Below are 72,089 nucleotides of genomic sequence, written 5' to 3'. Positions count from 1 at the left end.
TTGCGACAAACTTCCGACAAATGCTAAAATCATTTAAAAAATAAATATCCAAATATTTACTGCACAAAAATGCAGAAAGTTTCTGAAAATTACCAAAAAAAAAATTGTTTACAATTTGAAATAAAAATAACAAAAATCTTAAAAGAACACACATTTTTTTATTACAAATTAATCACCACAATATTTAACTTTTTCAAATAATTAAAACTAACGTATATTAATACATAATGGAAGTTTTTTTACTTATCCGCGTACATCATTTCTTCCGTCTTTTATTTGCCATTCCGATTGTTGAGAACACTCTTGTTCATGTCCGGCCCGTTCTTATTCAAATTGTTTCAAGCGGGCTTCTATGTTTTGCCAGGCCTCTTGTTCTTTTTTTTTTTTTTTGCTCCGCTTGACTTTTGAAGCTAAAATATGTCAAAAGATGCATAATTAATACATATTAACACTACTACAGAAAAGGAAGCTTAGAAGCGGTCAAAAATTTCCAGTTAAAGCGGTTTTCTAGTACACCGCTTCAAAGGAGGCGTTTTCAAGGGTTAGAAGCGGTTTTTTATTAGAACCGCTTTAAAGCATTCAAATTAGAAGGGGTTTTTTATTCGAACCGCTTTAAACTACTGCGATTTTGAATTCACCAACATCCATCCAAGTGTCAACGGCTCCTTACACTCAAACCACTCAAAACCTTCTCCAAAATCATCTTCCATTATTAATTACTCTCATCCAACATCTCCCTCCAAGTTTACACACATTTATGACTAATGAGGTATGGAAAACTTTAATTTTGACTAAAAATACATAGTTTTTACTTATTATTTTGTTTTATAAATTGTTTATCTTATCTAAAAATAGTATTTTTATTAATTTTTTAGTTGTTTTAAGTCTTTGTATATATGTATATATATTATATATGTGTGTGTATGTATACATATATATTATGTTTGTGTGCGATGTGGTTTGGTGTGGTTTTATGTTAAAGTTTAACCCAAAAATAAAATATGTGTTTTTTTAAATTTTTCAAAAACGTTCGGTTGTTATGGTTATAATGGTTGATCGAGGCGGTTTTCTAGGGATTTTTTTGGTTCGGTTTAGTGTTGGTTGTTTAATTCCGGTTTATATATATTATACATATTTATGTGTTATATATATATATATATATATGTATTAGGTATACATATTGTATGCATTCGTATAGGATAACCCTTTAGAGTATGTACCCGTCCAAAATTTATCTAATAGAGGTAAATTTTGGATTGTCCCCTTTTGGGACTGCTTTTTGGATATTATATCTCGTTTAGGATATGTATACATTTTTATAGGTTGACTGTTTAAGAAAAAAATCAGCAGTTATTTCCTCTTACTCTTTCGAGTTTGCGTTTTATACGCATACTTGGGGAGTTGAGGGGAAATGCTGCCGATTTTTTCTTAAATAGTCAACCTGTTAAAATGTATACATACGAGATATAATTTTCAAAAAGTGGATTTAGAGCACCAATTTACACCATATACATATATTTATTTGTTATTTTCTTTTCAGATGGATCGTAAAGACTGGATGTATGGCATTCCAACTACTAGCAAAACATATGTAAACGGCGTTCAAGGTTTTCTTAAGGTTGCCAAAGATAATCAAGTGAAAATTGGAGATGAAATGATTTGGTGTCCTTGTGGGGATTGTCAAAACAACAAAAGATTTGATAATATCAATGAAATAGAGTTTCATTTGATGACTCGTGGTTTTAAGCCTAGATACACTTGTTGGTCAATGCATGGCGAGTCACTTGGTGATCGTGGCACGTCGTCAAATAATTTAGGGAATAATGACGATAAACGTAATTCAATAAATGATGACAATGGGGATTTAAATGACACCAATGATAATTTAAAAGACATGTTTAACAATTTAGAGACCGATGCTGGTGATGATGAACTAGACAAATTAAAACGTCTTTTTGATGATTCAAAGAAACCATTATATACAGGTTGTTTGAATTTTCCATACTTAGTGCTGTTGAAATTGTTTAACATAAAGACTATGCATGGATTGAGTGATACAAGTTTCACGGATATATTAGAGGCTGTGCATGAAATGCTTCCGGAAGATAACGAGTTACCGGTTTCGTTATACAGTGCAAAAAAATTGATGTGTCCGATGGGATTGAAAGTTAAAAGAATACATGCATGTCCAAATGATTGTATGTTGTACAGAAAAAAGTTCAAAAATGATCATAAGTGTTTTAACTGTGGTGCGTCGAGGTATAAGCGTAAAACCGAAACGGATGAAGTTGACAATGATGTGAAGAAAAATGGACCACCGGCTAAATTGTTGTGGTATATACCAATTATACCCAGACTAAAACGGTTGTTTTCAAACGAAAAAGAAGCAAAATTATTGCGTTGGCATTCATATGACCGTATAAATGATGGAAAATTAAGACATGTGGCAGATTCACCTCAATGAAAAAATATTGATAGTATGGTAAAATTAAGACAAAGATACTGGCTTGTATACAACTGATAAAATTGATGACGTAGTCGACGAATTGGTAAATTTATACACACACATTTATAAACATAATATTATTCTGTGTTCTAACATTTAACATTTTTCAAGGGGTGCACTGAGAAAAGGATGAAAGAAGACGGAACATGTTATGAAAGGAGGTCCGATCCAATAACGGATTGTTTTGGGCCCACGGGGGCTGAACGCTGATATTCATATGTAATGGTAATTTAGTTTAATGCTAAATATTGTATTGTTATTTTAGTATATTAATTTAATTTTATAGGTGCATCACAAATTGTTGGAGGATTATTTAAAGGTGAACGTAACGAGGGGGTTAACTTGAATCGAGAGAGCTAAAGTGTAGACACGACCCCGTGTTCTCGTGACTCTAGTTGTGCATCTTATATCGATCAGGTAATATATAAATGTAAAAAAGATAACTATTTATATTAATTATTTGTTTCATTCCGTTTTTAATTTTTTCAGTTTTCGGTTCGGTTTTCGTTTAATTCAGTTTAGTTTCGGTTCCATTCAGTTTTCTGTTTCGTTTAATTTTTTTCTGTTTTCGGTTTCAGTTTAGTTTCAGTTTCTGTTTTCGGTTCGGTTTAATTCAGTTTAGTTTCAGTTTCAGTTTCAGTTTCTGTTTTCGGTTCGGTTTTCGTTTAATTCAGTTTAGTTTTTTCATTATTAATTTTTTGTTTCATTCACTTTTTAATTTTTTCAGTTTTCGGTTCGGTTTTCGTTTAATTCAGTTTAGTTTCGGTTCCATTCAGTTTTCGGTTTCGTTTAATTTTTTTCTATTTTCGGTTTCAGTTTAATTCAGTTCAGTTTCGGATTAGTTTCTGTTTTCGGTTCGGTCTGAACGCACTGTTGTTCAGCTTAGGTCGTGCTTTTGGGACGACTAAAAATCAATGTATATATTCAACACGTGTCGCTCTCTGGCTTCATGACTATTGGACCCCCTAATAATTTTTATGATTTTCAAGGCCAAAGAGCGGTGGCTAAGCCAGCCCGCATAGCTGATGTAACGCCTTTTAGTTTGCTGAAATTAGAAATAACTAGTATTTGTTGGTTTCAAGTGAGTGACTATTTAGAAAAAAAAAAGGTTTTATCAAGTGACTTTTCTAGTAATTTTCTCGGTTATTGGTCAAGCAAACTTATAAATTTCAAGGTTATTATTTGAACCAAACCATTTTTTTTTCAAAGATTGTTGTGGCCTAGTGTAGCAAAGATGCAGCAAGTACTCCCATGAAATTTGTGAAATAACTGTTTCTTCATGGAGTCAACTATATTATTTTCTTCGTGGCATAGAGCAATGACCACTAAACATACACGATATCAAAAATAGACGAATTTATTCCTGTCCAAAGCCTTCGGTTCGGTTTTCGTTTAATTCAGTTTAATTTTTTCAATTTTCGGTTTGGTTTAATTTTTTTCTGTTTTCGGTTTCAGTTTAGGTTCCATTAATGTTTTGCAGGATCTACGTGCGTGTGAGTTGTTTATGCACGTTGATGTGTCTACGCAAATAGTCATTGCTGAAGGACGGGTACATCCTACTTCAGAGGATAGTGTCGTACAAGACACTCTCATAAATGATGGTTGTTTGATTGTACAAGTAGATAGTATCACGCCACACTATGTGGGTTTCCCGGTCCCCATTTAGACATGCACCAATGATATTAGTGTAATGAGTCACACCCTTGGTAAATGTGTTCAGTGGCCCATTAACGCCTTAAAGGTATGTTTGGTTGATCAATAGTTGTATATATTTCTTGTATTGTTATTATTATTATTTAAAGTATATTACTTGTTTAATTGTAGATAAAAGACGTCGAGTCACCCCACCAATCAGCGAGCGGCTCGAGAAATGCCCCTGGTGACAGTGCATCGAGGCACAATGATGTTGTTTCACCTTATGTACCATCTCCACCACAAGACGATCAATATAGAAAAATTGATTATTCGTATGATCCTACCGTTGATAATAATGAATTTGTCGAGACTCTGGTAATTAATCACTTCACTTTAGTCATACTCGGGTTAATCGGGTTTCGGGTTAGTCGGGTTACCCGGGTCAGTCGGGGTCGGGTTAGTTGGGTTCGGGTTAGTCGGGTTATAACCATAGTAATATCTAAAACAGTAATAGTATTAAACAAATAATTAAATAAAAATTGTAATAGTAAAATTCTAATAAACGAAGAGATATATATACACGTAAACTGGAAAAAATAAATTCACAGCCCTAGTCTTGTTTGTCCGTTTACAGCCGGGTTTGGGTTGGTCGGGTTCGGGTTAATCAGGTTTCGGGTTAGTCGGGTTCGGGTCAGTCGGGTTATAACCATAATAATATCTAAAACAGTAATAGTATTAAACAAATAATTAAATAAAAATAGTAATAGTAAACGAATATATATATATACACACACACACGTAAACGAACATAACCAGAATAGCCACCCGATCTAGTCTTGTTTGACATAAAATGACAAAAAAAAATTCACAGCCCTAGTCTTGTTTGTTCGTTTACAACCGGGTTCGGGTTAATCAGGTTTGGGTTAATCGGGTTAGTCGGATTCGGGTTAGTCGGATTCGGGTTAGTTGGGTTCGGGTTAGTTGGTTTATAACCATAGTAATAAATAAAAATAGTTAATCTTGTTTTAGTGGGCTTAAGTTTTTGAATAATGAATTAGAAAAACCGACTTAAAACTACATCGAAATTATCTGTTCAACAAATATACTAATTAGATAATTGTTTGTTGTTTTAGTGGGCTAATTTGGAAGATGATCCAGTTCAACCGCTTCAAAAAAAAGTTAAGGTTGAACAGACACAGGTGAAGGAAACCGCTCAAACTGATGAAGAAAGGCAAGGCCAAAGAAATAGATAAAGCTTTGAAGGTAATTAAAAACCAATCTAAAAGATTAAAAGTTTGGTCGACCGATTACATCGTTACATTGGACGGGGACATGATCCAGTTAAGTTTTCTACACCTGATGGGATGTTTTCCACCATAATATTAGACTGGGTTGAGTATGAGGTGATGCTAAAAGTATTTGCAAAAGGGAGGCTTGATATCACCATCTTAAGTTGGTTTGAAACGTAAGTTTTTTCTTGTATAGCGTACCAATTTTATATATTATTGATCTTATTAATTTTATAATGTTTGTTTTTCTTAATTCAAGGTATTTTTATAAGGAGGCTATTCGTTTAGAAAAACCATGCGGTTTTCTAAGCGCAAACTCAATCACCGAACGTTTGTGCCAACTTCAACCCGAAAACGTTAAAGCTCACATCATTGACGTATCAAATCTTCATAAAGATAAAGAATATTTGCTTGCTCCCTATTTGGCCGAGTAATACATATTTTATTTTTTGTCTTTTATTAATTTTTATATAGTTTATTACTACATTTTTATCTAATTATTCTATAACTTTATATTTTGTAGGTTTCATTGGATCTTGTTTATAATTTGCCCCAAAGAAGTATTTATTTTAGACTCTTTAAAAGGCGTAAAGGACCAAGAAAATTATCTTCTTACGAACATAATTCAAGAAGCTTTTAGGGAAATGTTTACATGGAAAATGGTTGAGGTATGCTTTCTATTTTTTTTATTATTTTAGTTTTTGTTAATTGGTTTCTAGTTAACTGTATTTTTTTTTGTTGTAGTGCAAGAAGCAAAAAGGAATTTGGGAATGCGGATATATGGTCATAAAACATATGTTCGAATTTGTTTATCATTATTATAATCAATTCCCCAACAATGTAAGGCCTTTTTCTGATTATTTATAATAAATTTTTTTATTACACTATATATTAGGTTAGGTTAACTTTGGTTACCAAGGGTATTCTAGTAAATTGGGATTAGTTACAATATTCGGGCTTGAGTTTGGTTGGGCTATGTTCGGTTTTAGGGTGGATTGTGATCCTATTTTCTTTGCGACAAAGGGTTTTAGAGCGGATTGTGACCAAATTTGCTCATTTTAGTGTTGTATAGTATTTAGTTATCAACTATCCGCGGATTGTGATCCTATAGTATTTTTGCTAATTTTTGCCGGGTTAATTTTAACTTTATTTTTTTGTTTTTAGATTTGGCACGAATCGGGATTTGCTAAGCTCTCGGATTGATGATACCGTAATGAGTGTGATGCCGCCGTTTTTTGATTTAATGTTTGTGAACAACCCCTCTTTAGGTTAGATTTGTATGTTTGGCACAAATCGAGATTTGTATGTTTTTTGATATTGTTGAATTAGGAAAACTAGTGTCCGTTTCTTAATCGAATTTGGCAATTATGTATGATTTTGGTAACATTTGTAGCTGTATGATTTTGCTGGTTATTTATTATATATGCAGCTTTAAGTTGGTTCTTAATTTTAATAAGCAGCAGCTAAAATTATTATCAATAGCTTTAAACGAATTTGGCTACAGCAGCTAGTGAAATTATTAAATATTATGCAGCTTTTTTACAAGCTTTGAAGCGGTTCTACAATAACCGGTTCAAACACATTTTAAACTATAAAACCGCTTTAAATTAAAAACCGCTTCAAACATATATAAATCCAAAAACTGCTTTAAAAGAGCAAGAACTTTGATTAGAAGCGATGAGCTTAGAAGCGGTTTTGAAACCGCTTTTAACGGGGTAAATAACCGCTTCAAAGCTATATGATCTGTAGTAGTGTAACCAAAAGATTTTTCTAACATACTAACACATATACATAACAAAATAGGCTCTTATGATTAAAATTTTAAAGAATGTTAGGAGTCATATTTGTTGCATCCACACATTCTACTAGTGTTAGAAAGAATATACATACATGCACATATACATATCTTCTACAACCTGACTTAAGGTAAATACTAACACGCATTTATTTTCTTCTTTTGTTGCATGCATATTTGTTACACCAGCATACAAACATAACATGTTCTACAACTTTGTTATATACTAATGCATAAGTTGCTTTCCATGGTAGGCATTATTAGATTTTTATATTTGCTATATATTAGTACCGGTAACATTTTTTGTTTACTTATGATTAATACAAGCACAGTCACCGGAATCCAAATTGTAAAACACTGTCATTGAACCCAGCGACGGAGATCGGAAAACACAATAAACTAACCTTCAATTGATACCTATGCTTTAACTTAATATGATGGGCGCACCTTATTTTTCTTCAAACTATCTCCAGAATATAACTTTGTAATTGACAATTGAGAGGTGTAAGAAATATTTATTCTGATAGCCAAATTGTAGGAGTTGTCATAGAGAAATAGTTGACGGGATGCAAGTGTTTATGGACTTTTTTACCCTTATCTAACTATAATTAAGTCAATAAAATAAAACACACCCACAAATAAACCAACTTCCAATCTTAACTATTAGATCACTCAATCTAACGCACCAGATCTCTTCTTACAATTCTTAAACATGCTTCACTTTTTAACAATGTTGTAAAACTAGGTCTCCAAGGCCGAGTACTCCCCAGGTATTCGCTACAAGGTATGCCACCAAGGAGAGTTTCTTTAGCACCGTTTAGTTACTAAGAATCGATAAAAGGTGGTAAACCTTAGCCAGAATCGCATCTAATTGGTCAACTGATTTTGTCTTAGAAAATAAAACATAATTCATATTTCTATAATATTGAAAAAAATATATATAGCTTTTTTAGTTAATGATTAGCTACTTTTAGAATAATTTAGTATTTAAAAATATATTTCTCTTATTTATATTGATATTTAAGTGAACCCAACTCCCCAGTCGGTCGCCCACTGAATGTTGCAGCCTTGCTTTCTAATATAACTCCACCCCCACTAACACATACACTGATGCACATGCATACATGTACCACACGCATATACAAGTGCATGCATATACACACATACACATAAAAATACATATACTAACACATACACATGAATGAGTGTATGCATACATGCTTATATTCGCACGCACACATAAAAATACATACATACATACACACGTACGTATATACATACGTACACTAACAACCACGGTGGACACATTTTTGTTGGAAACTTGTAGCAAACTTTGCAACTTTTGGGACAATTTTGCCACAAAATGTGGTTTCATTATTCATCAATGCTATAATCAATAAATAATACAGATTTGTCAGAAACTTGTAGCAAACATTAAAAATTTTGCTACAATTTTGCCACGAAAGAGTGGTTTTATATATATTTTTTTGACATTTTTATCCTGAACGTAATAATTAATAAATGATTAAAGGTATTGTCAGTAATTTGTCAGAAAAAAATTATGTTTGCGACGAAATTGCGACAACACTTTTTTTTTTGTCAACGTGTAAAATTCTAAGATTTTTTTTTGTTTTGGTTTATTGGCGAAAATTTGTGAAAAAATGTTAGAAATTTTAAGTTGTGGGAAAATTGTAGAAAATGTTTGTAGCAAAAAAACCATCTTCTAGTAGTGAAACCACATGAAATCGAGGGCACCGATATGGAACGAAAAGCCAGACCTTCTCTAGTTGCCAGCATGTCCATGTCCGCCTTCCACATGAAGATGTTGACTTTCTTCGGGACCGGTTATTCCAAGGCATAGCAAAAGAACCGTAAGCGCCACTACCTTTAAACGTGGCCTTCTTTATTGACAAAATTGCGAATTTTCCGGAGAGGTCTTCCAACCAAGTCCAATTACCCTCAACATCTGTCAAATCCACTTGTCGAAGAAGCAATCTTAAATCCTAGAGCTCAATGGCTTCAGACCTGTTCGACATGTGAAGCAAGAATAACCTTTCTCTAGAGCGCATTTTGTTTGGTTTTAAATTGCCACCACCATTTTGTAAGCAAGGCAACATTAACATCCCCAAGGGGGGTAAGCCCAAGCCCACCCACGTTAATAGGGGTAGTAACCTTACTCCAGCTGACCCAGCATATTTTATTACCATCCAAGTCCGTGCCCCAGGAAAAAACTTCCTGCATTTGGCCTCAAGTTGCTCGATAATCTTGACCGAAGCTTTGTACAAAAAGAATAAATAGGTTGAATGGGTCTCCATCACCAATTACAAGAGTTAGGCGATCCTCAACTGACAAAGTACTAGATTTTCATCTAGACAGCCGTGAATCAAGCGTATCCATAATAGTATCCCAACTTGAAATTCTATTTGCAAGCTTTATACAACTTGAAATTCTATTCATATTGCACCCACCAGGTATTTGAACGGTAAATGGCGGGAATACATTCAAGAGACTGATTTATACTCGAGAATGAACTAGAAGAGGCATTGATTCATTCCTTTCATGGTATCACGAGTCTCTGTGGTAACCTAACCCTAAAACCACCGCCTCTTTCTTCTCAGCTTCTCAATCCTTCCTCTTACACGTATGTTCATCGAATTCTCCCTTTATTTCAAACATTAAAACTTATATATCCATCACCCTCGAGTTTGAAACCAGCCAATACACATCATGGTCTAAACTTTTCAAGATTCATTGTCGTGTTTTTTTTGTTTTTGAACACCTCTCCCGTGTGTCCTCCCTGCCGCCTCTTCCAAAGAAAAATCCAAAATCGATGAACCACCACTGCTTATGACGCCTTGACCGCTTTGGAAAACATCTTCCAAGATAATAAAACAACCTAGACTATCCTCCTCAACCAGAAGTTTGCTAATACCCAGCTTGACGGGTTCAAGGACATCTCCTCTTATTGTCAAGCTTCAATGTAATTGCTGATCAGTTAGCAAATGGCACATGGTCACACTCCGGTCGTTAATGACAAGCTTGTGCTACAACTCATCTACGGACTCAATGAACGATAAGAAACATCTGCTACTATCCTTGCTCAAACGAAACCGGTCCCTGATTTCTATGAGGTTCGGTCCAAACAAATATATACTTGAAGAAGGTCACAAGACTACTCAGACCATGTACTAGCCCAGGCGTCCAGACAAGCCCTTCACGCAACACGGTCGAACCAGAAACCCAATCTCTGTACAACATGGAACACCGCTCGGACCAGCGTGGTTGTGACATGGGCCGCTACCATGGCAGGGTTCGTGGCCGTGGGTCTTGGGTTGTGCTCGATGTGCTAGTTCCAGTTCGCAGCCCAATCGTATATATGTTTATTCACAACAAAAGGTACAAATTTTAATCTTTCAATATTTTCAGTGAAAATTTTCAAATAGTTGGATGAACTCTACATTATTCCTTTTTATAGAAATATATAGCTTTACATCCATCATTTAAACTTATGAACTTTTGAAAATTAAAACGTTTAGTTAAATAAGTAAATAGATGTGCAATTTGATCAACCAAGTAATTTTTTTTTCCATTCATGATTATGCTGTTGTTTGTTTATACACAACTTCTTAAGTGCGGTTTGGAGTCCGTGAGCAGATTTCCAGTTTTGAACTGTTATGAGTACTTGTTTCCCACCTACAATATGATTTAGCTCTATGTCATGCATATAGAATGATGCATGAGAACTACATTTCATTCTGTTTGCAAGATGTGTTGAATACGCAACATGGAACTTTTCCTTTGCAATTCTTGCTAGTGAGGTTGATATAGTGAGTTTTGAATTTATCATGACAGCATATTGCTTTCCTTAATATTCTACGACCCTAATGATCTTAACTTTAAGGCATTCCTCTGTTCCATCATTACCCCCTTTCAATCTAAATGAAAACCATGGGCGGCGTAGACATGTTTGTAGGGCCAATATTATATATTGTTTTTAGGATTGTATATGTCGTTTTAGTTTGCTTTTAGTCGTGTAGTGCGTACTCGGTACGTTTATTTTGTAAGTATTGGAGAAATGGGGACCCTATAAAAGGGCCACTTAATCCATTTCTCCAACTCTTTAACTCTTTCACAACTCTTGGAAATAAAAAGTTCTCTCTCCACTTCTCCTTTTTCTCTCTTTTACATAAACAAACTAAGATCCGAGATCCGAGTGTCGTTGGTGATTTCCGCTAACCAACAACACGGATTGATCCGAGTCAAGTCTTGAGATCCATCTAGAGGACCTACAAGTGATATCAGAGCTTTCGGCTCGATTTTTTGTGGTTTTCGGGTCAAACTTTTCGGGTTTTGATCTTAGTTTTTGTTGGATTTGAGATTGATTTCGTGTTACTCATCTCTTTTGGAGTCCCTTACACCTTGGAAATACACGAGAATCACCAAATCTAAGTTTTTAGTTTTTTAAGTTTTTGTGTCCGAGCTCAGATTCGGCTTAAAAACTCATATTTAGGCCGATTTATTGATTTTTAGACTAAAGTCTTTTTGACTTTTTGGAAGTTTGGGTGTTATATTCTCAAAAAAAAAAATCGCATCGGGTACTGTAGCAGTCGCTTCCGAGGTACTGTAGCAATCGCCGGGGGGTACTATAGCAATCGCATCGCTGAGGTACTGTAGCACTTCGCACGGGGGTAATGTAGCAACTCGGCACTGTAGCAACTCATGCGAAAAAAGGATTTCGCATGCACTGTAGCAACTCGGTACTGTAGCAACTCATGCGAAACACTGTAGTAACTCGGTACTGTAGCAACTCATGCGAAACACTGTAGCAACTCGGTACTGTAGCAAAAAAAAAGTTATTGTTTTAAAAGTTGTTTCGCTTCACACCAGATCATTTCGCTTCGCATTAAGAAAATTCGCTTCACTTGAGACTGCTTCGCGTCTCTTCAAAAAGTTTCGCTTCGCTTGAGACTGTTTCGCGCGAAATTCTTGTTTTTGTTTAAAATCAAACTGTTTAAGGACTATTAAGTGTTTGAGACTGTTGTGACCATGGCTAGTACTGATTCTGAGCTGTTGAAGGGGTACTTGTTGCTTGAGAACCAAGTGGGAACCAATACTAAACCTCCAAAGGTTATGACCTTAGATGACAACTTTGTTGATTTCAAATGGAGGTTCATGAACTTTATTTCGTTGATTGACTCTGAGTTGATGAGATGTTTTGAGGTAGGTCCTCATGTTCCTGTGGTAGTCACTGCAAATGGGGGACAAGCAAAAACCGTTGAAAATTATGATCAAAATGATAAGACATTAATAGAGCAAGATAAGAAGGCATACCTCACTTTAACTGTTTGTCTTTCAAATGAAATTACTAAAACTCTACGTGAACACAAAAGTGCAAAGGGTTTGTGGGATGCACTTGTTGAAAAAGTTAAGGGAAATGCTGAGATTAGAGAAAACAAAAAGGCTCTGTTGAAAGAAGAATTTAATATGTTCAACCATTGTCAAGATGAAAATGTGTTGGACTTGGTAAAAAGGTTTGAAAAGTTGATGGTAAGAATCAGAGCTGCTAGTGTCAACATCACGAACTCTGAAATCAACCACAAGCTGTTGAATTCACTGCCTTATACATGGAGCGTCAATGTTGTTACCATAAAGAAAAGCACAAACTTGTATACCATGACACTCTCAGAGTTGGCTTCTACCATCAAATCTTTTGAAATAATGGAGGATAAGCTCCAAATGAACAATCGGTCCAAAGAAAATAAAGTTGGGACAAGTGCTGTAGGTGAAAGCAGTCGTGCATGTCCTATCATTCCCGACACATCACATGCTGATGAGGTATATAGCAATTTATGTTCTCAAGCTTACATTAGCTATGTCACATATTATAGATACCATCATAATGAAGTTTTGAAAGAAAATGCAAAACTTCGTGAGTTAAATGCTGAATATGTAAAGGTTGACAAGATTTACGTTGAGAAGATTGAAACTCATCGTGATGATGTGGCAAATCTTAAACTTAAAATTTTTCAAAAGGAGCATGACGTTATATATTATAAAAACATAATTGATGATTTAAAAGATGAAATTGAAAAGTTGAAACTTGATGCTTCTGATAAAAGGGAAAAAGAAAAACAAGTTGAAAGATTTGAAGCATCATCTGAGAAATTGGATGATCTTATTGGAGTCCAGAGAAGTACTAAAGTGAAAGCGGGGCTGGGGTACGATTACATTGCCGTACCACCACCTTTTAATGATAACTACACCAGTTTGCCCCACTTTAGCTATAATACTTCTCCCGAGGAAGAAATGTCATATGGGGTTGGTAGAATACCAAAACCTATGAAATTTGTTCCTGCAGTATCACAAACTGTTGCTCCAGTTCAAGCATCTGATAAATCTAACATCAATGTATCTTTTGAAGCTGGTTGTGTAGAAGAAAGTGGGTCGGTGGAAACGGACACGAGTTGTGATTATGAAACCATTTGTGATGAAACTTTTGTTGAAAAATGTGTCAACGAAAGTAGGCCTGTTGAGGTGAACATATCAAGTTGTTCATCATCAAGTTGTGAGACTGAGGATAATTCAAGTAAAAGCAAAGTTTTTGAAAATGAAAAGACAAGTACTTCGTGTAAATATGTTCCACCAAATAAACGATCATTTTTTCAAACAACCAATCAATTAAGAGATCCTCAGTCATACAACTTCTGTGACAACAACTACTATGGTCGTTATCAACAAATTTTTGTTGATCCATATTACACAAATGTGTTTTATAATCATGTTCCTTTCCAATGATCACCTTTCCCACCACACCAACCACATTATAGTTCAAATGAGTTCTTTGGCACTCCCAGGAGAAAGTGTTGTTTTGTGTGTGGTCACTCTTCTCACCTTGCAAGACATTGCAAGCACTGGTTCAAGCAACAGCTTGATATTCAAAAGCGGCTTAGTCAGTCCCCAAAAAGAGCTTTTAGTAGCCCTGATTCAAGGACTGATCAAGCTGATAGTGAACCTAGTGAAATGGATGTGAGATTCAAAGTAAATAAAGTAAAACACAAAAAGAAACCTTTTTGGAAAACCAAGAAGGATAAAATCAAAAAGGATCCTAAGACTGTAAAGTTTGAGGATTCACCAAAAATAGTTTCAAAACCAAGAAAAGAGAAGTCCAAAATTGCCAAAACCAAGGAACAAGTTTTTGCTTGGATTCCTAAGGACTGCTCTTCATCAAGTGAGGCTCCAACAAGAAATAAATGGTTTTCAGGAAATAAAATCAAGTTTGGTCGATTTACGGTTGACCTTCCCGGGAGAAAAGTATCCTAGGAACCCATGTCTATTTTTGAACGCTTAGTGCATGCAGGGTCAATCAAGGAGGAATATCAATAGTATTAGGTACTTAAATAGTGATTGCACCCGGCATATGATCGGAGACGAACTCTTGCTATTTGATGTTAAACCATTTGAGTCGGATTCGAGTCATTCATAAGCGACATGGGAGGACAAACTTCATGGAAGGGAAGCCTTGTTTAAATGGTTCAACAACAACTTTCGAGCGTTTCTCAACTAACCTCGTCCAACTACTTCTCTCAAGTGATGGATCCAGCATCAACTGTTGGATCTCGGTTTGAATCTCTTCAACTTTGTCATACAATGTGATAATGCATGCTTAAGATAGTCCATCTGACAACATCTTTGCTGACATTTTCACTAAAACCATCGATCATGCTCGATTTGAATTTCGGGTCGAATAGATCGGCATGATCAATTTTGATTAAAACAAACTATCTATCTTTTTGTATATAAAATTGTAAATATTTTTCAAATATGTCATAATTTTAGAGGGAGAAAATGAGTTAAGTTTAACTCACCAAAAAGATTTTTCAATTCATCTTAAGAAAAGCAAAAACAAATCATTTGATTTACCAAAAAGATTTTATATTACTTTTAAGAAAATCTAAAAGGAATTGTCCCGTTTAGAGGGAGTTCCTGCTTAGAGGGAGTCGGATATTTAAAATCTTTTTAAAATTTTGAGAAATTGATCCGACCATTGGAAAATGATAAGAAATTATCTCTAACGATTCTAGCACATGAAAAAAGTAGATCAAAAGCCAACAAGATCATTGCTTGATGTGTAGATAGGCTTGACAAATGAGTAAGTGTCATAGTGATATAAACTTAAATATCTGCCTATGCTAGTGGTTACACGTTATGAAGCGGTTGCCGACTCCAACTATAGTCATATTAATGAAGGCTGAAATGTAATTAAACATGTCATACCCAAGCCTCTCTTTACCTTATCACAGTTGTCTTATGAAAAATCAGTGTCATTTTTAATTTTTATTGAGTCAAGAAAAGAGTCAAGTAAAGCGTCAAGAAAAGCAAGAAAAAGAAAAACGAAAGAGTCAGAAAAGAAAAAGAAAAATCAAAAAAAAATCAGAAAAAGAGTCAGTTCTAGGAATTTTAACTTTTGCGTTATTTCTTCATTTATTTTGATTCAAGCCTTGGACTTTCTCCTGCGCGATAATATGGTATTATCCGACCTGATTGTTAAGGCCCTGAATCTTCTGCTTTGTTTTATTTTCTTTCTTTTGTTCAAGCCTTAGACTTTCTCTGCGCGATAATATGGTATTATCCGACCTGATTGTTATGGCCTGAACTTCTGCTTTATTTTAATCTTTCTAGATCGAGTTAAGTGTACAAAGTTTCAAGTGCACAAATTCAAAGTGTCAAGTGTGTTAATAAGATTACTGTGATCAACTAAGAAAGGTTTAAGTCAAGTTGAGGTGACATGTGAAAGCAAATTAAGCCCGATGTATGATGGAGTCTGTAATTTGTCGGATTAAATGGGGACCACACAAGCATTGTGCCTAATTGTACCTTAACGTATCATTTTGACATCAAAATACTTGTTAAGTTTAAAGTGGACAAATTATATCTACAATCGACTTTGGTTCTTGGCATAATAATGTCCAAATAGAAGTGTGACCTAGAACGTTAACAGATAATGTGATTCCATGTTGTGATCTTTTTCAAAAAAAAATAATTTAGTAAACTTTTAAAGTAAATATTTTTGATATATAATATTAATTTCATCTTTACTCCTATCTTATTTTTGTTTTATTTTTTGTTTCAACTTCAAAATATTATGTATATATTTTCGTAATATTAAAATATATGAAAATGCCAAAAAGATTTTAAGTTTTTATTATGGTCGTACATATTTTATTAAACCTTGTTTTATTCAAAATCATGTGTTTTGTTGTCAAGGTCGTTCATGCAATGTTTGTTTGAAACCTGGGACTTAAACAAATCATTTACAAGTTGAGAGATTGAAAATAAAATTTCAGGTTATTCTGCAAACACTTCAAACCAAGAGCTTGTGTTGAAAAAGAAAATTCTTCTTTGACCCTTGAGAGGGTCTGTGAACGAATCTTATTCGTTCTAAGTTTTGTGCAGGTGTAGATGGGCAGGTAGATCAAGATCAAGTCTGCTTGGAGTTGGAGATGCTGAAGCGCTTAAAAGAAGACGAGAACGTGAAAGTTGGTGGTTGAACCTAAAGATGAACTGATTGTGTCTGAAGACAAGGAATGAAACCAGCCGGCTCCAGAAAGTCAACAAGAGAAAATTAGATGTCGAGCCTCCCGCATCTGATGTTTCTAAAATTCGCTATTGCCGATCCTTCCCAAAAAATAAGATTGAAGTTCAAGTCTATAAGATCCAATCTGGTTCAAGATCCTGGATCAAGACAAGTACTAAGTTTCAAGAAATAAAAGACGAAGCAAAGAACTTGACGAAGGTTCCTCGACATACTCAACCATATAGAGAGATTGTAGGGCCAATATTCTATATTGTTTTTAGGATTGTATATATCGTTTTAGTTTGCTTTTAGTCGATGTAGTACGTACTCAGCACGTTTAGTTTGTATGTTTATTTTGTAAGTTTTGGAGAAATGGGGACCCTATAAAAGGTTACCTACCCATTTCTCCACACCAACTCTTTCACTTCAAAAAAAACCTTTGGAAATAAAGTTTCTCTCACCTACTTCTCCTTTTTCTCTCTTTTAGAATAACAAAACTAAGATCCGAGATCCGAGTGTTACCGGTGATTTCCGCTAACCGACAACACGGATTGATCCGAGTCAAGTCTTTAGATCCATCTAGAGACCTACAATTAGGTACTTAGATAGCGATTGCACCCGACATATGATGGGAGACGAACCCTTGCTATTTGATGCTAAACCATTTGATGGCGGATTCGAGTCTTTCATAAGCGACATGGGAGGACAAACTTCATGGAAGGGAAGCCTTGTTTAAATGGTTCAACAACAACTTTTCGATCGTTTCTCAAACTAACCTCGTCCAACTACTTCTCTCAAGTGATGGATCCTGCATCAGCTGTATCTCTTCAACTTTGTCATACAATGTGATAATGCTTGCTTAAGATAGTCCATCTGACAACAACTTTGCTGACCTTTTCACTAAAGCCATCGATCATACCCGATTTGAATTTCTGGTCGAATCGTTCGGCATGATCAATTTTGATTAAAACAACCTATCTTTTTGTATATAAAATTGTAAATATTTTTCAAATATATCACAATTTTAGAGGGAGAAAATTGAGTTAAGTTTAACTCACCAAAAATATTTTCAGTTTGCTTTCAAGAAAAACTAAAACGAGTCATTTGACTTAACAAAATATTTTACTCCTATTAAAGAAAATTTTCAAAAATTCAAAAAGTCTTATCCCACTTAGAGGGAGCTCTTTCGTAGAGGGAGTCGGATATTTAAAATTTTCAATTAAGAATTGATCCGACCATGTGAAAAATGATAGTACATTGGTATGCAATGATCTTAGCGCACGAAAAGAGTAGATCAAAAGTCCACAAAATCATTCACAGATGTATAGGTAGGCTTGACAAACAAGTAAGTGTCGGGTGCTATAAACCTAAATTCTTGCCGGTACTAGTGGATATACGATTATGAAGCGGTTGCATGATTCTGTGAAATCATATTCATGAAGACAAAAATGTAATTATACATGTCATACCCAAGCCTCTCTTTACCTGATCACAGTCGTCTTATGAAATATGTGTCAATTTTTAATTTTCTCATTGAGTCAATAAAAGCCTCATAGAAAGGTAAGAAAAAGAAAAACAAAAGAGTCAAGAAAAGAAAATGAAAAATAGAGAAACAAAAGAAGAATCGAGAAAAAGAGTAAAAAAAAGAGTCTATCTTAGGATTTTAACTTCTGCTTTATTTCTTCATTTATTTTGATTCAAGCCTTGGACTTTCTCTGTTTGTAGTCATACAAGACCAGATTGTTAAGGCCCTGAATCTTCTGCTTTCTTTTAATCTTTCTAGATTGAGTCAAGTGTGCAAAAATAAAGCATAAAGTGTCAAGTATGTTAATAAGAATACTGTGATCAAATAAGAAAGGTTTAATTCAAGCTGAGGTGATATGTTAACACAAAGTAAGCCTGAGATATGATGGAATCAGTAACATGTCTGATTAAATGGGGACCACATAAGCACCGTGCCTAATTGTACTTTAAACGTATCACTTTGGCATTAAAACACTTGTCAGGTTAAACAAATGGACGATATCTACAGTCGGTGATGAAATTTTGACATAATAATATCAAAATGGAAACGCGATCTAGGGCTTTGCAAATCAATATGATTCCATGTTGTGATCTTTCTCACAAAAATATTAAAATCGTTAGAAAATTCTGTAAATAATATTGATATATAATATTAATTTCATCTTTACTCCTATCTTTTATTGTTTATTTTGATTTTGTTTTATTTATGTTTCAACTTCACAACATTATGTATATATTTTCACTATTTTAAAATATATGAAAATGCCAAAAGATTTTAAGTTTTTATTATGTTCGTACATATTTTATTAAATCTTGTTTTATTCAAAATAATGTGTTTTGTTGTTAAGATCGTCCATGCAATATTTGTTGGAAACCTAGGACTTAAACAAATCACTTACAAGTTGAGGAACTAAAATTGGGAGAGCCTGTGAACGAATTCTTCTTTGACCCTCAAGAGGGTCTGTGAACGAATCTTATTCGTTCTAAGTTTTGTGCAGGTGTACACGGACAGGTAGATCAAGATCAAGTCTGCTTGGAGTTACAGATGCTGAAGCGCTTAAAAGAAAATGAGAACGTGAAAGTTGGTGGTTGAAGCTAAAAATGAACTGATTGCATTCGAAGACAAGGAAAGAAACCAGTCGGCTTAAGAAAGTCAACAAAAGAAAATTAGATGTCGAGCCTCCCGCATCTAATGTTTCTAAAATTTGCTGTTGCCAATCCTTTCTAGAAATAAGATGGAAATTCAAGTCTACAAGACTAGAAAATAAAGAATTGTTCAAGATCAAATCTGGTTTAAGATTCTTGATCAAGACAAGTACTAAGTTTCAAGAAATAAAGACGAAGCAAATAATTTGATGAGATTCCTCGACATACTCAATCCTAGAGGGAGATTGTAGGGCCAATATTATATATTGTTTTTAGAATTGTATATGTCGTTTTAGTTTGCTTTTAGTCGGTGTAGTGCGTACTCGGTACGTTTATTTTGTAAGTATTTGAGAAATGGGGACCCTATAAAAGGGCCACTTAACCCATTTCTCCAACTCCCCAACTCTTTCACAACTCTTGGAAATAAAAAGTTCTCTCTCCACTTCTCCTTTTTCTATCTTTTACATAAACAAACTAAGATCCGAGATCCGAGTGTCGTTTGTGATTTCCGCTAACCAACAACACGGATTGATCCGAGTCAAGTCTTGAGATCCATCTAGAGGACCTACAGTGTTCTTGTTAGGAGTGTAGGTAATGATAATTCAGGGGAATCAATTGGGATCAGTGGTGCTTCTTCTGTTAGCAAGAAGTATGCCTATGTAGCTTCTTCTAATGTCGGAGGAAAAAAGAGCGGTAAGGATGTTCCTGAAGAGTTGAAAGTATTTTGGGATGATGGTTACGGGACACAAACTGTGGATGATGGGATTGAAATTGGCAGGAATTTGGTTAAGAGTGATGGAGGGCCTCCTAGGTGGTTCTGTCCCATTTCATGTGGTCAAGCTATAAAAAATGCTCCAGTTCTTTTGTATTTACCTGGTAACTAGTGTTAATTTATTTTTGCACACTTAACAACAATTTATGGTCTAACTATTTAGGTCTCCTATATTATTGTTCGGTTTGTCCTTATCAGTGTGATACTTTGTTTAGGGATAGATGGGACTGGAGTCGGCCTTGTTATACATGAGAAAGCTCTTGGAAAGTAAGTTGCTCTTAATCTAAAATGTTCTATCATTTTATTTGGTTAATGAGTTAAGCACAGGTCAATACTAAGTTACCATATGTGGAAACTTTACTCCTGCTATGATTTTTCTCAATTTGAAGGGCAGGGTTTTCAATGTACAGTGCTTGCATATTCCAGTTTGGGATCGAACACCAATGGAAGTTTATATTAATAGAATGATTATGACTCAAAGAATAGGTTTCCTTCTCATTAACATAACATATTTACAATTACGATATTAACACTTGACTACCCTAGTCTATGCATTAACTATATAAATAATCTAGTCTAATGTATCCCCTCAAGCTTCAGAGGAGGATCACAGATGCTTATGCTAGATCTGAAGTCATTGAACATTACATTAGTAAGCCCTTCGTAAAAAATAGTAAAAAGTATACGCTAGTTGATAACGAGAAGGAACGTGAAGCACATAGATTTGGTCGGCTTGTACTTTGCTCAAAAACAAAATGAGTGCTGATCTCGATATGTTTGGTAAGTTGACGCTGAAAAGGAGTTCTAGACGTATAAATAACACTCCCGTTATCATGGAGACCGGCAATGCTTGATGTGTAGGAGGACTAGAGGTCGAGACCGAGAGGATGAGGATCAAGATGGTTGTGACAACCGATATGGTCAAGATCATGGGTCAAGGCAGACATGTCAAAGAAGAAAGACAAAACATCAAAACTAGTCCTTTATGTTTGCATGGTTTTTCAATGGTTGTCCTTTCGCAAACTTAATGACAAAAAACATCCTTTATGCTTTAAAACTCTATCATGTTATGTCCTTTGGCACTAACCCAGTTAAATTCTTTCGTTAAATCCGGTCATGTGCAAGGCACATGAGGGTAGTTTTGTAATTCACCTATATATTAATTATTAATTAAAACTAAAAAAATAAAAATATATATACCCCCCTCTCTCCCTCTCTCCTCTGCACTCTCTCTCTCTCTCTCTCTCTCTCTCCCCCGCTGGACAAACCGTATCCCACAACCACGGCCGACACCATTTTCGACACCCTTTAACACCACCACCTGAAACCGCCACTTCCATCACCAACCCTTTACCCTCTTCTTCCCCGTCATCGAAGCCTAACTCAACCACAATCGATACCCTATTTTGAATCGATGCTAGTTTGTTTTTTTCTGGTTGTGGCGTCGTGGTTGTAGGTTGAGACGGAGCCGGCAGACACGGAGGTTGCCATGGTTGCAGGTGGAGGCGGAGCCGAAGGTGGTTGCAGATGGAGGCGCAAGTTGAAAAAATTATAACCGAGCTTCATCCTTTAAAAACTAACCGAGCTTCTTGTATTTGGGGACGAAGATGATGTGGTCGTCTGTGTGGGTTTTGTCGAGAAGCGTACGGCAGTGGTGGTGGGTTGCAGCGGCTGTGATGGTGTTGGTGGTGGTGTCGGCGGAAGGTGGTGGCCAGGGGAAGTGGTCGGCAAGAGGCGGTGGTGATTGGTTGGTGGTGGCGGTGGATATTACAGAGATAAGGAAGATGGGTTGGTGATGATGGTAGGGTTAAGTGTTTTCTTTTTTTTTAAGTGTTTTTATTATTTAAGTTTATTTATTTAAAGTCCAAATTGTTAAACTAATTACACAAATAACCCCTTAAGGGGTAAAAAGACCAAGTTGCCCTCACATGAGGTGCACATGACTGACTTTAACGAAAAAAATTAATGGAGTTAGTGCCAAAGGACGTAATGTGATAGGGATTTGAAACATAACGTATGCGATCTGTTATTTGTTCCGCTAAAAGACGTCCATTGAAAAAAACGTTCAAGACGTCTTTTACTGTTTTGTCAAGAAGAAAAATGATCGACAAAGGGGCAGAAAGAATAGATCACAGGTTCAGTGTTACCATTATGATGATTTCGTTAACTTCGCGTCTATATGCTTGTAACGTATAAAGAAAAGAATCTAATCTAATTGATTATTTTGATTCGTCTTTATTTATGATAAAAGGTGATCAAGAAATAGTTTTTCCTGAATGAAGATGGTGTAATTCCAAAGCGTTTCAAAACCAGCTAATAAAGAAAGATCTTTGGTATCTTGACAACGGAGCATCGAACCACATGACGGATAATAAAGTGTATTTTTATGAATTAAATGAACAAGTCACGGGAAAGATGAAGTTCGGAGATGAATCTTGTATTGATATTCGTGGAAATGGTCGGTTTTAATTGAAGGAAAAGCGGGGAGCAGCACCTGTTGACCCGATGTCTACTACATCCTTAGCTTACAAATCAATATCATAATCAATATCATAAGTCTTGGTCAAACAATAGAAGGTGGATGTGAGATTTACATGAAGCATGATTTGCTAACCATTAAGGATGATGGAGGTAATATTTTGACGAAGCTGGTGACAAGGACTAAGAACCGATTGTACAAGATTAGCCTCAAGATAGCAAGTCCCGGTAAAAGAGCTAGCGTTGGAATGAAGAATTTTGCCATGTCGAGATCTTCAAAGAATTGGACTGAAGGAAGATAAGTTGGTTACCAGATTCCAATCAAAGATCCCGGTTCCAAAATTTAAAGTTCAAAGAAGAGAGTTCAAGAAACCAAAAGCGCGGTCAAGAAAGAGATTCAAGCCCAATTTAAGACGAGTGAGTAATGATCAAACGAAGAAAGTATTTCTTCGAGCTAAGTGGAGCTCAAATAACATTGCAAGAGATCAAGAAAATCCTCGGGAGAATCAAGAGAATGATGGCAAATGTGAAGTTTAAGACCCCCCCCCCCATTTCGAGTAGGAAATTAGAGGGTGAGTCGTGTGAGTCGGGTACAACAATGGGGGGGTGATTGTTGGCTCAATTGTTTGGCCCGAATGCTGGCCTAGCAACAAGAATTAAAAGGGGTTATTAATGGGTTGCTTAATGACCAAGTTAGGGGTATTTAGTTTCTTGTTAGCTAAGTTAGAGTTAGCATTATAAATAAATGCAACCAAGTTAGGGTTAGATACACGAGTTATGTGTAATAGGGGTTTTTGAGTTATACGTTCTCTATAATATATTATATTGAGAGTTATTTAATATCTATTTTGTGTGTTTACGTTTTGTTGAGCTATATTAATCCGTCCTTGATAGATTGAACATGGGCTTTGAATTGAAGACACCGACCACAAGTTTGGTTGTCATGGTCTAGCGGCAGTGGTGGAGGAGGTAGTGTGGTTAATATAGCCAATATGGATGGCGGGTGCGGGGGAAATAGTGGTGGTTTTTGGGCGTTAGGTATAGGATGAAGTTATGAATGTATGTGGCTAGTTTAATAGTTATCATCTTATCTAGCGTATATGCTAAACTAGTTCTAATATTGCGTAAAATTTCCATATTCTTTAGTTGATCTTTTAGCTTTATTCTAAAACTTCTCCGCAACTTTTAGAATAATTTTTATTTTCTTGGAGAGCTATATATACGTGACATCAATTATTCAAGTCTTATGATACACATCGTATTTGGTAAAAATTCAGAAACTTACAAGTTACATCTTTTGAATGTCATTTTAGCATGTTGTGATGTTATGTATTATTGTATTTTCATAAACATCTTGTTTTATGAAGGTTTGATTCAAATTGTGGAAGATATGGTGATGATTGAGCACACTTTGTCCCCAAATAAGCCAACTTATTTACTTGGAGAATCTTTTGGTGGAGCCTTAGCACTTGCAATGGCTGCTTGGAATCCTACAGTTGACTTAATACTTATACTAGCAAATCCAGGTTAACCTTTATGCTTTTCCGAATTTATTTTTATTTTTAGGGTAATGCGAATTTCAAGTATGCATGCCATATGGTAACTGCTATTGTAACCATTTTAGCAACTTCTTATGAGAGGTCACCATTGCACGTTTTACCATCACTTTTGGGCTACTTGCCTGAAGAATATTATGAGATGCTTCCTTATGCCATGAGCCGCCTTATTGGTACGTTCAATGCGTGTAATCCTTGTAATAATGTGCATTTGAATGGTTACATATTAAACTTACATTTGAGCTATTCTTCTAGTATTTTTTATATCAATACGGAACAATGTGAAATGTTGGAACCTTTTCTGTTATCTTTCTCTTAATTAACTATTCCAAAAATTTTCCTTTCAGGAGATTATATAAAGATTGCAATGGTTAGAAGTTATGGTAGAGATCATTTGGAATCTCTGTGGCAATTGTTTGCTGGTTTTGGTAAAGATCTACGACTCCTTTCTGTAAGAGCCATCTCTTTAGTTGAGAGCTTATATCTTTATCTCTGAATATTGTCCTTGATTTCATTGATTAGTCAAGATACACCTATAGAAATATCAAAAAATCATGGATAATGGAAAACATAGTTTATATATAGCAGAGTTTGGGATTGTAGTAGTGGGAAAGTTGGTCTACCTCTTAAAGTAAATAGCATATTATAGAGTTAGCCCATTTATCTAATATTGTTTGTTTGATTTAGTGTTTCTATGCTAACTTAACTTATTTGATTACTATTTAATATCATTATATCTCCGCCCACTTCCATCTTTTATGACTCTTCTGCTAGGTGATGGCAAAAATATTACCCAAAGACACTCTCACATGGAGGTTGAAGCTTGTTAAATCAATTGCAGCCTATGCTAACTCCCGTCTCCATGCTGTTACATCTCAAGTACTTGTGCTTGCTAGGTTTCTTTCAATTCTATGAATAGTAGTTGATCTTCTTGTTATACTCTCATGTGCACATTAACTGACAACTAACATGGCCAAGACCCTCATTTCAAATTTTTGTTCTCTAGGGTCTAAGGAAAATTCCCAAAATAGTAAGGTTTGTCTAAGAAGTTTTCAAAATAGTCATTGAACTACAGATTTATAGTCATCCACCTTTTAGACCAATTCGAGAGCCGTGCCAACCAAAAGGTTACTCATAGTCATCCACCTTTTAGACCAATTCGAGAGCCATGCCAACCAAAAGGTTGATGACTATGAAACGGCTCTTGAATTGGTCCAAAAGGTTGATGACTATGAATCTGTCGGCTAAATTTCAATGACTATTTTGGAAATTTCTTGGTTAAACTAGACTATTTTGGTAATTTTCCCTTTCAGGATTGGTATGCACTTTGGAATCTAATATTTCCATGATATTTTCATTTCAGTGGCAGGGATAATCTCTTGCCAAGTAAAGAGGAGGCACAAAGGCTTTTCAGATCATTGAAGCACTGTGATGTGCGCGTGTTTGAGGAAAATGGACACACAATTCTACTGGTATTATTGTATTAAGATCTATTCTTTCACCTTCTTGTCACCAATAGAAATTTAAAAAAATGTTCTGCTGGTGTGTAAATGTATTCGGAAAAATTATGCGTTTCTCATCAGGTAACCAATGACGTTTTTTCGCAAAATACAAGGCTAAGGAAAAGAACAGATAAACCAAAACATGGAAAAATGTTAATTATGCATAATTTGTGACAAAAACTCCTAGAAAACCTTAGTTCGATTAGGATTAGAGTTCTGGAACTGGCCATGATAGGACAAAATCAAATGTTATTTCATGTTGAGTTATCATTACTTAACAGTGTCTAGAAAATACTAAAAGAATTGTGACAAAAGAAGCTACCATATGGCAGTGATGCCGCTTCTTTTTGTTGATGCAGGAGAGTGGTGTTAACGTGCTTACTGCTATTAAAACTACTTCCATGTACCGTCGTTCTTCAAAGCATGATATCTTGAAGAACTTCTTGCCTATCAGTATTACAGAGTTTAAAACCTCACCTATGGAGACTTGGTATATTAACAGTTATCTTTAACCTATTTATTTCCTTCCCCTATTGGTAGATCGATCTTTGTACTTGCAACTTATTGAATTAAAATTCGTCGTTGGTGATATTAAAACAGGAAAATAACCAAAATCACTAACTTGTGAGTTTGAGAAAATACACTTAAGACATTTTCTTTTATAAAAACATCTTTTAACTTTTATTTCTTATTGATTAGAAACTTATTTCAGCTTCCATCCCATGTATGCGTCACGGCACAACATACACGCTCATGCATGGATCTCCAGAATTGTGCATGGATATACTGCTTCAGAAAGGTGGTGAAGAATGGAAATCTGTTGCGTCAAGGACACATCTTGTCAACCATTGGTTGATTGAAAACTTTTAGAAGCCACAACTATTTTGTCAAACTCGTTGATCAAACTGTCATTTTCCACATTTAAAAATGAAGCATATACATGCAGGTGGTACCGTCTTTATATAGATGCAGTAATGTTCTCAACCATGGAGGATGGAAAGATAGTTAGAGGTCTTGCAGGGATTCCAGATGAAGGGCCTGTATTAATTGTTGGTAATCACATGCTAATGGGGATTGATGTTTTTTCGCTTGTCATGGAGTTTTTGAGAGAAGAAAATCACCCTTCATGGTTTAACTCACCCGGAATTTATTAATATCGATCTTGAGCATGAATACTATATGATTCCCATGTCCGATCTACTGAAGCTAGGTGGTTCAATTCCGATTTCTGGATTAAACTTCTTCAAATTGTTAGCTAAAAAGTCGCACGTGTTACTTTACCCTGGTGGTATACGGGAGGCTTTCCATCGTAAGGTGAGTTGCTTATGTTTATATTTCACTTGAAAGTGTCATTCCACCATGTAACATTAGGTTACATTAATGTTCTTTTTTGCCAAGAAAAGTATAAGTGGTGGATATTAGTGTTAGCCTAGATGGATCAAACAATCAAACAAACAGACACGAGATATTGAGGTGACAACCCTCGACTCGTTTCATATAATCAAGCAAACTAACAATCGAACTTTGTCAGAAAATGTGATATTCAATTTAAAATGTGATATTCAATTTATTCTCAAGAACAATTAATTGTATGAAAAGTCAAATGATTGAAATTGATAAACAAGAACAAATGATTACACACTAATCGAAATAGAATCACATGGAACTGCAGACGACTCTCATCGGATTGATTACCGATGAATAAGAACACAAAGAATGAGATTTTATTGTGATGAGTGCTTATCTCTTCTTATTGAGCTTGTATTTATACTTGAACTCTAACCAAGGGAGCATCCTTCAATCAATCAAGGAGAGCATAAACATGGAACCAAATCTCCAGTTGTAGGTGAGTGGTAAATGGCTCCTTTCCATATGTGATTAGAGCTTGAAACAACTAACCATTTGTAGATGGTGAGATACGATCAATAGAGATGTGTGAGCAAAGAACAAGCATGCAGATCCATATCCAAACAAGCCCATGTACACAATAGCCCAATAGCTCAAATGAAGTCCGGTATGCAAGAATAAGCCATATGCAAGAATAAGAGAAAAAGAAAAGGCAATTAGAGTAATGTTATGGATTATGAAATTGAAATGATTAATTTTAACAAACTTCACGAACAAACAAAGAAAGAGACTTCTTAATTAGCACACAGAAAAAACAATAACCTATACACCTATTTATAGATCTACTAAAGTTGCTCTCCAAGACATTTACTAAACTTTCTCTCTAAGGCAAATCTTTCCTAAACCTACTGTAATTCAATTAATTAAAATAAAACATAACAAAATAAAAACTTTAATTTTCAAGATTATCCTTCACCCCCCCCCCCCCCCCCCAAAAAAAAAAAAAAAATCTTGAATTATTCTTCTTCTTGCGTTTGTTCATTCTTTTCAACTGATTATAGCATACTTGCCTCACCGGTTCTTCAAACTTAGCAACTTAGCATTCATTCCTTCAATACTTACCTTTGAAGCCACATTGATATTTTATTTCTCCAATCGTTTCATCTTATCACTCACTTTTGATCAATACTTTCACAAACTCCAAGCACATCACTTGGGATCGTTCCAAACCGGATTTTCCTCACTTTCATAATTGGTTTCACATCATAACTTACTTACTTTTCATCTTCAAAGTTATTAGAATTACAACATACCTGAAGCTTGATGTTGTACATCTTATTAGCAGACTCTTTTTGATCATATAGCCTCAATATCACATTAGCTATTTCAATCTTACATCCTTCTTCATCCAACTAACCCAAGCTAAGAAGATTGGTCTTCAACTTATGCATATAGAAACATCACAAAACGTTTTCTTTTCACCAGTTTTACTTACCACAATCACATTAACTTTACCTTTCATTTCAATCTTAGATCCATCACCAAACTTTACTTGACCCATAACTCGTTCATTCAAGCAGAGCCGGCCCAACTATATACTAAACCCAAACTAGGGCTTTGGGCCCCCAAAAAGTTAAGGCCCCATTTTAAAAAGACACATACATATACATAATTACATATATAATTTTCACTACAATTTTATTATCAAAATCATGATTTGCCACCGTGGTATTTTGTCTTTATTTTTCTTTGTGACCAGGGATCGATTCACATGCTTCTCCAAGAATTAAATTTTTTTGAAACCCCAAGAAATATAGCATTAAAGCCCAAAATGCCTATAAAAATCATCTCTCTTCTAGTATTTAAAGTACATTTTTCTATTTTTCACAATGATGATCAGTTACTTGGGTAGCCTTTTTTTAATATAATCTTAAATTAAATTATAGATTGATTCACTGACATGAGTATATGCTGTTAAAAAAATAATAATAATTTGAGCATGTGCAGTAGTTCCTAATTAACGATCAAAATCTGTTTCGAATTCATAAGGCTGATATTCGACGTTATCTTATTTATCTAGCTTGATTTTTCTTGAAATTAAAATAATATATGTACATCATAATTGTAAACACCAATAGTGAAAATAACCAACGTGTGTTGTTGTCCACATGATATTTTTCAGTATTCTCCGATCAAGTTACATCAGGACATGTTTCAACATATCTAAATAATAGTTGGCTTAAAAAAATTTGTGTACAAGGCTATGTTATAAAATAGAGTATCTAAAGTAAAACTATTTTAGTTAAAAATTTAACCTATTTATTTAATTAAATGTGAAGCGGAATGAAATTTTTATTCGAAAATATAACTCTAAATTTCTTAAAAAAAGGCCTACAATTTTTTACTTGCTTTAGTTGGGCCGGCCCTGCATTCAAGGTGGTAAAAAAAACTCTTTCTTTTCTAACATATGATGACTTGCACCATTATCTAGGTACCATGTTCCTACATTCTTCATTCTTTTCTAACACACCAGGATAACCCTTTCTTCATTAAAACTTACTTCATTTATTAAACAAACTGCCATGAACAAAGCATGATCAATATTATCACAGTTATAGCACATTATGTATTTTCTTCTGTCTTGCCATTCTTCAAGGTTCTTTTACCAGTATTCCCCTGTTCATCATTCTCACGTTCACTATTCCATCTTGGATTCCATCTTCTACGGCCTCTACCACGTCTTCGGTAATTTCCAACTTCTTTTAGGTTTGGGCGAATAAATGTTGACTTTGGGATGAACTTCCATTCACATGCTTGAACTTGTTTCTTTCTTCATATGCCTTTAAACGTCCAACCACATCTTCAAACGCCATTGTTTCAATGTCTATGAACAAGAAACAATAGGTAAATACTTATCCGGCATAAAGTTCAAGAATTTTCTTACCAAAACATTTTCTTTAAGTAGCGCTTCTAAGCTCTTGAACTTTGACTTTACTCCACCAACTTAGTTGCATAATCATCAATACTTTATATCTCCCCCGTCTTCAATCCATCTAACTCGGTTCTTAGAATTTGAACACGAGCTTTTTGAGTTCTTTCTGCACAAAGATAATGAACTCTTAATACTTCTTAAACATTTTTCGATTCTAGTTACTTGGCCATCTGAAGCATCGCATCTTTTGGTAAGGTTTGGAAGATAACACCTAAGGTCATAAACTTATTTCTTTCTTCAATTCATGTCCTCTTTTCCTTATCAATCGCATCTTGCAAACCATTCGCACCCAAAACAATTTTCACCATAACCGACCATGATGCGTAGTTGATCAAAGTTAACTTCGGTGCTTACAAAAGAAAACCACCTATCAGTTCTTTCATTGTTCCTGATCTCCTTCAATTTCCTTCTTTATCACCGGCCAGCCATGACTCCTTGTATTTTCTTTTAATCGTAACTCCAAGTGGCGGCTTCAAACACTGATGAAGATTTTTATTACACCACGATTTCCGTTGCACAACAAACGCTACCTATGACCACTTTTGGTACTTCATCCTCAACAACAAGAAAGAAAAATAAATTAATTGTTTACTTCGTGTGTATCGAAACAATAACAAGCAAATTAATTGTTTTCACTTTGATGGAACAATCACAAATATATATCACACGATTTCCAAAGCAAACCCAATCCTTTTGCAAATTCAATCGCCATCCATGGCTTCGAAAATTACAACCTCCTAGCTCCTATGAATCGTTTATACATGCTAGCAATCATGTGTTCAACGAGCCTAGGCTCTGTTATCAATTGTTGGCCAATACGGATCAAACAAACGAGCACGGGATATTGTGGTGACAACCCTTGACTCTTTTCATATAATCAAACGAACTTCACAAGCATATAAATAAAGAGACTTCTTAATATACACACACACACACAAAAATAACCATAATCTAGACCCCTATTTGTAGATCTACTAAACTTATTCTCACCTACTACTATTCAAAGTAAAATAAAATAAAACATAACAAAATAAGCCCTTAACTTTAATAATAATTCAAGATTAACCTTCAGTTGAATACATTGGTTTGGTGTGCAATTTCATTACATATTAATGTTCACGAATTGAATTGAGTTTGTACATCACTTTCTTTTGCTGTTAATAATTGGGTGAAGCTGGCAAGTTATTTTGGCCTGATAAACAAGAATTTGTAAGAATGGCAGTGAGGTTTGGGGCCACCATTATACCATATGGAGGGGTTGGGGAAGATGAATTATTAGAAGTAAGATCTAAAATATATACTCATTCACTTTACAAACTTTAACTTAATCTACAGAGTAGATATAAGTAGTTAATTACGTGTTGATAATCATTTTTTTTTTTTCAGCTAATCATTGATTATAATGAAATGAAGAGAAACCCTCTTCTCAATCACATGGTGAATGAAAGTAGCCAGGGGAGAATAAACTTGAGGTGAACTTCACGTTTTTTATGATTTATTTTGGTCATGAGATTGTAGCCCGCTTTTAGCTACCTAAGAATGCAACCCTCTTGATATGCAACTTGATTTTTGTTTATACCTCTTGTGATTTAATTGTATCTATATATCATAGCTATATGCTTACGATTTTTGTTTTTGAACGATGACATACTCGCATGCTCATCTACTCTGCTCGTTAGGATTTGACATGACATGACGTGAACTATCTCTCTCTCTCTCTCTCTCTCTACCACTTTGATTGAGGACCGCCTTATGTACACACAGATACCATTAGGCCAATCACTATTATCTAATTAAGTATTCGTGATAGAAAGAAATTTCGCTATTTTGCAATGGATTTTCTTTGTTGGAAAGTATGTTGAAAAATTAGTAGCAGAATTTGCAACAAATATATTTGCAATGAAAAGTCACTTGTTTAATTTGTCGCAAAATTAGCGACGGGTTTTGCAAAAAAATATATATCTTACAACGGATAGAGACGAAAATTGAGTTGCAATTAAGAAAAAGAAAACATGTCACTATTTTTTGGAACGACACTGATTGGTAGTATTAATACGTCACGGATATGGCACGTTTTAGATATAAAGACCATGTTGTTTATGCATGTTATTTGATGATTGCAGGGAGGGTGTGCAAGGAGAGGTTGCGGAGCAACAATTTCATATACCTGTATTTTTGCCCAAGCTACACGGTCGACTTTACTTGAAATTTGGGAAGCCTATACGAACAAAAGGAAAATAACTTATGTTAGATGACGATGATTATATGCAAGATTTGTATTTGCAGATAAGATGTGATGTTGAGAAGAATATAGCTTACTTATTAAAGAAGCGAGAGGAGGATCCTTATAGAGGTACTTTTGAAAGGTATATGTGGCAAATGAAAAATGGATAGCTAAATCAAATTCCATCTTTCGAGCCATAAATGTTGTAGGGATTGTGTACTAGTATGAGGGAATCAAACAAATAAACAAACCTTGTAACTTGATTTCAATCTTTACTAATGAATTGCTCAGGATTAATCTTTCAATTATATATGAACCACTATCAGATAAATCTATTTATGTGTTACACACAATAATTTATTAGATTAGACAGATATTTCTGATGATGAATTGTATGTATTTTTTTTCTGTTTATCAATTAATAACAAGAGGTTGTAGCCATATTCCTCTCCTCTGTATATGTGATTGATGGTTTTTTTTTTTTACATAACTGGATTGGTCATAATTTAATGACCAATTTTACATTTGGGCCCAAAATGTATTAAACCTCACTTGAGTAGTTGAGTATAACCCAAGTATAAACCAAATAATAAAGCCAATTGTCTATTTCAAAGCCTAAATTATCTTAGTGTCAAACGAGCCCGTACTTCCACGTCACCCAATTCAATTAATCACCATCATTATTATCTTGGTCGACAAGTTAATCCAATATACTAAAATATATGTTGATGACACAAAAATTACTAACAAATGTCGAGTCTTCCATATACATCACATTTTGTTCATGGGTAGGTTAAATCGGTTCTTTGAATGTATTATACAAAAGATGTTTAAATTCTTGTCACTACTATTAGCAACCGTTTGTTACCAACTGAAACGGTCGCAAAACTAGCAATTATGGCCAAGAAAAATGGTCACAAAATTAACGACATGATTAAACAATCGTTCATTACTATTGTTTGCAGTCGAATATGTATCGCTAATAAATTCTGATCCATTGTTCTAATCTAGCTTATGAGCTCAAAAAGGAATTCGACATCAAGGGTCTTGTTGAAAAGTGTACATGATCTTCTGATGAACTTCAAAAGAATGTTAAATGCTCGTCCAAGATCAAACCTTTACCATCACCTTCATGTCATGGAACCGAAGGCCAATTGCAATTAAATCCTTGATTATGATGATTGCCAACCCATGACTTAATGGTCTAGTGGTATGGTGTTTGTCTCTCTAAAAGCAAGGTTGTTTGTTCAAATCTTTGTAACGGTAAGGTTTGAAGAATATATTGTGATAAAAAAATTGTTCAAAAAGTAATAATGATTCTCTCTTCTTTTTCTTTTTTTTTTTTTCCTTTTTTAAAACTTAACATTTTCAATGCTCCAATTATCTAATAGCAAAAAAAAAGTTTTACTAAAAAGTTGGTATGAGGAGGAGGATGAGGTTACTTCCCAGGACTATAAAGCGGCCCAATCACTGGTGTTGGGTTTGAAGATATCTGTGATGGACCAGTAAGAGGCTTCAAGACTCACACTAACAAGCCCACAACTAAACTAGAAACAAACCATAAATGGTTTTAATGGAGAATCGATGGGAACATAGCAAGTGCATTTAATGCTAGAGTCAGAATGGATACAAAGATCTTCAAGCTGCTAAGATCTGATTTACCCCTTCCCGTCGACCCTTGGACCAGATATCCCAGAGAAAGTCCCATGGAAACGAGCATTTGCGTCGGGGAGTCGTGTCAAGGCCGGAATGCCTAAACAAGTCATGATGATGAAGACTATATAGGAGAAATAACTATAGGGAAATCTCATTAAATGCCCTCACCTTTACTCTCCAGTCGTCAATTCATCACGCTCACATTACATAGCTCCAATTGATTTATACAGAGGAACTTCTGTTGGGATAATATTGAATCTTTTGAAAGTTGGTATGTGAGAAGATATAAAAAATATACTAACATGACTCTTCTTAAAAATGGAGTTATGTTAATAGTAATATTGTCCAGTTTCTTTTAAATGATCAGCTATTGCATATGGGTTCAATCATATCATGAACCCAATCACACCTATAATTCAAATTTATGTAAAAAAATAAAAGGCATAACACAACTCAGAGAAAGATCAAAATAAAAGACATCAAGATTAATCCTAGATCGATACCACTACAACAAGCACATCCAATCTTATTCCTACATTACAACTACATATCGATTCGAAATAGCATAATCACATCACACTTGGTTCAAGCTCCTATGTTACAAGAACACCACACCAGCCAAACAAGCAAACCCCACTCAAATTAGCCGTTATCAATTACGAAGCATGTTCATGGTGGAGTTTGGCCACCCCATGTTGGAATACATGGGCATCTGAGGTGGCGCCTGCTGTTGCTGTTGATGTTGTTGGCTGTAGGACCCCGGGTGCCTATGAAGAGGACTACTACCACTGTCACCGCCAGACGACTCGCTTGATGGTCCATCAGATGCTGGACTAGCACCCGGCACAGACCCACCGCCACCAAAAGTCAACATGTTTGTAGGCGGTGCCACTGCTGGGCTGCTGCTTGGTTTAGGCTTTTTGACATCTGTAATGAAGCTACCGACAACCACCTGATAGAAACAAAACAATCAACACAATGTTAACTGATGTCATAGGTGTGCGTGTATGTGTGTGTGTGGGAGAGAGAGAGACGGACCTGAACGGGCGTTGCTGCAACAAGGGACCCGGCAACTCCACCGCCCAAGACCCTACCATCTGAACCTGCAAGGGAAACACTCAAGCCACTTGACCTGCTGCTTTGGTTACCATCGCTGTCTGTCAGCAGGAACGAACCCGATAAAGAAATTATCTCGAATCGACCCTAAAAGATGACATCAGCAGCAGCCAAATAAGATTTCTCAGTTCAGCATAACAAAAACTTATAGGTCAGATTTGGTGGGTATTTATTTCACTTAAATACTTAATTGTCAATTTTTTTAAAATATAATGATTACAAAATCTATAATATTTACATTAGTGATTCAAGTTATTAAATGAAGCAATTCAGGAGGTTGCATGAATAGAAATACACGTTGAATGTCAACCCGTTTCATTCATAACGCATTTCAACTGCTATGAAAGATAAAAACCTAACTCAAATGCTAAAAGTTGTTGATTGGCCCAGATAAACCATAAACAGAAGATAAAAATGTGAACAGACTACTAATTTTCAAATGCATATGCACATACATATACGTATGTGGGGTTCAAACGAGAACCATTAAAACTAGGAACAAAACAGACCACTTTGGAGATGGTCGTGCGATTCATGGAGTGAAGAGACACAATTGTCTCAGATCTCATCCATCCATTGAAATATGATACAAGGGGCAAAAGGCGGTTTCTTTTGTTCCTAATTATGTAATGTTCTTTTCCAAAAGGCGGTTCTTTTATATACATGGATAAACATACACACACACATTTATATATATTAGAATGAAGGTGATAAAAACCTCATATGTTACAGTGCCGCCAGACATTGCAGGTTGACGAAGAGTTACATTGCTGATGGCACCATTTGCTGATAGGATACAAACAGTGCGAGGACCTTGCTGTGAGAATGCAGTCATCTTTGAGGCTATATCCTGTAATCCCCACCAAAACATCCAATCAGCTATATTTTATACATATAATCGTTAAATAAAATGTTCAAATAAAAAAGCGTAAAGCCTAGATTGAGTGTAGCACTCATCTTATTAAAAATAAATTTCAACTTGCCAAATCACTGAAAAGGCATATTATCTTTGCTATCAAAATGCAAGGCATTTATAAAAGCAAAAAGCTATTTTGTATAAGAACATGCACAATTAGGATCCATATTCGCTAGTACATAAGGATGTGATATTTTTTAATATGTTTACTCTAAAATCTTACAAACTGCAGATAGCTTCAAGTACAAGTAACAAACCAAGCTTCTCTTTAAAACCTATGAGTGGCCTTACTTTGAGCCAAATTAATTAAAATATTTCTTCATTAAACACAAGCGTTGCATTAACTGGGTATAGAGACTATGTATATATAGGGTAGATTATTTGATATGTAATACGAGATTATGAATTATGTAATATATATACATATACACATATATATATATATATATAACATACTAACCTAGGGAGACAAAGGCACAAGGCGCACTCAAAGGGTTAGCATGTTGAGTAACAGCAAGCGCAAAGAAAGCACACAACCATAATATGTGTGTGTAACACACACCGACACGCTCATTATAGGCTTAGAAAGTTAATGCTACTCCTAAAATGTAATAAAAGACCTAATATGATTAGCAATAAAAGCATCCAACTAGGCAACTAGTATCAAAATTTTGAAAGAAAATCTAAAACACTTTAAAAATCATCTGATCAAAAAATTATATATATTATAACTACTTGTGCGCTAAATTAATTCTACCTATTAAACACTCATGTGAATAAATTCCAAATAAGAAATAAAAAGTCCAAGTAAATATAAAAGGTCGAAAAGAAAAGGAAACAAAATAAACCCAAAACTCACTTCACAGGGCATCGCCTTTGACTACATAGATGCATACTATAAATTTACAAAAATACAATCCCAATTATATTGTCTTAAGTCTAATAGTCCAAAGATACAAGATACAGAAGGTATACAAGTATACAACAGCACCGCGATAAAGAAACTAAATGATATATAAATGCATATACACACACACACACACACACATATACATACGCACACATGCACATAAGTATATGCATACGTATAAACACATACATAATAAAAAGATAGTTCATCCGTCATGGTTCGTACATTTGTCGTTTAAAAGTATAAATGAACCATAATGTTGGGATGACGCAAATACATAACACACATATACGATAGGGTAGCCAATAAAGAGAACTTTAGAAGTACCAACCAAAAAAAAGTAAAAGCAAAGAATTGACTAGCATCAAGAAAGAGATTACATGTTCATTAGATTCCCTCATTGCTTCAAAACTTTACCTTTAATCCTTAATGTTACAATAAATGAGTTTTCAGTTTCTTATATTCCCTTTTTATCCAACAATTCCAAGGTTCACAAACACGCATCACATGCCTAACCCACCAATCCTAATATAGGATATGCATCATATCATATAGATAGGGACACGTGTGTTGGTTTAGCCAAATCTTTGAGCTAAACTAAATATTGTAATAGAGCTTGATTTAATGACGGGACATGCATGAGAGTCAAACGTGACTCGTTCAATACACAGCTAGGTAAAAGAAAGAGTTGCAACAAATTAAGACACCTCAAAAATAATACTTCTTGGTAACTTTCAAGGAATTAAGGGCAAATAATGTAAAAACTGTTTAGAGAAAGAAGAATAAGTAAAAATTGGATAAGAAAATATCATTTGGTTCTTGTACAAATTTGTCAATAATTATCCTGTTTAACCACATATTATCTACTAATTTTGGTAACAATTTAGCAATAGAATCTACCGTATGAGTTTTTCTTTCCATTAACAGGTAAAATTCAAGACTCATTTTCACATTTCCATTTATGCATTTTGGACATCAATAGCAATGTGTTTATTGTATTCTCATGCTTATTTAAGTTTCAAAACTTGGATATGCTTACTAAATATTAAATTATACTCCCAGTTTCAAGAAAATTATAAGCCAAATCTATAATTGTAAAGAATAAAGATTAATAAACAAGATTATAAAGAAAGTTGGGAAGTAGTACCTCTCCTGCTTTAACCGTGATGACATGAGGCGTGAAACCGACACCAGGCGCACCTGTCAACAAACTCAAATGATTAACACCTAATTGCCATATTTAACAAAAATTAAATCACTAAATGTTGTTATATAAAATAATTTCTAACCACATAGACCAGTTAATTTAATAGTTATAAAGTCAAGATCATACTACCCAAAACTAATTAATAACTTAATTTAATAATAAAAATTAGATCTTGCACATAAATACTACTTTAATTATACCTAAAGCATCCATTTGTTTCTTCCCGGAACCCGGGGGCCTCCCTCGGTGTTTCTTAGCAGCCGGGTCAGTGCTGGGAGTACCACCGCCACCTCCGCCCGCACTACCACCATCATTAGCACTCTCCAAATGCCCACCACCACCACCGGTAGTAGTAGCCGGAGCAGGAGCTAACCCTAACGCAATGTTGCCATCGGGCGAGGGCGAATACTTCCTCGGGCGGCCTCGTTTCTTCCTGGCCGGCTCAATGTTAAACCCACCAGGCCTAAACCCACCCGGCGGCGACGATCCGTCGGCGTACTGGTCAGACCCATCAAAGGCGAACCTTTGCTGAAGGGTTTCGTGGGTTATGATGGTGTTGTTGGTGGCGGCGGAGTTGTTGGGCAGGTGGTGATGGTGGTGGGTGGAGTAAGACCCAGGTGGCATCATCCTTCCTGGCGGCAATTGCTGCTGCTGGTGGTGGTGGGGTGGTGGTTGGTGACGTTGGAGTGACGGTGGTGGTGGTGGCGCTAGTGAGTCACGTGAGTCCATGAATTGTTAGGGGTTTGGGAGGTGATGGCGGTGGTGAAATGTGGGTGGATCTAATTGAAGTCTAGAGAGATGAAATTGGCATTTTGGGGATTAGGGTTTTGAAATTGGTGGCCGCCGTATAAGCACGAAATGAGACGGTGATTACTACATCAAGTTGGGGTTGGGTTGGGTTGGGTTGGGTTGGGTATAGTTGTAAAGGTGATTGACACCTGGTGCAGTGATCATGGTCAAACCTGCTGCTTACGATTTTCGTCGGCAATTTTGAATCTTCTTCTAATTCTATTTCTATAATAAATATACTTTTTTTTGACTTTTTTAATACTTTAATTAAATAAATAACTCTTGATTCGAAACAGGTTAGATCTTATCGGTTAATATCTGTCTTAAATTAAGGCTGTTTTCATCATTAACGAATTTTAAAAATCTAAAAGTATTAGGCGTTATGGTATTTTGTATGCCTTAAAGCTAATCGGGCAAAGATTAACGAGTAAGGCATCACTTTCTTCATGGGTTAAGGACCGTTAAAAGGAATATGGGTAGGTTAAAACGGTAACGGGCTTTAAAATCTATTAACTTACACAAAATAATTTAAAAATTGTTTTTAAATTAAATTGAAAGGGTTAAACAAGGTTAAATCATTTTCTTTATGTGAGAATGTAAAATGGGGATGTAATGTCTACGTGGAGTTAGGAGAGATTAGGGATAAACAAAATCGGTACGGGTATCGATTGGTATCGGTACCGATTTGGTACCATCGGTACCAAATCGGTACTAGGATTTTGAGTTTTCGGGACCGGTACGGTACCAGTATTTTTCGAATTTTACCAATGCATTTATATCTTTTGTTTTGCTCAAAACTTTCTCACTGATATGAATCATTGTTATGGCAAATTTTACTAAAATATTATTTAGAGCATTCCTTATAGCTACTCTATTTTCATCTCTGTAATTACATTAAAAATCACTATCTTTTTTTCTTTTTTTCAATTATTAAATAATATTTTTCTACTTTTATCATTAACTTTTCTCACTCTTTCCACTCACAACCACTTACAACAAATATTAAAAAACTATAGAATGTGAACAATGATTCTCTAATTTACTCATTAGCATTAGCAGTAGCATTTTTACTCTAATCAACTCACAACCACTCTATATAATATGGAGAACAACTTCCTATATTATAGAGGAGTTGTTAATGCTCTTAGTACAACATAAAATTTTACACGTGAAACTCATTACACCAAGAAACTCATTCAATAGAAACGTTTTTGACTTTGCACTTTAATCGTAGGAACGTATTTGTTTTGAGCTCCTTTCGAGTTGACGTGGATTAGACCTTATTGTTGAAAGTATGGTCTTTTTTAAGTACTCCATGAAAACCAACACGTGGCCTGAATTAATGTTGGGAAGTATGATTCTCACAATTATCTAAAGTCATTTTTTGTATTAAATATGACCCTAGATTTATATACAACTAGTATTTTCACTCCCACACTACATCTCCTGTGCTAACAACATAGGAAATGCTAAGCCAAAAATTGCTAATCAATTCACATGTAAAAATAAAAATCAAAAGCTCAAGTCAAGTGAAATCCAACGGTTCTCATGATGCTCCATTTGGATTTTGGCCCACTATTAGGCTAGGCATATCATCTTAATCCACACATCTTATGCCCCTCTATTTCCTAGATATATGTAAGTCGTGTTTAAGAAGAAAACTTTGTAGAGCCTACACCACAAATTACAACCATATTCAAGGTTACATATAAATATAGTCAAATTTTCAAGATTTAGAAGAATAGAATATAGAAGTAACATAGCTAGATTAAATACCTGATGCAGTTTTGGAGGCAATTAATGGCTCGAGAGATTCATGATTAACAAAGACGATAAAATCGAACCAATAGTTCAAGAACAAAGTTCTAATAATTAAAATTCAATCAAAAACTAAGAAACTAAACAACCAAGATCCCTACTTATACTAAACAAGGAAAAGATAAACTAGGAAACGAGATAAACATAAAATAATAAAAGATATTAAAATCAAAATTCAAATATGGAGATAATTCTGCATCATATTCCCCATCTTCAAAAAAAACTCGTCCTCGAGTTTTGCCTCAAGATCACACAGCCACCTGGATCGAAAGGAACATCAACGCGCTCCTTATTTATTAGCTTCATGACAAGCCCCAACAATTCAACTTTGCAAAACGCCTCGCGCGACTCCGAATGTATACCACCCCGGTCGAATGTAGCATTAGAACTGTTCATGTTTGCTCTCGACTTTACCCGCTCAACTAATTGAACTTCACGAGCCGCCTCACCTGACTCTAAACTCGTACCGCCTGGGTTTATTGGGTTGTCGGGTCTCTCCACCTCCTTCTCTCCGTCTTTAAAAAAGACTCGTCCTCGAGTCTTGAGAACATCAAAAAAAATGATTGGCAACCCAAGATAAATGATCGGCACCTTTGTCTTCCAAGCCAGTTGATTTTGGATTTGGTTCTCTAACATTAAGCAATACAACTTGTGGGCCACTAATAGACGTAACCTTTGAAGCTTGTTTATTTTCCATATTTATTTGTGATCCACTAACACTAAAAGCTGACAAATTATTCAACTTGGCATCTCGGACATCTCCAAGAATTGTACCACCCAAAGTAGGGGTGGCCCAATATCATAAACCTTCTTAGATAGTGCAACATAAGGCTAAGGTTAATGGAGCTTGGTTGAGCCCCAAGTGAATCAACATCTTCATGACACGTGACGCTAACTAGGCATGCCAACCAAGCCCTCAGACCAAGTCTCAAAGGGTGTAATGGTCCAGGTGAGCCAGGGCTTGGTTGAGTTTTTTTTTTAATACTATATCCTAAATAAATATTAATAATACTAAATTAAAACATTTCATTAAAACATAAATAAAAAGGAAAATAAAAACATAAATTTAAAATGCAACAACCTCTAAAAAAATACATAAAAATAGCGTTTTTAATTTTTTTTCGTCAATTCCTTCCGAATACGATCTTTTTCTTCCTCCATTATCGCTTGGTCGGATGGCGGTAGGTGGCTAAAGTCCTTGGCTAGAAATTCCAAACTCTTCATCCGGTTTCGATTATGTTTAGCTTGACCAATCGACTCGAGACCAATTGACATTCTAGCAATCTCTTTTCCGAAGTCGTGATCGGCGGTTCTTTTCCCACGTTCCCTACCCGGGGGGCGGCTAGAGCCTTGCTCTTTCAAATCGCCCTCGGACAAGTTTAGGTCGAAGTTAATTTGAGTCTCCGAGCCGCTAGAAGAGACGTAGGAGCCGGACTCGCTAGTTTTCGTACGTTTTGCCGATTCTTTTCCGACATCCGCATCTAGAGTAACTAACATAATCCATTTCGAGCACTTCTTGAGCACTTCCCACAAGTAGCGCTCGTCAAACGTCTTCACCATCCCGTACTTCCTTAACACCTCCGCTTTCCGCTCGTCGCAAGTGAATTGAAAAACTTGAAGATCATCGGACCCACTCTGTCGCATTCGGTTTGCATTTCGGTTATGTAGGTTGGTAACTAATCCTACAAACTTACGAATATCGGACCACTGACCCAATATCATATTATCGGTTCGGTCCCTACTCCCCACTTGCTCATAAAACAATTCCCGAACTTTGCTCCAAAATACTCGACGTTTATGAAAGTCGGCTATAAAAAAAATAACAAAACTTTAGTAAATTGCAAACAAAAACTAAAAATTTAAATTAAAAAAAATGCACCAAAAAATAATTACCCTCGTTTCGATCTTGAAATATCTCAATCCAAGCTCTAGCCAACGCTAATTTTTCATCCTTTTTCCAAGGAGTAGACTTTCGCTTCGTCACAGCCGGTGTCGATGAACCGCCCGCTTCGGGTTGGGTATCCGAGTTGAAAAAAGTCGCGTTTTGAGATGCAATTAGATCTTGAAAGGCCTCGTCAGACATGTAGTCCAACCCTTGCATCTTAAATTGAGCGTTGTAGTTGAAATTTCCCAAACCCGACATGATTTTTTAACAAACTTTGGAAAATCAAATGAGAGGTATTAGTAGAAATATTGAGAGAAAGAGAATGAGATAGGTGATTTTTTTAAAAAATGAATTGTGATATTTATAATAAGTTTGAATTTTTTTTTTTATTTTAATACCCCAACGGTCATCCCACGTGGACTGCCCGCGTCCCCCATCCGCGCCAAGGTGGTAGCGGCGTTCGCGAGCCAGGTGGCCGCGCCCCCCATCCGCGCCCTACTACCCTTAGCCTAATTATCATTAATTCTTGCAACCGACCCATGATTGACATTCATGGGGCCCACACTCTCCGTATGATAATCCTTGAAAAGGTGAATCTTCTTCTCAAATAAATGACAGAAATACAAATTGTGTCCTTTAAACATAGCTGATTTATGGATCATGTCCTTTAAAAAGTTTACTTTCAGGCGGTGTCCTTTACATGGAAAGTTACCTCGCTTTTCGTCCTTTTGACTAACTGCCATCCAAATCATCCGTTAACTCCTAGCATGTGCATAGCACATGCCTGACACATAAGGGTATAAATGTAATTCCAAACCTTTATTATAAAAACATATGATAATAATAATATACAGTATATGTAAATTTTGTTCTCTCTTTCACCAACATCCATCTACCACTACCATCCACCACCACCCATCAATTAGCACCTCAATTTTCTAGATAATTTTACATTACAAATAATGAACACAAAGGTTTTAAGCCCAGCCAACCCACCACCATTGTCTCTGGCCAAACCACCAAACCTCCATCATCGTCGCCGGCCAACACCACGAAACCTACATCATCAACCAAACGCCATCAACCTCCATCACCATCACCACAATAACTATCTAAAACCTCCACCGTCGTCAAACTACCACCATAACCATCGCCGGAATAACGGGACCACCACCCTAGTTTAGGTCTGAATTTGTCCGATTCAGGCATGAATTGGTCGTTAACCTCTGTTCTGGTCTGATTAAGCCTTGATATTTTTTGCCCAAGTTCGTATCATTCTTCAAATAACTCTATTGCTCTATATGGTCTGAGTTCATTGCAGATCTAGAGCGATTAGAGAGAGGCGGAGGTTATGGTTTTGTGATTTTCAGCGACGAGTCCCAACACCCACTGTGGTTCGGTTCAAAATGATTGCGTTTTTTGGCGACGAGTCAGAAGTGGGGGTTATGGTTGTAAAAATGAATGGATGATGCGAAGAAGGTGGTGTGAGTTATTAGCGTGGTTGCAGGAAATTTGGCGGTGGGTGGTGCTGGTGGAGGTTGTGGATTGCAACTGAAATTCAGAGAGAGGAAGATTTAGTTAATATATCAATATTATTATAATTTATTAACAAAAATGAGGGAGGAAATTACGTGTATGCCCTCACATACCAGGATTTAACGGAGGATTTGGATGGCAGTTAGTCAAAAGGACGAAAAGCGAGGTAACTTTCCATATAAAGGACACCGCCTGAAAGTAAATTTTTTAAAGGACCTGATTCGTAAATCATCTATATTTAAAGAACAAAATTTGTATTTCTGTCAAAATAAATCATTATCTTCATATTTTATTTGAAATACTATATTCGGAGATCCCGAAATTTGTGGTTCACCTTGAAATTTTACCATATTCCGCGGTTGATTTGTTTGTGACTCCAGAATCAGTTCATCCTTTATATGCAATGAACCACCACTTTTAGCCATCATTTCGCCATCAGAGACCACTATGTCACTAACCGCGTCCTCTGAATATGCTTCCTCGTCCTCGTAGTTATCAAACATGGGTGGCGATTCATAGATAAAATCAACAACATAATGATACTCCTCACCCTTGGAATACTCGTCTATGTGGAAATCAATTTCGTCTTCATCAGACTTTGGACCGTCTTCCGATACACACTCATGACAGGTCGATTCATCGAACCGAGGTGGGTGATAGTAAAATGGATGCTCGTCTCCGTCGCCACCTTTGTCCCAGACGACGGTGCTCGACTCGGTTTCCGCCTTGCGCATCTCCCGTTGTAATTCGAGATCGCGGACTCGTTTTCGGAGTCGTTCAATCTTTTCAAGATCGGGGACTTGTTGTTGGAGTCGTTGGATCTTCATAAGATCCCGTGGGTCGGAATAGACTCCAACGCTGCCTCGGTCAGCGACTCTGCGAGTAGGAAATCGATCTTCTCCACGAGCACGTGAATAGAAAACACTTCTGTCGTTGCCTCAGTCGGCGACTCTACGATCAAGCAAGTATTCACCACCACGTTGAGCCATTTGAGAACCAAAAGCACTGATACCAACTGATGCAATTTCGGAAGTAATCAATGGCTCGAGAGACTCATGATTAACAAAGACGATAAAATCGAACCAATGGTTCAAGAACAAAGTTCTTATAATTAAAATTCAATCAAAAACTAATAAACTAAACAACCAGGATCTCTACTTATACTAAACAAGGAAAAGATAAACTGGGAAACGAGATAAACATAAAATAATAAAAGATATTAAAATCAAAATTCAAATATGGAGATAATTCTGCATTAATACCTCTGCAAAGGATATGCAAAAAGTTCCTCATCATTCTTTGTGACATTCGTAAATTTTCGATTCGTGTTCATATTGTAAACCCGACCCGTTGGGTCGTTTCGATGTATTAAATATATTTTAATAAAGTGATTCCCGACATTTAATGTTCATTATTCGTTGTTCATTGTTTATAAATTTCCAAACCTTAGCGTTAATCGAGCCGCGCGAGTAAAACGCATAAATAATCCAAAACCAAAAACTTTATAATTTAATTATAAAGTTTGGGTTAAAAATGTAAACTTCAAATACTTATTTAAAACTTAAAAGAACTTAAATTATATTTTAAATGGTTATTGAAACTTGAGGGACCAGAAATGAAAATAATTCAAATTATATTATTAATATACCCAACCCTAGCCGCCCCCCCCCCTTCCTTGTTCGTCTTTCCGGCGGGGCCTCCGGCCACCGGAATCCGGCGCCGGAGGTGGCCGCCACCCCCTTAAAACACATTTTTTTTCCAAATTAAATATATAAAAACGATTTGCCGTCAACACTAAACAATAACTAACTATTTAATTGCGTTTAACATCCGTAAATCACCCCGTAATCGTTGCCGGAAAATCCGGGTAATCAAATCAAGGCATTTAACGCTTAGACGCTCCGATTAGTTGTATAAATAGGGACCTAAGCCTTGTTACAACTCGCTCATAACCTTCTTTCCCTCTAATTCTCTCTACAATAGTCGTAATAATCCGGCAAAGCTTCGGCTCCGGCGAGTCTTGTTCTTCACCAAATCAACACCTTTTGAGGTAATTGTAACATGTTTTTGATTAGTTTTGATCCAATAAACAAAAACCCTATACTAATTTAAACACACATGAAACAGAAACTGAGATTGAATTATTAGGGTTTATGTTCTTCATGTGAAGAAGATGAACCTGAAGTATTATATATATATAATGATTCTTAACTCTTAAACGAATATCCTTCTAGTTCAACTGGTTAAACTCAATTCCTCGCAACCATGAGACCCGGGTTCGAAACCCGGGTCATGCTCATTTTTTTGGTTTAATAAACTGTATTGTTATTATTATTATTATTAAAATTCATTCCAAAGCTAATATTATATTTAAGTATTAAAAACCATACTATAAACGAATATTGTCACCAGAGCAGTTGGATAATACCCAGAACTTATACCACCAAGACCCGGGTTCGAAACCCGGGTCAATCTCATATTTTTTATTATTAAACATTTTTCCAGTTTATTATTAATTAATAAATCATTTTAATCAATTAATAATCATAATAAATTTATAAAAACCTTTTTAAATTAAATAAAAATTATGTAAATTAACTATAAAATATATCTCACCATTTTACATATAAAAATCAAGTTTCTCGTTTTCATAAGTCGTTATTAAAAATCGTGTAATAATCGCAAAGTAAACTTTAATTCTCTAAAAATCGTTTTGTTAAAGCAACAATTATATTTTCGACTTGTAAACAATAGTTCAAGCTTTTCGAACATATAAACTTTGTTTTCTCGCCATTAAAGTGCTTAAATTGTACTAATAACCAAGTTGTCGTTAAAACATAAATAATAATATAATAATCTAAGAGCCATAAGATTCGTAATAAAATAATAACTATCTTCTGAAACTATCATACAATTAAACAACCTTAAAATCCCGATGGAATAGCCGTTAAAAGTCATGTTTATTCTTATTTATAGTTCGTACGGATTGATTGCTTCGGTTCCTTTGACGCCTTCAAATTATTCTTATTCCTTTTTCACTTCAATTACTAAGGTGAGTTTTTCACCACCCCTTTTTAATGTTTTAATGTTTTGGGGTAGCATATGTATCCTTATAAAAATTCAAGTATTATTTCTTCTATTACCAAAACTACAATTCGTATATGGACTTGTGTGTTACTTGTATTACTTGCACGAATATTACTTGCACGATTGGGAAGCCTCATTAAGTATGATCATACGCCCCCCTTTGCACTCTGGTCCATTTGTATCGAGTGAAAAAGGGCCTCATTATCCAAGTACGTTGGTTGTTACCAATTGGAAAGGACCTTACTTGCGCGATTATCCAAGTACGTAGGTTGTACCAACTGGAAAGGACTTACTTGCTCGTTTATCACATGTCTATGAATTGTATGGTTTTTATGTACGTATTTAAACTGTGGAAACTCACCAGCTATATTTATAGCTGACCATATTTTATACATATGTTACAGGTACCGTGATTAGAGGTTGAAGTATTGAAGACACTTAGATTACTTAGGGTATTTCAATAAAAGAACTATTGTTATGGTTATGTTTTGGTTTGAACTTGTATTGTTACTTTCGAACTTGTGTTACTTGGCTTATTAAATGAATTAATGTTATTATGGTCACTTAATAGTGTCACGTGTGTTTGAGCAATCTGTACGTCACACTCGGGCGTTTCCGCTTAAGCCGGGGTGTTACATTCTTTGATTTGTTCGTGCAATATTAATTTAAATTGGAACTGTACGTATGGACACCGTAAACAGTAGCAACGTTTTATGGAGCTATTTTACAAATAATCTCGAGCAAGATCTAGTTTCCATTGGTTGCAAACTAAAATTTTCAGTCAAACACCCTTCAAATTTGCTCAAGTTAACTTTTGTTTGCTTCCTCGCAAAATTCCAATAACCCCCTTTTGATGTAAGTGAGCCTTCACAACTGTTGAAACCTGAAACAAATTGTAGAATTTCATGAAAATGGTTGTAACCTGATAAAAAAAATGTTCACACCAATTGTAACTTAAGCATATACCTTGAGACTGATGAAGTTGATGTTCAAAGAGAAATCGGATCGCCAAAGATCCAGTTGAGTTACTATCATTTCCTTCCAAACTGTTAACACAAAACAAAATAATGATGATATTGCTGGGTTAATAACAAGCTTGCTACTAATAGCAAGTTGGTGCCGATGACAATCACTTTAATGTCTGTAAAGATATCCAATTAATAGGAACAATGTAGTGCTAAAGACCTAGAATTTCTAGTAAGTAACTTGATACTGATTATATCCGCTGAAGAACAAATTTATGTGGATAAATTAGTTATTATCGATGAAGATCAAGTTACTATATTTCATAGTAACTTGCTCCTCAAGGAGAAGCAACTACTCTAATGGAGATTATATAGAGATTTTATGACGAATATGTTTATTTGAAGTTGCATCTCTCTTATATAACCTTGTTCACAATTATAAATATTTTTTAATATTAAATATAGATTTTTTAGCTAGTTGTTAGCTTAGGAATCACATATATAGATCAATGCAAATGTATGTCCCGGTTACGGGTTATTAGTTGAATTCTGTTGTTGTTTTGAATTCATTGGGTTCTTGAGTTTTTGTTTTCCGTCAAACAATGCTCTTGATTAATTAACTCTAACACTTTTGTTGCTAATCAAAATAAGTTTTTTTTTATTAATCAACACAATGGAGTGTAATATTGAATTCACGGTCAATAAGTTGTATGAAATTAGTGTTTTATCCTTAGTATCAAAAAAAAAAAGACCAATTAAAAACGAAAACAAATAAGAAACAAAATCCATTTGGACTAAACTTGGGTTCTTGATATTCAGCATTACCACGAATTTTAAGTCCTAATAATGTCTACGCAACACCTAGAATTTCAAAACATATGACAAAGAGAGTTTAAATTTTAAAACTGTGGTTTATCACATATCATCCGATACAAGTAGTGGATGTCCTAAAGTTCTAATGGGATTGTTAGCTTACAAACGCAAGTTTATAATGGTTTAACAAAAACATCAAAATTTATGTTATTGATTACAATAAGGGCGCGTTCTTTTTACGGACTTTTTTTAAAGATTTGGAATTGAAATTGGAATTGGAATTGGAATGGAATGTTTGAGAATCCCTATCATGTGTTTGGTTGGTTAATATGTATTAGAATTGGAATCTTCTTCATTCTTGGGTTTTTTTTTTTTTGAAGAACGAGGGTAAAGGCGGAAACGTTTTAGTTTTTTTACATTTTTCGTTTTTGATTTAATTTTTGAGTTATGATTTTTTTTATTAATTTTTTTGAATTTTTTTCTCAAAAAAAAAAAAAAAACCCAACCCGAAACCCGTTTTGACCCGTTCTGACCTTGACCCATTTCTACCTGGACCCATTCTGACCCGAACCTTTTGACCCTAGTCCATTCCGACCGAACCAAAACAACCCTTGTTTTAGTTGACCAATTCCGACCCACGACCCGTTTCGACCCAACCCAACCCATTTGCCACCCTAAACAATCCTTTATTTTCCATAACAATCCTTATAAAATAGGTGAGATTTTAAAATCCTATGAAATGTTGGATTTGATGGGATTTAGTTTCCGTTCCTATTCTTTCATTTAATGAAACGAACATATTAATTCATGGGATTTAAAATCTCATTTTTTAGAATTCCTTCCAAATCCTTGAAACAAACAGGACCTAAGGGTACTAAAATCATGAAACAAGTAAACCCACACTATATAGCAATTGTGTACAAACTATAACCCCATCATAGTTGGGTTGTTGACACACTAAACCTCAAGCATAGTCGTGTAACAAGGTATGCACTAACATTTCCAATGTTTTATATAAGGTATGGACTAGTAAGTTCGTCGACGTATCAATCATCACTTGTAGTAAGATGTTTTAAATATTTACTATTCGTATGATATTAACCTGACAATATTTGACACTATTGTGTATTGATGTGTCAAAATTACTGTCTAATAGGCTGTTTATGACCTATTTGATAAAAATATTAAAATGAATTAAAATAATTACACCAACTTATGAGTATCTCAGTTTTCACTAACCATTGGACTTCTAACGTGGTTACATCAGTATTTTTTTATAACAACTAATTTCTTTTTCCACCTTTGACCTCATATCTTAAGTAAGACTAGAACTCACAACCATTTAATTAAAGTCATGCACCTTTACCACTAGACTTTGATAGATTCATGGACAGACTTGAACAGGACTTTGGAATATATATTTCTCTTTTGAGACCGAGTTGTAACTAGAGTAAGTTGCTTGAATTGTTTTTTGTGATATATGTGATGAGAAGCAAATCAATCAATTAAAACGACCAAGTGGGAAACATGAATCTAGTTGACTAGTCGATTGAAGTAAAACTTAAAATAGTAAAAGTTGTTATTGTTTATAGTTATGTATTATTAGAGTATGTAAGTTGTTTGCGACGTCACCATAAGACGTATCGGCTCACTCTCTCAAAATTGTTCTCTACACATAAGAGTTAAAAGAGTTAAATGTTTCACTATAGATTGTCTATAGCAGTAGCTTGAGATGAGCAATGCCTAGAGATTGATGGTGATGGACAATAAGTGTGGAATAAGATGAAACAACAATCATGTAAATGTAACATCACGCACCTTTAGCAACGAATATTGGAATATTTCATTATGCCACCAAATACTCTGTTATGGCGTGTCAATATTTGTGGGTTCTTTATCATTTATCTAACTTGTGTTCTCGAGTCTCATTTAACAAGAAGACAGGAAGGAAAAAAGAAGAAAATATTAAAAAACTATGTTTCAGAGATTTTTTAAGGAGAGATTGGAAGGGGAAATGAAGGAAAATGTTAGAAAATTTGAGCATATTATCTATCCTCCCAAATTGAAATTAGGAGAGAAAATATTTGTGTGTAATAATAACTTCATATCAATTCCTAAATTTCCCTTATATCTAACTCCCTAATGTAGTTTACTTAAATGGTGTAATAAGAAAATTATATATTTCTTTTCCTTTCCTCTTAACTCGGGAACACCTAAAATGTTTAATTTTCTTTTTCTTGCTTTCATTTTTATTAAACTCGAAAACACAAAATAAAGTCACACATTTTCCTTCCCCTGCCTTTCTTTCTTGTCCTAATTCTCCTTCCTACCCCTCCCCTCGTTAAATGAGGCTCAGGAAGACAAAAGTTGAACAAATTAATTCTTAGGGCTAAAAGTGCAATTAATAAAAGCCGTTAACTCAAAAATGCCAATAACTTATGTTGTGGGCCATAATGTTGCTAATGTCGATATCCGTTTATGTTTGAAAAGGCCACGTATCCTCTCCAACACAAAATACAAGAACCTTCAAGTGCCGGCGGTGTTGAGAAGAACCAAGGAGAATCATTTGGTTAATTCAACCGAAGTAACATTTCTAGTTTCTAAGGGCTAAATAACAACCAAAGGTGTTTAAAACCTTTATTCCTTTATCGGCAAGCTCGTTCTATCATAAAACCTTATACATTGTAAGCATGATCATTATTTGAGCCTATATGAATTTCAGAAATTGTTAAAAGTAAACGTATCTAATGGTTAAGAATCATCAGGAGTGATGATTAAAAGGCCATTAGAAGTCTTTGATTATCAACTATAGGGATGAGTTTAAGAAGGAACGTATTTGAGGGATTTATATGAACTATGACCTAAAAGTCAAAATTTTGGGAAGTTCAATATATATGTGTGTTTATTGACTTGAGAACATCACAATGATGCTCATAAACCATTAAAATTCCTTCATCTTGATTTGGCTTAACTTAATCAAGATTTAGCTATGAATGTTTTTGGCAATCTAAACAAAATTTGACACATTATATAACTTTAAGCAAAAGAGTGTAGTAATCACCATGGAAGAATCATTAAAAGGTTTCTAAATCAAGTATGAGGTTAAAAAGTTAGAATGATGACTTTAGAGAAAATAGTGTTTTAAACCATGTTAGCAACAAAAAACAAAATGATGTTTTGACAATCCTAATTGATTAAAACTAGTGGGATTCCCCGCACTTTGCGATATCCATTTAGTTGGTATAGGTATCGGTTTAGTTTGTCACGGAACAACACCTTCGATCATCAAAACTGCCGCCACAAGCCACTACCGGCCACTCATTTCTCTCTTTAAATTTTTTATTCTTTTACACCCAGATGCATTAGAAAATGCTATACAGGGGGATTTTGGGTATTTAAAATTTGCCTCTTTATGTTTGATTTTTAACAATAACGGTCTCCCAAGTTTTATTCTTGTACATTTAGCCCCTTAAATTTAAGTTAGTTAGGTATCACGTTGAACTGAAAGTTTTAATTAATCTTGATGCAATACAAAATGTATATTACATGTATTTAAGGCCCATGCGATAGGGCGTTACAGTCAGCACAATGTTGGACATATCGTTTAATATCTACACATTATTCTACGTTATTCCGTTTATAATAGTTTAGCGACCAGTTTTAACAGTATAATGAAAAGTTGGTAGCTTGTAGTGCTTGTTTGTAACACATGTTAACATCATATAAATCACAAGTTTTTAAAAATAATCAAAATCAGAAATTTATAAAAATAATCATAATCCATATACAACCTTCATATCCTAGAACGAAAATATCATAGACAAGATTTTGCTTACAAATGAAAGATTGATGATGCTTATGATAATTCTGAAGAATTAACTGATGAAGTTTAATCTAGCATCCCAATTTCATGGTTCACAAAGCTTCTTTTCTTGTATTTCTTAGATTCAAAACCCCTGTTTTAACCGAGTCATACTTTTGTTGCTAGGTGTCCAACTTTAGTCCATCTACTTAACTTAAAGACACAATTGTCACCAAACTTATATATTTGATATTTCACCCCAAAGTTTAGCTTTACTACCCAATCTAACCCATCATTCTATTCTATATACTACATTTAGAATTCAAAGCACACCTATTTCTCAACCTTTTATCTAAAACAACTATAAAATTTTATTTCAAATTCTTTTATCTATCTTGCAATTAAAATTTGTGACGCATGTGTTTGCTTTTAACTTTTGTTTGCCATTATAGATATAGGTAATAGTAAGTTTGTCCGTTATTTTAAGTCGGTTATTGAAGATGTCGGTTAAAACCAATGTACAGAATGATTATGAAAATATCAACCGTTGCGATGCTTCTCTATGTAATGAAAGATAACCGCCGCCACTCCTATAAATATATCCGTTCATTCTCCCGGATCACTAGCCTACAATCTCAATGGTGAACAAGCGTGCCAATGACGGTGATATAAAAGAACCCAACTCGACGGTCGATGTTGGTACCAAAGCCTTCGTGAACCAAGTGACCATTGACACACCCGTAAGATGGAATCCGGTTTCTGCCCGGTTACTCTAAAAACTACTCACAAAAGGCCTGGCATGGGCATATAAAATGGCACTTGCAGAACAAAGGGCAAGGCCGGCCCAACAGTAGTGTTGGGCCAAGCTAGAGCTTGAGGCCCCCGAGAAAATAAGGCCCCTATTTAAAGTTAGTTATTTTTATATAGAGAGAAACGTCTACTAATAATGTGTAATTGATAAAGGAGATAAAATTACACGTTGGCCTAGTGGTTTCATGCATGTTTTTTATCTTCTAAAATTAAAGCTTTTCTAACTCCCACCCAAGTTCGATTCCCGCTCACTTAAGTTCTATTTTTTATTTTTGTTGATTCTCCATATCATTTCTTATTTATTTTGTTTTCATTTTTTCCTAGCTATCTACATTAAATATGTATTATATACATCACCACATCACGCTATTTTCTAATTGAACATTCAAAGTATATAGTTACATATATGAAACATGATAACCCCTTGGTAAATTTTAAAATAAAAACTATAAATTCTACAATTTAGTTTCTTTAACTCTTGGTAAGGGCCTCAAAATTTTCTTTTGTTTTTAGGCCACCAAATTGATTGCGCCGCCACTGATAAAGGCAAGCAGCGGGCTAAAGATGGCAAGGGCGTTGTCTTCAAGCGTGTTGGTAGATGAGTCAGAACGGTAAGGTTTAAGACACCGAATCTTAATATGTCTCCATCACCATAAGTAATTGATGGAGAAGCTTGAATGCGTTGCTACATGGATATGCTTATATATTTTAAGTTTTGTCTTTCATTTATCGTATTTGTTGTCAAACCTTTTTTTTTTCCAAATCTTTCTTGATTAAACTGACTGTGTGTTATTATGTATAGTTTTTTTAATTATGCATTCAGAATGTTGTATTCTTAGTATTTTTTTTTAATTTGTTTTGATTTTTAAACAAAACATTTGAAGTATTTTTTTTTAATTTGTTTTGATTTTTAAACAAAACATTTGAAGCAAACGTGGCATAAATTAATTAATTTAAATAAATAAAGACACCAGTTATTATTATTATTACTATTATTATAATGGTATATTGATAAAAATATCCCAACTATTGCCTTTTGGTCATTGCTGGTCCCAACTAATAAATTGGCTACTAATGGCGTTAGCATTCTGTTAGTCGCGACTATTATGAACAAATACTTTAAAAATTGGGACCATCAGTAGCCCAATTCATTAGTTGGGACCAGCAGTGACTAAAAGACAATAGTTGGGACTATTAAAAAACCAATATACCTATTATAATTGACAAAATAAAAACTGATTTAAAATATTTATTTGTAACTGCAATTTTATGTTGTATTCAAAGTTTATAGAAGTTTCAAATTCCATTACACACAAAAAAAAATAACTAAAGTATCGATATATTTCGTATATAATAGGAAGTATTACAATACTATATTTGAAACTTTTATAAAACATTATGTTTAAAAGTTTTTGAGTTAGTGGCAAAGGAATTATCTTCATGAACACAGTCCGTAGATAATTCGAAATTACACCATTATAGAGAAAAGAATATACCACGCATTGGTATTGTAACGACCGAGCACCTCTACCGTAACAAACGCATTTTTATCAAAACTTTAATGAATTTTTGTGTATATTGATTTTCGGTACCATATTTGGTAACAACACAATATATAGTCATGAAAGGCAACTTTTATTCAAACTGAACCGTTGCAACGCGTGCGGGTAAAACGTGCTAGTATATATACAATTTGCAACTATGGTGTACATATATAGTTGTACATTGTGAAATAAAATTTATACCATTGTTTTTCATTCATCTTATTCTTCTTGGTACACAACTTTCTTATTTTTTGGATTACATTTTTTATTTTCTTCATTTTTTTTCAGTATTTACATCTTTATACTTTTTTTAAATGACTTACATAATTGACTAACCAATTTTCCGACCACATTATATGTTTTGTGTTTTATTTTTGGTCTGTTACCCGCCGCAGCAAGTGAGTTTGATTGCGTGATTTTAGAACTCATATAACAAAAAAAAAAGAAGAATGAAACGAATACATTTCGATATTGTTTTGGTTATACTGCGGCTATGCTTTTTAGGCTATCTAATTTGTTTGCTGTGGTGAGTAATTGAAACTAAAAAACTTTACGCCCGTTGCGACGCACGAGTTTGATATTGCTATTCGTTAAAATTTTAAAGGTGGATATGCAACATCACTTGTAACTTATGTATAATGTATTGTTCCATCTTCTTATTGGAGTAGACGATTCAAGATAAATGATAATAAAATATTTCATCTAACAACTTGCATGCATGTAAAACAAAAAAATAAATTAATTAAACAACAATATCAATAAACAAAACAAGGGTTCGAGTATGATTTTCAACTAAAAAGAAATAAGAAATTGTGTGGTAGTAGAGATGATGTCGTGGTGGTTGATCCATGAAACATATACCATAATTTTTTTTTTTTATAGAAAGTCTTGAATGTTATAAACGAATGTTAGTTGATCACTGATTTTTTAGTAATATGTGGGCTTTGTTAGATTCTTCTCTTACACTTTCACAGCCTCGCAACGCGGGTCCCAGAATCTAGTTTCACAATATAAATGAAGAAACCAATTTATAAAGGAAAAACATTTAACTTACTATATAAACACTTTGGATGCTGCATATCCACCATCAAAAGCGAATATTACGGTTAAACCACTTTGATGCATTTTCCTTTTAAAACGACCAATTTCATAAAGACCATTACATGCCTTTTTTTACTCGAACCAATTTTTTTTTTCTTTTAACGGCTAACAAACAGAGAATTGACTATGTATTCTGTACGGGGTGACCAATACCAAAAGGCCACCGTCAGCTAGCCCAACCCCGCCATACGGAGTCTTTAAGCACCTCCAAGTTATTTCCAGTTACAGGGAAAACCCACCCGCCTGAAGTCCCACTAATAGTAAAACCTGGACACCTTTAGAATTGAACTGGAGATTTCAATGTCCCAGTCTTCCTTCATTAAGCAACCCATACCCCCTCCAAATTGTTGTTTGTGGGGATTGAACATTGGTCTTCATTGAAAAACCCAGGCTTCCTAACGCTATACCAAGTTGGAAAGGATTGAACCCGAGTCTTCCTTCATTGAACAAAATCAATCTTTTTTTTTCAGTTTTTTTTAATGACTGATTTTGGCCCAAATTCATCTTTGTCAGGAATCTTTGACCCGGACCACGTTTTATACAACCCGTTTTGGGTTGAACTTAGTTTAACTTGATGTTGTTTTGAACAACCGCCTACTCCAACAGATCCACTCATGTTGCCAAACTTAATAAATACAAAGTAAAAGTAGTAATCATTGATTGACATTAAATTCGTTTTTAACTATTGGTAGTAGAGAAACATGACTAAAGTAGTCGACGATATAATATAATCTTCATTTAAGTATTTAAACTTATGTTGTAATCATTATATCTACTACTAAAAATATGATTATCTTACGTATAAATTATTTTGTCTTTATTTTCATCTTTATTTACTTCTCTTTAAGCGTAATTCAACCATCAAAAAAATCCATACTAAACCAAAGGAAGCGATCACGGGAGGCTTTATGCAACATGAAGGTTTTGAGCATACAGAAGGTGGAACGTTGTACCCGTATCTACCATCATGTCACATCACATTCCCATCATATTTCAACTTTCTCTGTATTCCGTCTTTCCTTTATTGTTTCTCATTCCGACTCCGCATCATCGAAATCTTCATACCTCTATCTCTCACTCTTTGTCAGTGCCGCATCACCCAGTTGTAATAAAACAGTATACATACAAGTAGTAAAAGGATGGTTGGATACACAATGTACTTTAGGTTAAAAATAAAACCACTTCCTTCCATGTTTTTATTTCTTAAAAAACAAAGTGTGTTGTGTATTATCTCCATCCAGTGCTGACGCTTCTTCTCCCCCAAATCCCGTATTCGCAGCCCCAATTTAAACCCTGCAATCCGAACCCTAATTTCATCCAAACATAATGCGATTCTTCAAGCGGATAGTGGGATATTTAGGATTCGGGAATCACGAAGTCAACAAAGACTCAGAAGACGACGATAATAATAATAATCATAATGTAAACGCCCACAATCATCCCAATTCGGTAGACCAAGATCACAGTCATCTCCCTCGGCGAGGATTCAGCGTCTCCGTTCAAGTTCCCGTCGATAAATCGCACCAAATCGGCCCGGTTTTGGTCCCGTGTCCCGCCGGCGACGGCGGCGTTCAGGCAATTCCGTCGATCTTGGTTCAATTTCTAATTTTGAAGATTAATTGTACTGGGTTATACTAATTGCTGTCTTTAGGATGCTTTTTAGGGTTTAGTTTTCGGTTATAACATATATTAATTGTCACCATTTCAGTAAGTGATATTTTGGGCAGATTCAAGTCTTTGGTTATAAATAAAACACACACATCAGGAGCGCGTAATGCATAATGTGCTGCTTAAATCGCATCAAGTTGAGCAATGTGCTGTGATTCCATGATGCGAGGCTGAGGACAATGCGCTCTAAATTGCATGATGCGCGCACTTATGACTACTTAGAGTTAACAACTTAAAATACTATCTATAATAATTCTGTAGTATTTTTTAATAACAAGCTCCTCGTATACGTAATGTGTGCGCATCACGCATTTGGCATTGCACATCGGTTTTTTGGATCAAAATGCACCGTGCAATTTAAAACTAAGAATCCAGGAATTAACACTTGAGCATGTTTGAGTGAGAACAGTCTTATCATAGACAAATCCAGTTTTGCTTTGTTCTGTTCACATGAGAGATACCAATGTTATGGCTAAAATATCATTGGCGTGTTTTGCGCACCATGAGAACTTTACAGTTAAATGTGTTTTAGTATGAGAACATAGGATGAATGAACTCACGGGAAGTAACCAAAAACGAATCTCGAAGCTTTTTGTAAGAAAGTTGATAATATTGGTTGGTAGATAAGTCACTTGCTATAGTGTACTGTTCCAAATTATTTGTGGGATTGTAGATGCATTTATAACGGATGAGATTTGCAGTTTGAACTTTGAATACTGAATGATCAAGATTCTGTTTCTTTGAACATTACATGATTACGAAGCTTCTTTTCATTTGCTGCATGAGCACACTGCAAGCTCTTATGTTATTATGAATAGATTGATAATGGATTTACTATTTTAGGGTCTTCAATGGTACACACGTGGTCTGAAGATAGACGAAGATGGAGATGTTGCAGACGAGTTTCTTGAAGAGGTGTTTTCTGAAACAGCAGAGAATGAGGTGAAGACATGGTCAACGTTTGAGGTCAAACTAACTGCTAAACCTGCAAAAGCAAGAAACCCATGTTTGTCTCGAGAAGGAACGGTTCAACACACTGTCAAGTACCATGGACGCCTGCAGCTCATTGGATGAAAGCTTCTTTCTGATGGATTGTTTGAACGTGTAATTGTGGTACAAGATAATGAAACTTTTGTTTCAAGATATTTAAAGTTATTATGGTATATTTCAATTTAAAATCCAAAATCTTTTGCAAATTTTTGTTATGGAGTGTGTCATTCTAAAATACGAAAACTTTTACATCTTTTTTTAGGATGATTGTGTAGTTATTAATTTTTATTATATGTTTTACCAGCTTTATTTAGATTGATCTCTCAGTTATTATTATATAAGTTTTCTTTTTGTTTTATCATGCGCTTATTTTAAGTTAAGTTTTATTTATAGTTATTGCTCTTTCATTTATCGTATAAGTGGATCTCATGTAGATTCGGGTACGCACTTGCATTTGGAATAGACATACGTTGGTGTAAGCTTCCAGCAAAATGCTTGGCTTCTTTTTGGACAAAAATAAATTAAAATTTTTTTAGAGCAAAAATGAAGATGTTAAATTTTTTCAAGATTAAACAAGAAGTTGCTCAACTTTCCAAGTAACATGTTGGTGCATTTTAAGATCCCGTAAATTAGGAAAGTTTTTAACAGCAAAGCCGCAAAGTATATCCCTCACAAATATATTCGAATATGCCAAAATGCTTTTAGATAAAGAATGAAACCAAATTGAAGATGTTAGAATGGCTGATGTGGTTCTTTTTTGTTCTTTGGTTATTTTAGATTGGTATACATGTAAACTTGTTAATCCGGACATCCTGTTATCTTGTTGATTCTAACACTCTCTCATCCTTCTCCCCCCCCCCCCCCCCCCTTTTCTTTCTTTTTTTAGTTTTTTAAATATAAAATCTCTTCACTGTTAAGAAAAAAACTACCATTATTCTTTTTTTGTCCCACTCTCTAATTTTTTAGTTCTAAGTTAGACTTTAACTATTGACAACTATAATATTTAACTCATATCCTTTCTAATGACAAAACCTTATCCATCTCCTTAATTAAGCTAAGTAGAGGGGGATTTAGATGGATTCGGGTTAAGAGGAGAGTGGGCATGTACCCACGGTAGTGGTACAACCCAATTTTTTTTCTTTGGCTATATACAAGCATATAGCCCAAATTCCCACATATTTTTATCATTAAACCTTAGTACTCACTATGTTTTTTTAAAGGTTCAACCCACAACCACTAAACCTAAAATTAAGTCCATCATCACAAACTATTTGTGAGTTGTTGCCTGACTTTTGAGCTTGCTACTTCGTTAATTCGGAGTTCGCAACCTGATTGCAATCTTGAATCGACCATAGTCCATAAACCATTCACCATCAGGCATCAAAGATGTTTGAACAAGTATTTTACATTCGAAGCCGAAACTACTTACAATCAAACAACATAATCTAGTACTTTTAACATTTCTTTATCTAAAGCCTTGATAGCTTGATTTTAACACATATTTAATTGTTAATTTACAAAAATACTGGTTAAGAATTGTGAGTTGTTTTTTTTTTTTGCGTTGGTGATTTAATCAGTTGAAATTGGAATTGATGATGCCTTCACATAAATAAGATGCATATTTGTTTTTCATTTGGAATTGTGGTATTCATTTGTTGTATTTAAATATGTTTATTTTTTTGTTTGTCTAGTTAATGCATTTTTATTTTTAATAAATTAAAACAATTTCTTAAAAAGAAAATTTTCATCTTAATTTCTTTTAACGGCAAAAAATATATTAAAAGATGTTGGTTAGAAAAAGTTAAACAAGCATCAAACAATTACATCATAACCATAGGGTTTTTTAACCACTCAAACCAGAAAACTTTTTATTTATTGTTCCGACTAACTATCCACAAAAAAAAAAAAAAAAAAAAGAGAAATGTGAAATCGAGTCAAAAATAAGATCCGTCTTCAAATCATCAGCCTTGAAAATAGTCTCATTCCGAGTCTTTCAAATCATCCACCGGTATGTAAAAAATAATTCATTCGACATCCAAACCATAATCAATCTCCAAGCACGAGAAGCGATATGCCAAGTAGCTAATAAGTGCTCCCCGATTTCTAACTCATTCGCATAAAAAGGACAAGTAATAAAAGGTATATCTATACCTTATTAGAAATATTAACCTGGTCTCCAAATGAAAATATTAACTTTTTAGGGACTCATTTATTCCAACCGATTGGAAAAGAAGCGTTTGGGAGGATCCTCTTTTCGATAGCTTTTCTCACATCTTTTACACAAAATTAATTTTGCTTATCAAACATCCACTTCCACCTATCCTTTGAACCCGACCAGATCGCTTGGTCCAAAAGATTATTAAGGGAAGAAAGTTGGCTTTCCTCAGCATACCCCCCCCCCCCCCCCAATGACAGATTTCCTACGTTAAAGTTAGGAAAATGATATTTTTGAAATCTTTCTTTTACGTTGAAGATTTTAGTATGCGGTCCTAGTTTTTGAGGTTTAACTTCCTCTATCTTATCAATTTTTTCGGAGACATCCTTAATGATTTTTGCGGCTATAACCTCTAGATTTTCGTTGGTAGATAATTCTTTTACTTTATTAATTAGATTCCTAATTAATTCCTCTAACTTAACAAGAAAACTCATGTTAGATAGTAATAAGAGTTTTTCTTGCTTTGAGACTAGAGATTTTCTTTCTAGCGGCAACTATTTCTTATTTGAAGAATCTTATATTTTGATCTTTATGTTATCTTTTAACATAAAAGTTTGTTTGGTTAATTCTTTCTAGCGGCAACTATTTCTTATTTGAAGAATCTTATATTTTGATCTTTTATGTTATCTTTTAACATAAAAGTTTGTTTGGTTAATTCTATCTATATTTATCAGTATTTTGGCTTCTTCGAAACTGATTGCATCATCTAGAGCTTTAACTGCTTCCATAATGGGTTTTAAAGACATTATATTCCTATAACTTTTTAAGAATTTCTTCATAATTATCATTCTTTCCGACATAGATCGTATTAATTGTGCTTCTGTAGAAGTAGAAGCGGGTTCTCTAATTCTTAGAGTATATCTAATAAAGCTATGTCTAGGTCTAGACTCTAGAATTTGAATTTGTTTACTTTAAGTGATGTTAATTACCAAATTTTCTTGAAGTTGTGAAGGTTCAGTAAATTCACTTTTCTCAACTGTTCCTATATCTGAGAATATATCCTCTATCGCTACACTCTTTCTTTCTTTATACTTCCATCGAATAATCAAAAATTTGTTAGATAGTGCTCATTATTTTAGCCTTTTGCTTTTAAGGCATGATACGTACATGGATTCTTATTTTTAAAGGCTTACACATGGATACATGTTACCCTATTTTTAAGTCCTGACATCTTTTCTCAAGTATCTTAAATAAGATTTTTGTCTGGTTTTAATCGATCCTAGTACAAAAATTTTCTATATAGAAAAGCACGATTCGTATTGTTACCCTAGTACAAAAATTTTCTATATAGAAAAGCAAAACACCCTTTGATAGATAGACGTGTGCATTCCATTAGCTTATTAGTTTTTCATATATTAGTTTTCTGTTAAGTTTATCTAAGATTAGTATGAGCTCTGTATAAACTATATATAAAGGCCTGCTTTCTACTTCTCTAGTTATCTGGGTATGAATGTCTAATTTGAATAGAGCTTCTATGATCACTTTCTTCTTTACAGGCATCCGATATTCCAATATATATGTATATACAAAATCCTTAAATATAAGGCTTTATATAAACATAAGAAGAAGACATGAAAACAACAAAATAAAGACATCTAGTGATGTTTATGTCCATGAAGATGTCCTCCCAGAGGATACGTTGGAGCCGCAGTTCCAGTAACCGGGTCCACGGCACCAAACGGTTGCTGGTGGTGCTGGCCAACCGCACCACCAACAGCATGGCCAAGAAGATGATGTTTTTCATGCATCTTCTCGGCCGCATGTTGAGCTTTTTAATCATGTAGATTCATGTTCCCCTCGGCTTCTTTTGCTTTCCTTCTTTGATGTGCTATCTCCTTCTCCTCATGGGTTCTTGAGGTTGCTTTCTCTGCCTGCAGTCGTATATTAAACATTTAAATTAAACCCCATGAATATTAATATGATCATATATAAAACAATAACCAATAAGGATGTACGTGCAACCTTTTCTTGAACATTGGCTTTGTAGGATTCAACGTGGGCCTTGGCAGCACTGGCTGCATTGCTCACCTTTTCTTTTACTGAATGCATTCTCTTTATCTTTAATTCTTTCTGTGTGTGTGTATTGTATTGTATGGGCTTCCGTATAAGGATTTAAAGAGGGTGATTTGCGGTGGTGTGTTTATGGGAGGGTGACACGTGTGATTGATGTGTCTTTCATGCAACTAATAGTTAAAGACGCGGTATTCTAGATGAATGACACCTCTGGTACGTTGTATGGATATATATGTCAAAGCCAATCCTTAAAGAGGTGAATCTAATCCAATGGGTGGTCATGCGTGTAATATTTAGATTTTTTCTTATAATAGTAGGTTTAATATTAGAAAAGTGGTTTTTAGGTATCTGATAATGAAACAAATGGTATTTAGGTGTCTAGTCATTTGAAATGGTTGGATTGGATTCCTCTCTTCTAGTAGCAATCCACGTAAGCAACAATGTGTAAGTAAATGGTGACTGGATTAGCCATCTGAGATGACCAAATCCAACTTTATTCCCTTTGCCACATGACATCACAAGATGAGATCAGCCATTTGAGATAGCTGGTTTGAACTTACATTTCCAATCATAGCAAGTCACGAGTATACTATTTTTTAAGATGACAACATGATTTGTATGGACTATTGTTCAACCCCGAACACAACATGGGTGGTGTTTCCCCATCATGCAGTTCATCTCCTGCTCGAGAAAATTTTGATGATTAAGGAGAAGTTGGCCCGGAATGATTATTGTTCTATCTCTTGCTTAGTGTCGACTATGAATGGAACGTTGGGCAAGGGAAAATCGAGCTTTAGTTTGGTCAACACCGTCACATACAGTACAGTTGCCGAATTCCTCTTGCGGGGAAGCACTTTCCCTTGTTCAAGAACCACAAAAATAGTAATTTGTGGGTTGATCTCGGAACAACAGTTCACGTTTTTAGCCAAAAGAAGTAATCTATGATTAGATATGTAATGTCAAACCAGCTATCTCAAATGGCTGGGCTCATCTTGTGATGCTATGTGGCAAAGGGAATAAAGTTGGATCTAGCCATCTTAGATGGCTGATCCAGTCGCCATTTACTTATACGTTGATACTTACATGGATTGCCACTAGGAGAGAGAAATCCAATCCATCCATCTCAGATGGCTAGACACCTAAATACCATTTACTTCATTGTCAGATACCTAAAAATCATTTTTCTAATATTAAACCTACTATTTTAAGAAAAAAATCGTAATATTTAAGTATTTGTTTATAGAAAAATGCCTATCTTTTAAGGCCCGTGTCACGGAAACTGAATTTAACCATTAATTAATCCCAAACCGAGAATGATTACACGAAACTTCAATCTCAAAACAGAGTATAGATCGAAAAAAGATACAATTAAATTAAGGGTAAAGTTAAAATACAAAGTACAACAAAAATGAGAAGGGTGAGAAGGAATATAATCCGTTGATCTTAGATTTGAATGGTGGAGATTAATTTAAAAAAATAAATTGATTAAAATGGCATAAAAGTAATAACCTACTTTTATTGACTTTCTCTTTCCACATGTAAGACACATGTCAATTCCCCCACCATGTTAAAACGTCCATAACTTTTTCATGCAACATTATTTTTTTAAAAATATTTCACCATAATAACAAGTGTTTTTTTTATCTTTAATATGAGTAACATTTTGTTATATAAAAATAAAAAAAATTAGTTGGTTTTTTGTGGGTTTTTTATATTATGTTATTGGTTGTTCATTATGATTTTAAATGGGTTTTTCTATGTATTGTGTTATAGATTTTGGTCATTGTGTTATCAATTGATACTCATATTAAAGATAGCAATTAAAACAAAGATTGCATCATTATCTTTTTATTTGTCATCGTGTCTTTGTGCTCATCATTTGTCTCACTACTTATCGTTGTGTTTTAGTCATTGTGTATTACGTTCATGTCATTGTGTAATATGTAGTTTCCATTGTGTTTTACGTTTCAGGTCATTGTGTTATATGTATTCATCATTTTGTTTTATGTTTTTGGTCATTGTGTTATATGTATTCATCATTGTGTATTACATTTCATGTAATTGTGTAATATGTATTCATCATTGTGTTTTATGTATTAGATAATTTGTTGTTATTTTATCATTATATTTACGTATTATTATTACACAACCATATTATTAGCATTTAAAAAAACACAATGATGATTTGAAAGACACAATAACGAAAAAAACACAATAACAAACAGAAAGACACAACGACGAAAAGACACAATGATACAATGACGTAATTTTTTTTTAAAATTTTATATAACAAAGTGATACTCATTAAAGATAAAAAAACGCTTGTTATTATGGTGAAATTTTTAAAAAAAAATAATGTTGCATGAAAAAGTTATGACCGTTTTAAAATGATGGGAGAATTAACCTGTGACTTGCATGTGGAGAGAGAAAATATGTAGTATTACTTTTATACCATTTTACCTTTGGTCCTCACTTGACACAAGTCAATCAACTATGCCTTCTCACATTTCTCATTTTTATTGGCCTTTGTAGAATAACTCAACCCTTAAATCAATACACAAAAAAAAGAAAAAAATACATAACTAACTCAGATCACCATTGTCATGATGTCATGATCTGATAACACGAACAGATAGTTGAATCATCAATGAACTCTGTGATCAAGAGGTGCACAAAATGGCAGTAGTTGAAACCTGACTTTAAAAAATTACCCGAAAACAGTTTTTTTTATACCCATATATTCTATGCCAAAAACGGGAACCGACCTTACCCGTAGGGTATGGATAGGGTATGCATTTTGAGCTCAATAACCTTATCTGGAACCGTACCCAATTTATACCCATAAATACCCGATCATACCCTATACCCATACCCGGTTATACCCGATACCAATTTTTTTAATACCAGGAATAATACATGAGTTTTTATAGTATATTTTTATGTTTACATTTTTTTAAAATGCATATTATAAAGTAAGTAATTTGTACTTGAGTGAATTTATGTTGATTGCAATATATTTTAATTATTTTTATAAATTATAAAGCAAATTTAGTTTCTAAACGAATTAAAATATGCATAAAAAATGATAAAGTCATACCCAGACAAATACCTGGTTACAATACCCAGTTATACCTGAACTAGAACATACCCAGTTCTAATATCCGGTTATACCTGGACCAGAACATACGCTACCCTACCCGAACCCTACCTGATTTTTCTCAATACCCGATCATACACGAACTAGGTTCCATACCTGAAACTGGGTATTAGGGTCGTCTTTGAGAACCCCTTAAAATTTTAGGGTCTAGGATGAGTAAAAAACGGGCCCCTAAAATTGCGTTCTCTATTATGTAATAGATAATTTGACAATTTTAGCCCAATACAAACATAATAATAAGCATGCTACTAAAATGACTCATGTAAAACACAAATGAATTTTTTTTCTATATATATAAAAAAAGAAATCTTAATTGTGGGATAATAAACATGTTATTATAATGACTCATATAAAACACAACTGATTTTTTTTCTCTGAAAAATAGAACATTAATTGTGGTAATTGAAGTATTGAACCCATGACCTTTGTTCCCATAGTCTAGAACACTTTCCATTCAACCAAAGAGTCACTTTATAGATTTTTGTGTTAAAACAAAATTATATATAAAATATAAATTTTATTTTTTTAACATTTACGGGCCTCTTAAGAGAGTGGATATGGATCCGTTGCCCTCCTCACCCTCCCCTTGGAGCCGGGCCTGCTGGGTATTATAAAAAACCCGATTTGTACACCTCTACATTGAGTCTATGACCCGTGCATGTAGAGATGCACACACTAACCGGTTTACCGGTTACTAACCGGTTCCTAACCGAAAAGCTAACCGGTTAGTAACCGATCCTAACCGCCAGTTAGTAACCGGTTTATATTCTTGATTTCAAAACCGTTTGTTAATCGGTTAACCGAACCGTTTAACCAATTTTTTTTATTATTTTATTAAAAACCGGTTAACCGATTTTATTTTTTTATTAATTTTTCAAAACCGGTTAGTACCCGACCCGATTAACCGGTCTAACCGGTTATTTCCCGCCAAAAAAAACCAGTAAGAAAAAAAAACCGGTTTTCGGTTAACCGGTTAACCGGAATATGCACCTCTACGTGCATGTGTGAGAGGAAACGGGCCACACTTGAGCATTCCATGTGACATTTGTCAATTTCGGGTTATTTTATACTTGTATTCTTAATGTAAACCTGACCCGTTTTGTATCCCGAACCTTTCGATATTATCAAAATGATGAACTGTATGTTAAATATTTGTTTTATAGTTGTTGGATAAAAAAAAACACCCTTTTCGGTTCTTAAAATTCCCCGAAAACGCTCAAAATGAACTCCAGGGACTAAAACTACCAAAATGGAGACTTGAAGGACGCATTTGTAGTTTGTGCTTTCTTGGGTCTATAACCAACCCATTTTCATGAAACACCCTTTATGAAAGACCCATTCAACTTACCCTATATATACACACCCATCTTCTTCATTTGTGCTTGCTCATTTCTTCATTTCTCTATCAAATTCTTGAATTCTAAGGTTGTTCTTCATAAGCTAATAACTTCTTAATACTTAAAGCTTGATGTTACAACATATATATAATACACACTCCTTGTTTACCTTCAGTCTTTCATTTCTCCGGTCTCGGCCGGTTGAAATGTCGGGCTAGTATGGCAAGGTTACATGGAGGACTTTGTAGTCCTTGTTTATATATTTAACAAATCTAACCATATAACTTGTTATACTTGCTTAAATTCTACATATTTTAGTTTATTGTTCATATATGTCAAGTTCCATGGTATTGGGTATGTGGTGACTAGCCTCGGTTTCATCCCGAGTTGAGAACCGAACCAAAAACCGAACTTTTGTTTAAAAGCCTTATTGTTAACTTTTTGAATGTAAAACTTGAGTATTATTATTTATAAGTTATTTTACAAGTTCCATGGTAATTGGGTATGTGGTAACCATCCTCGGTCTTATTCCGAGTCAAGGACCGAACCAAAAACTGAACTAAACCGAGTTCACTCGCTTAAGACACACAAGTGTGTTTTTAGCCACCAAAACTCATATTTTTCTTCAAGATTATATTTTAAATCAATTTTAGTTAATTTCTAAACATACTTGGCATGTCGGTAACCAACTTGATCTTATAACAAGTTCGAACCGATAAGGTCGTATACTCGCTTAACGAACGTTAAGGTTCTTCACAATATAACTACATACTTGGTTAAGTCTATTTTGATTTTATTGAGTTATCTCATAACATTTATTATTTTGGGAAGTTAACTGTGAGCTTGGTCAATTATCAAGTCTCGAACCGACAAACCCGAAAACTCGTTTAAACCTCATTTTGGTATTCTTATAACCAACGGTTTTGCAATATCGCATTTTAACCCACATTATTACTTAACATAGGTTGAGTAAAAAAAAGAAAAAAACTAATGAAGAGAATACCGAGACCCGGTTTCGAGTAAACTTATTTTACAAAACTCGTTTATTTAATTTCTCAAATATTTACATTTTAAATCCTAAACTTTATTTATTTACTTTATTTGTCATGTATTTTATTTTAAACCCTTCCAAGACTACCTACTAACACGAGACCCGTTTAATATAGGTCTTGCTCGTTAAACCGATCTCTCCGATTATTCACGACACTATCTTTCAAGTTACTTGTTAATGTGAGTACTTTTTCATCCACCGTTTTCCATCTTTCGTTTTGGGGTGGCATTGTATACTTATTAAAATTCAAATGATTTATACTTGAGTCTTAAACCACAACACGTATTGTATATGTTTACTTAAATAAATGATCGATTTGGTGTTATATGCTTTACATGATTATGTGCAAATTCTTGAATGCTAAGGCGGGTAGCCTCATCAAAGTATGATCATACGTTAATTCCGAGTATATATGGTATCCCCGTATAGAAAGGCGTCGTCAATGTATTCTTATTGACGATTTCATTATTGTCGTCAATGTATTCTTATTGACGGTTCGTCAATGTATTCTTATTAACGGTTTTATTATCTAAATTGTTGCTATTATTTATTGTTTTCATATATTAGTTGTGGATTTCATACTATATACTTATTGTCCAAAACTATGAAAATTGCTCACCAACCTTCGTGTTGACAAACTCTATTTTATGCAATGTTACAGGTTTGATGTTAGCTTGATTGGATTACTTGAAGAAACTTATTATCTTGGCTTTAGGATATTAAAAAATAGAAGAACAAGTTATTTGTTTATCTATCTATTTGGCATTTTGTATGAACAATTGTTGTGTTATTTATGATGATATGGATTTAAATGAGTTGTTTAAATATTGTAACTTTATAGTGTCATTATGCAATGAGCAATCATGTCACGCCTCGACGTTTCCGTCTTCATTGGTCGGGGTGTGACATTCCAATCCATCAACAAGCCCAGTAGAAAAGCCCACCTAAAAAAACAGCCCAACATTATGTGCAAAATAACCCATTTATTATAGAAACAATTAAAAACAACCAACCTAACATATATGATACTGAATTGAACGATATAATAATAGTTTATGTTTGGCATTAAGTTGGAAAATAAATATATATTTCAACAGCTACTGACGAACTTTAATTTATTGGTTATGAAAGATTTCACAATTAAGTTTGGAGAATCAAAAGATAGAGGAACCAAAACTTATATGCGGTATTTTTATGAGTAAAATAGAAAAGATTTATGCGTCGGGTTTAGAATTTAGAATTCGTGGGGTTTACATATATGTTTATGAATCATGGTAAGATCACTTTTATATTGAATTATTTTATATTTTAATATCAGTCTCGAAATTCAAAGAGACGTATAAGAACAAATACACGAGCCCTATTGCGATAACAACGTACCAAAACCAGACCAAAGGTTCTCCTTCTATAGTTGGGAAACCATCATAATTGACTTTTTAGTTGGTGTTTGCCTGTGATAGTTGTCTGCAAACTCGTTTAGTGAAAAAACCTCATCTGAAAATTCTATCAATAGTATTTGTTGATCAGTTTATCATTGATGAACAATTTGCTACTGATTATAGTTACTATTGTTTGTAGTGCTCACTTGCCAGTGATGGGTTAAGTTGCTACTGGTAGTTGAATATAGTGTATTATCTGTTTGGTAGATTATCAGTTTCAATGCAAACTTTCCGTCGATCATGCAAAACCAGTTATACTAAAATGATTACAATATTCATTTCTCGAACAAGTCTCCGTTTTATATCAATGTAGACTATAGTTTTTACTTTATCTTAAATAAATCCAGTTATACTAAAATGATTAAATACTAATGCCTTTTGAATTTGAAATTTGGTTAATTATATAGACATGGAAATGATTCAAATTTTTTGAAAGATCCGGCTTTTCTTAAAAATTCGCCTTCCAAGTTCTATATTTGATTCTTGTTTGTTAGAATCAAACTTCTCCTTTTCTTTTTTAATCCAATTTTGTATACATCTTTTTTTTCCGGTTTAGATAGGTCCATTTCGTCGTGACTCTTATTGACATGGTATTATATTTAGACGCAATTTTAAAGTTTAAAATTTTTATTTTTAATTGATGCTTTCAATATTAGAAGTTTAGCTCCATATCTTGTTATATAACTTCAAGTTATTCAAGGTTTTGATCCCCACATTCTCTACTTTGGTTCTTATTTTGTCTTAACGGGATCTTAACACGTTTGTCCGGATCACACAATGCGTTGTCCGTGACTAACTCGTCGTCCGCTAGGTGCCCTCTTGACATTTGTAGCAATACATGAAAATTGAATTTTACAATATCATGAGATAAACGAATAAATATTAAAACATTAATATAAAGTTAAATATAACATTTTAGGCTTGAAATTTAAATAATTAACAATTCAATTAGTATTGAATAGTTAGACGGGAAATTGCAAGGTCAAAAGTTCAAATCTGATTCTTACCGTGTTTTAATGCAGTGGGTAAATCAGGTATTTTTAACAACCGGTTTCGGGTTTTTAATTGTTTTGGCAAGAAGCGATGAGATAAGAGGAAAAAAGAACACCACTCAAAGTGAAACCACTCATGGATGTTCAAGCGCCTTGCGATATTTTCAGTTACCGGACTCCGTCACTTTTCCGGCCGCCAATTAATTACGCCGCATCTTCATCGAAATGTCGCCGTGGTACGACGTCATCGGAGCTTCAAGCTTCCCCTCGGATTTCGGTTGCTTCCTCGGCCCCAACGCATAAAGTCACCGTTCACGCCAGACAACGAGATGTTGTTCACCAGTTCTACGTTCCAGAGGTACTTAATAATAAATACCTAATTATAAATATTACAAAGTAGTGTGTTATTTTTGTATCAATTTGGATGGAGAAAGAAGATTGTTATGATTATCATTGTGTAATGGAATAATAATTTTGACCTAGACTTCTTTCATTATTATTATTATTATTATTATTGTTGTTGTTGTTGTTATTGTTGTTGTTGTTGTTGTTGTATAAACCTCGGAACTTTTGCAGGACCAATATATACTGCACACAGCTGAAGCACAGAACATATCATTGCCATTCGCTTGCAGGCACGGTACGCTATATATTGCTTCTATAATTCGTCTGTTTTTATTTATTTATGATTATATCTACATTAAGACTCTTTTTGCTACTTCTGCATTTTAAGGTTGCTGTACTAGTTGCGCGGTTCGTATAAAATCTGGGCAACTTGGACAGCCTGAAGCGTTAGGGATATCTGCAGAGCTAAAAGCCAGTATATTATCCTCATTCTATTTACATTCAACGCAGATTTACAAACCTTTTGCCCGATTTTGTAGGGTTATGCGCTCCTTTGTGTTGGTTTCCCAACTTCTGATATTGAAGTT

The 72,089-nt window shown here is 34.5% G+C and overlaps 4 protein-coding genes and 1 pseudogene across 5 annotated transcripts in view; 3 read left to right on the top strand and 2 right to left on the bottom strand.

Annotated features, from left to right (window-relative positions):
* Window positions 1-21,848: 21,848 nt before the first annotated feature.
* LOC143610054 (phytyl ester synthase 1, chloroplastic-like) lies at window positions 21,849-32,510 on the top strand. Its single transcript, XM_077084637.1, has 11 exons — window positions 21,849-22,029; window positions 24,087-24,245; window positions 24,344-24,448; window positions 24,623-24,726; window positions 25,589-25,593; window positions 25,639-25,747; window positions 26,137-26,230; window positions 26,490-26,628; window positions 26,724-26,906; window positions 32,240-32,285; window positions 32,403-32,510. Exons 1-11 carry the CDS (start codon window positions 21,849-21,851, stop codon window positions 32,508-32,510), a joined length of 1,233 nt encoding a protein of 410 aa, XP_076940752.1.
* A 1,957-nt stretch (window positions 32,511-34,467) lies between these two features.
* LOC143610037 (AT-hook motif nuclear-localized protein 8-like) lies at window positions 34,468-38,980 on the bottom strand. The gene is made up of 5 exons (XM_077084626.1): window positions 38,346-38,980; window positions 38,086-38,138; window positions 35,831-35,962; window positions 35,035-35,199; window positions 34,468-34,948 (listed from the first exon to the last, which is right to left on the bottom strand). Exons 1-5 carry the CDS (start codon window positions 38,872-38,874, stop codon window positions 34,649-34,651), a joined length of 1,179 nt encoding a protein of 392 aa, XP_076940741.1. The 5' UTR covers window positions 38,875-38,980; the 3' UTR covers window positions 34,468-34,648.
* Window positions 38,981-57,621: 18,641 nt separating this feature from the next.
* LOC143610053 (uncharacterized) lies at window positions 57,622-59,037 on the top strand. The gene is made up of 2 exons (XM_077084636.1): window positions 57,622-57,870; window positions 58,807-59,037. Exons 1-2 carry the CDS (start codon window positions 57,622-57,624, stop codon window positions 59,035-59,037), a joined length of 480 nt encoding a protein of 159 aa, XP_076940751.1.
* Window positions 59,038-62,726: 3,689 nt separating this feature from the next.
* On the bottom strand, window positions 62,727-63,220 carry LOC143610048 (protein LE25-like; annotated as a pseudogene). Its single transcript, XR_013149519.1, has 2 exons — window positions 63,131-63,220; window positions 62,727-63,039 (listed from the first exon to the last, which is right to left on the bottom strand). The product of XR_013149519.1 is annotated as a protein LE25-like (transcript).
* Window positions 63,221-71,293: 8,073 nt separating this feature from the next.
* Window positions 71,294-72,089, top strand: part of LOC143610050 (ferredoxin C 2, chloroplastic-like) — a 1,022-nt gene continuing 226 nt past the window's right edge. The window contains exons 1-4 of the mRNA XM_077084632.1: window positions 71,294-71,515; window positions 71,734-71,797; window positions 71,891-71,977; window positions 72,040-72,089. The exon at window positions 72,040-72,089 is cut by the window's right edge and continues 66 nt beyond it. Of these exons, the coding sequence (XP_076940747.1) occupies window positions 71,294-71,515; window positions 71,734-71,797; window positions 71,891-71,977; window positions 72,040-72,089 (423 nt within the window). The remainder of the gene's footprint in view (window positions 71,516-71,733; window positions 71,798-71,890; window positions 71,978-72,039) is intronic.

The sequence above is a fragment of the Bidens hawaiensis genome, unplaced genomic scaffold (assembly GCF_021521415.1).
Source record: "Bidens hawaiensis isolate Kalapana, Puna unplaced genomic scaffold, B.hawaiensis_p1.1 tig00023631_1, whole genome shotgun sequence".
In the NCBI taxonomy this organism is placed as follows: domain Eukaryota; kingdom Viridiplantae; phylum Streptophyta; class Magnoliopsida; order Asterales; family Asteraceae; genus Bidens; species Bidens hawaiensis.
The sequence above is the reverse complement of the archived record's forward strand: the minus strand, read 5'-3'. Positions and strand labels throughout refer to the sequence as shown.

Excerpts from the sequence above, each read along its gene's own strand:
- LOC143610054 (XM_077084637.1), top strand. The coding sequence starts at position 21,849 with ATGATGTGGTCGTCTGTGTGGGTTTTGTCGAGAAGCGTACGGCAGTGG. Across the intron at positions 26,231-26,489 it reads GAAGAACTTCTTGCCTATCA|CTTCCATCCCATGTATGCGT; the intron begins GTATTACAGAGT and ends AACTTATTTCAG. Across the intron at positions 26,907-32,239 it reads GAAGAAAATCACCCTTCATG|GGAGGGTGTGCAAGGAGAGG; the intron begins GTTTAACTCACC and ends TGATGATTGCAG.
- LOC143610037 (XM_077084626.1), bottom strand. The coding sequence starts at position 38,874 with ATGGACTCACGTGACTCACTAGCGCCACCACCACCACCGTCACTCCAA. Across the intron at positions 35,963-38,085 it reads TCACGGTTAAAGCAGGAGAG|GATATAGCCTCAAAGATGAC; the intron begins GTACTACTTCCC and ends TGGGGATTACAG. Across the intron at positions 35,200-35,830 it reads GCGGCACTGTAACATATGAG|GGTCGATTCGAGATAATTTC; the intron begins GTTTTTATCACC and ends GTCATCTTTTAG.
- LOC143610053 (XM_077084636.1), top strand. The coding sequence starts at position 57,622 with ATGCGATTCTTCAAGCGGATAGTGGGATATTTAGGATTCGGGAATCAC. Across the intron at positions 57,871-58,806 it reads CCGGCGACGGCGGCGTTCAG|GGTCTTCAATGGTACACACG; the intron begins GCAATTCCGTCG and ends TTACTATTTTAG.